Consider the following 62221-nt stretch of genomic DNA (forward strand, 5'->3'; position numbering starts at 1 on the left):
AGTACTTCTGGCTTGACAAAGCTGGGATGAGAAGTAAATGGGCTGACAATTATGAGTGGTCTGCAGTGTACAGGGGATTTCCCAGTGAAACAGCTAGCAATTTTGCATCAGATGCATTAAATTATGTTATCAGTATGATTTTACAAGTAGCATTCATAAGAATGTCATTTTTAGTATTCCCTTGTAAGTATTAGATTCAATTATGTTGCAACAAAGACTGTTTCATTTCTTGTAAATTGCAATAAATGTTAGTCTGAAATTCATTTTGATGATTGTTGTTGTTTTTTTTAATGTAGCTTGCAGGATTTCTAACTATTTCAGCTGTTGTTTGTGTTTCAGATATTTTACAGTCCTGCTTTGTGTAGCTCCATCACATAGAGGACCCAATAGGCCATTCCATGGGATGATAATCCTCCTCTGTGTCTACAAAATTTGAAGACATCCAATTTAAATTTGAAGGATGGTCAGAAATAATTATCCCCCCCCCCCCGGAAATATGGCTAATATTGAACTGGTTTGTCAGCAAGCCCTACAAAAAGCCATAGATTGGCATGCCTGCAAGCCAGCTTGTAATGGCTTGTTGGTAAACCAGAGGAATCCTTACAGTGGTTTGCCTGTAAACCAGAATTAGTCAGAAATTGGTTTGTCGGTAAGCTACATTGCAGTAATATTGGCTTATCTTCAAACCAGATGGAACCAGAATTGGCTTACTATTGATCCATGGAAGTGTGGTATTGGTTTATAAATAAGCTACTGTTCAGCATTATCTGGTATATGGGCAAGCCACAGTATCTTAAACATGGCTTGCTAGTAAGCCTAGTTCATATAATAGTGGATTGCCTGTAAACCATTCTTTAGTACTAACTGGCTTACTGGCAAGCTGAAGTGATCTGTACTTGGCATGTATATATGCCGTATCAAAACCCAAACTGGCATGCACAGAAACCAGACTTGGCATGCCAGAAAGCCAAATATAAGCCAAAATTCACAACTCGAAACAATCCGTTTACTGACAAACAAGCCGGTTTATTTTTGGCTTGAATTTAGCTGGCCGGCAAACCAGAAAAAATTGCAGTGTAGAAGGCCTCCATGGGCTATCTTTCCACTTCTGTAATTCTGTGTCCATAGAAATTGTATAACCATTTCAGTCGGATTGAAAGTTAGAAGTCACTCACAATCTGCAGTATGTTCAACCCACGGAACAGTGATAGTTTGTTTTCAACACCACACGCACACCGTCTTGGTTACACGTATACCACGGTCCCGCTCTAGGGGGACCGATCGTGTGGTTACTTGTCCATCAAAGCCTCTTAACTGCCCTTAGGCTTATAAAACTGCATTGACTATAATGACAGGAAAACAAAATTAATGAAATATCACAGAAGCAGCACTGGTGACGCTTAAAATGTTTATTTCGATGGTTAAACTGTTGGCGTATAACCACTCCTGTGATGTGATTCTACAGGTCATGCCATGTACTACATAGTACATAGCACGCTGCGCCGATGGGGCTACGCTACGGGTCCGGAGCTAATCGATGTGCAGGCTAGGTCTGTTTTCTGTACCTTTGATGATGTATATATGAGAAAGTCTGACCTATTTTGAAAATTGGGTCCTGTGTCGATTCGTGATGTAAGTTATCGCAGCGATGTTGAAACTTTACAACAATTTCTTTTGACAAACATACAGCACGGTACCGCAGCAAACGTATCTGCTGATCTTGGGCTAAAAGAAAGTGGGAAACCGCTTTAAACAAGCAAAAGAAAAAATAAATCTGCCGTCTTCTAATCCCACTGTTGAGTAGAGGACACGTCAAGCAATTTTCTAAACTGCTTTAAGAAAGAAACTGAAAGCTGTGCATGGGCTAGAACTGGAAACAGACGCAACGGGTCACATACACGCGACTAGGTCAATGTCTAGCAAGGAGAGAGACTTTGTAATAAATTTTTTGATCGACAGTCTCTCAGTGTGCATGATACCGGAAACTTTCTATGCACAAAGTCCGCGTTGTATGCTGTATCTGAGTCTATTGTTTATTATGGCGGTCGGCCGGGGCAATCGAAATCGGCCGCTGTTTTGATGTCATTTCAAAGGTCTACCGTTTGGTTATCAATGTTCACAAACTTCGTTTGTTTCGTAAAATTGAATATGTTATCCTGATAAAGTGGTAAATTGTACAATCACAATTTCTTTAACAAGTTACAATGTCAGACGTGATTTTTTTTTTCACGCAAAGTAGTAAGCAATAAGCAAACGCCTAGCTGCCCAATTTTTACTGTTGTTCTGTGTTGAGTTCAAAGTTCATTGACTTTAGCACCAAATGTAAGGTGACACTGAAACACAAAGGAAATTATGCCACGGTGTTTTGAATGAGAGCTTGCATAGTTAAAAAGCAATTCCTACTATATCACCTTGTTTATACTTGTTTTAAATTCTGTTTCAGACCTGTGTTCCTAAGGTAAAAAAATAAATAAACCTATGAATATGATGATAACTGTGACAGTTAAAATAAAGTGACTAATCAAACATAAAAAAAATCTAAGAGTTGATCGTTTCACAATATTTCTTTCCCGTCAATGAACAAGAGCTTAAAACAAATCACGCCCACTGATGTAAATTGCAAGTAAATTTATATAAAACACACACAACAACGTTATACAATACTTTACATTTATATTGTGCTATTATTGGTATTCAGTATTGTTTGCTTGCTTTAAGTGTTACAGTCACCTTTACTAAATTTGAAATAATTTTTGTTATGCAGTGCCATATTTTTATTTATAATGTCGATGGATTTTTAAAGAGAAAATCACCTCACTGTATTATGTTTTTTTTATTTTTTATCTATTACCTTCTTCACTATACTTATACAGAACCATGGGGGGAGGGGGTTAATCACATAATCTGGTGCAGATTGAGATTTATTTTCCCATGCATTCAGCTGTTTAACTCTCCATGAATTTCATTACACTCTTCTGATAATTTATCTTCTTTTCAGGTGGCTGTTGATTCTAATCTGCTGATCGCCAAGAAATAACTAGGTTGTACACGTGAGACTTTCATCATTAGAAACTCATCCCTAGGTTGATGCCAGTGAAATAATCATGTCTCAAGGAACGTACAGGTGACCATCTACTCCACCCCACCCCGACCCGTCCTCCTTCCAGAATACTGTATCTGTGAAACATTCAACATCAAAGTTTTTCGTCATGGACTATCATTTCTGCAAAAATACTTGACTCATATTTGGACATATTTGAAGGACATTTTCAAAGCTTGGGAGAATAACCGTTTTGTTCGTGAGAAGATACAATCAGTGACTGTGACACAACATTTCCTTGCTTCACAACTAAAATATGATACATCAGGAAAGTAATGTGGATCCATAGTAATATTTGTATGTTCCAACGCAGTCATCGAAGTATTCATCATGGAAATTTAGGTTAAATACCTGAAAGATACAGTAATTAATTGTCACTGAGAAACAATGCTTGGGTCACAGAGTAGGAAAAGAGCATGGAATATTATTTGAAGATCAGTTGAAAGCAGAACTATGATTCAATACTTAGAAGGTACCTTTCAGGTTATGTTTTATTTCTGCCATCATGAAGAAATAAAGCCAACTGTATGGGGAAATCATGTCAACTTGTGAAGTATGTGGTATCTCACCATGCACTTGGACAACCGTATTTCTATTACTGTTTTTTTTTTCTTTACATTGAAGCCCCCACCCCAACCCCACACAAGATCTTTTAAATATAGAAAAATAAATACACTGCTAATCCTAAGAAATTGTTTTACCCATAGCTTTCTTCTTTCATTGATATGATTTGGTTTGATGTCCACATGTTTAGAAAAGGTCTGCAAGTACAGCTTCTGCTACTTAATAGCTTAATTATGGAAAAAAGAGCACAATATCATAATACAGGCTACACTAAGTGAAAAATAAGAGGACCAGACTATCACTTGTTCCGTTCTCACTGAATAATACCTTTTACTGACAAGAAATTTGTGGTAATGTACAAACCTAGTACAATTCAACCTTTCTATTCACTCTCTGGATTTAATTCAATGATATCCCCCTACTTGAAGTATCCCCTTTTTCATCCTATACAAGGAGTCTTTCTCAGAATTCAAAAACAAACTAACATAGAATTCATCCCTAAGAATTAAGAGCAGATGATTCTCCCTTCAGATTCATACCTTAAGGAGAATATATCACATTATTGCATTCATACTATAGATTGAGTCCCCCTCCCTTAACCAAAATTTATCCATAAGTTAAATGGATGAGTTGCAACACTTATAGATTATAGCACAGATACAACCATCATGAGGGTTTGTAGATTGCACTCAAAAGAATTATTGTAAATGTTATTTTATAGCCATGACATCTATGTAAAGTGCTATTCTTTCAAGTTATTCGAGGTTGATGTAATGAAGTGTAGTGAAATGTTTTCACAATTTTCATGTATGTTCCAGCAATTCACTGTATAATGTTTTAAAAGAATACTTTTTCAAAACATCAAATTCAGTAGATTTAAAATTGATCTTGCTTATAGGTAGTTTGACAATTTGAAAAAAATCTCCTGATCACTATTTTTGCAAATGTATTCTAATCATTCTGTTTGTAAGACTTGTAGTTGTATATTTCAGACACTTTCTATAGTCTTTAAATGTATGTGATTCATATTTGCAAATGAAAACAAAGAAAGAAGAGGCTACATCCCCCCTTTAAACTTCAAATATTGAATTTGAAATTGAACATGACAGATCAACAGTTTGTTTTGTTTTTTAATTGCACCTTTCATGTCTTTTTACATGGTAACGCAGCAAACAAAAAAGCAGTTTCTGGTTTATCTTTTGAAATGCAATAAACCAAAGTCAATTTAGTTCATTTGAACTGATTCAGTGGTTGGTTTGAATTTATTTGTTGATGTTTGTGTGTAAACATTTGTTGAATGAGTAAGAATGTTCGTTTGTTTGTGTGCTTGTGTGTGTGTGTGTGTGTGTCCTCTTGTCCCGAAGGCCAAAAAGTGGGCCCGCTGCCCCGAGGGCCATCTAGGAAGATTGGTCTTTGTCGATGAATGAGATCACACTTTCCTGTTTATGGATTCCCTCCACCCCTCTTTACCCTTTGAAGGCCCCTCAGCCACTAGGGCCTTATTTTGCCCTCCCTCTGTCTGGAAATGAGAACATCCTTGTTTTTTTTTGGTATTGTTGTTGTATGCCTCCCTGACATTCCAAATAGTGAAACAGCAATGAATCGTTTTAGACTTCCTCTGTTAACGTGGGTGCAGTTTTTTCAAATTAAATCAAAGACATGCTCTGCAAGACAAATATATCTATTTATTTGACAACTGAATCAAAAGTGTCAAAACATGAACAATAGTTTTCGCAGCTTTTTTCTTCCTCTTTTAACTTGATCGGTTAATGTATTAACAATGGAGGCCTTCTAGTTAGTTGTAAACAACCTCGGCATAAGTCCCATTGCAGAACGATCGCGATGTCAGCTGGGGTGATGTCGAATGGAACAACTGAAACATTGTAACAATTTCACAGGGGCCCCTGGATGATTGACAGGTTACCTTTTGTTCTATGCTGGATTATTTTCTGATTTTGGCAGCGCGGCGCTCGACTGCATTGCATGCACTGCAGATCGACAAATTCCACCATTTTCTTTCCATGAAAATCGGCGGATTAAAACACTCTTCCTTACAACAATTTTCACTCTAAATCATCGCCGATGAAAGGGATTCACTGCTATTCTTTTGAGAAGGCAAGGAGAGGATAAAAATTAGTACCATACTTATGAAATCATCACATTTTTCACTCCATGATTTACGCGAGTACCGGACGATCGACCGCAAACAGTATTATTATCTCGCGGGTCATTAGTACACACGGACGGTATCACTCGCGTTACTCCTAGCAGTAGCGCTTGCATGCTATTCTATCGACTACCGTAATGGATATGTCAGTTCTCTTTAAAAATTGATAGATTTGATCCAATGATCTTGAAAAATTATAAACATTATTAAAAAATTAAACACTGTTTTCCAACCTCTTCCTTCAAACTCGTATTCATCGCTAAGTGTAACGTGTTGACGGACAACATGCACTCGTGGCATGGAGCTAGCGCCGCCTACACTGGACAGTGCAGTACAGTACGGCATTACTCCTTTAGTTTACATTTTAAAGGCAAAATTTCACATTTCTCATACTACCTACTCCTTTATCGAATGTTACTGAATGATAATATATCAATACAACTGTTGAAATCGTACATGTACATGCCCCGGCACCCCTTCCCCCGCTTGTTTGATAGACGAAGCCAGGTCGGCTCGATATTGCATATCAACATAGAACAAAAAACACATGTATTAGATCGAAGAAAATGAAAATTAATTAAATATATAGCAAATGAACTTACCATATTATCTCTTGACATCTTATCGTCCATGCTGACTGCAAATAATGTCAATTGTTCCCTGTTATTTGTAGGCAAAGTCGGGAAGACTCGCTCATATCCAATGTGACTGCCGTACCACAGGGGGCTGTCTACATGTCCGTCCCCAGGGGTGGGTAGGTGTTTCGTTGTATCGCTAATACAGTCACAAAGTCAATAACGAACGCACCAGCAAGGTATAACTTCAGTTATACCTTGCTGGTGCGTTCGTTATTGACTTTGTCAAATTTAATCCGGTGATAACCTGGTGAGAGCGTCCACAGATTAGTAATTTACCCTTGACTACTTTGGCTAATTAGGCACTCAAAACTCATCAGATAATAGACGCAGCATGTTGATAAAAACGTATACGCAAGATTGTCAAGGGCAATGCTAAGTTAAGACCGAAACACCAAAGGTTGGTAGAAATATATCTTTATTAGCGATACAACGAAACACCTACCCACCCCCTGGGGACGGACATGTAGACAGCCCCTGTGGCCGTACGTACGGTGTACATCACTACCCTGCTTTAAAAGCAGCCATAGGATTTATCTTCATCAAATGAGGGCCAGGTAGTGCGCTACTTTCCCAAGTTTTTCAACTTCTGAAGCAAATAACCTATGTGCCACATTCCTACATTGCTTGTTCAACTCGACGTTGTGCTGCTGCGCGGAAAAAAAACACTCGTATATACAGCAAGCTCCTGCACAGAGTGATCTAGCCCATCTATTTTCACTAGGTTAGGGGGTCTTTTCATCACCTCGGAGACGTACGTTTCTACCAGGCGGCTATGACAGTAATCTATAGCTTTTTAAAAAGTGATCTTTTTAAAAGCGATATTTAAGCCCAGACAAAAAGTGATCTATATCTTTTTAAAAGTGATCTATAAGCCCAGGCAAAAAGTGGTCTATATCTTTCCAAAGGGGTCTATATCTATGTTCACTAGAGTAGGGGATCTTTCCATCACCAAGGAGACGTACGTTTGTACCAGTCGGCCATGACAGTGGTCTATATCTTTCTAAAAATAAAAAAGACCCCCTAACATACCCAAGTGTTCCATATCTTTTCCCCAAAAAAGACCCCCTAACTTACCCAACGGTGCTATACCGTCTCTTATACTACTCATGTGGAATGCATTTGCGATACCGATTCGGACTCACAATCTTGTTAATTTCTCTTATGATCTACCACTTCGGGGAATTGCTTTTGAACTCCTTTGAGGAAGAAAACTTTCATCGTCGTAGTTTTTGATAAATAAGTTTATTTTACTCAATATAGTTAACGCAGGGATGCCGGCCAGTTTGAATTTCAAATACCCGTAAATCTTGTTTAAACAGTTTCTCTAGCGATTGTTGCCACCTGACCTAGCACCAGGTTAGACACAACATATGGAGTGTACTATGCACGAGAGAGTAAGTTTGCCGTCGTAGTAACCGTCATCGTATAGAATCACAGGATTGAAAAGGTCTTTTGAAGCATGGTCTTAGACTCTTTAAACAGTTAGTTTGTTTTGCAAATGATTGTTTTAACGGACTTCATTCGGAATGACAAATTAATGCCCATTCCGTCATGTTCGAACGCGAGAACAAGGTTCCTGAACGTGGAAGAGTCTTACAGATACTTTTCATTAGAAATACCTAAAAAAGCAAAAAGAAAATAAGCTAATTTCAGTGACGGTTTCTTCGGACCTAAATCATACGGACCGTTGAGTCAATCAGTCTCTACAATTTTCCTTTGGCAAGCCCAGTGTATGTCTGAAAACAAAACTCGTATTAAATCATAACATCCGCCTAAATATAGTAAAAACTGATTAAAACTGATCAGAACATCGCCTGATTCCTTGCGCCGGCCAGTAACTGATTAGTTTACAAGCAGTAAACAAAACACCGCCAACTATGTTCATGGAGCCCAAAATCGAACTGCTGGCCGAATTTATGAGTCTTTGGCTCTAGGAAGTAGCATCAAAACTAGACATAAAGGCAACGAAATGCTTAAATTGAACAACCTAACTGTTTGGAAGATGACATAGACGCTATAGGCCATCAAGCACACGTTCATAGAAATTTAACCCACGTATTTCACACATATTTTGGATACTTTAGAGAATCTCTAGTGACTAAATATTTCCTCGAGCAGATATTGCCGTGTTCCTCGCAAAACAAGTCCTGAACTTATCTCGCCGAGTGATTTAGCACTTGCTACACTCAACTACATGCGTTTCACTGTAAGCTTAATCATAAGCATTCAATTGTGGAGCGATCGTGGTTTGACACGACTGCGGAACTTTTTTTCTCCGTTTGATTTGAATTTGGCAAGCTGGAATATTAGAGGGATACATCGTCAGAATGTTCGGCACCTCCAATGTGGCCGTGTTAACTGGATAGCTTTCGACCACTGAAAGTGTTAACATAGAGTGGACGGAAAGTTTTGAAATGTGGTATAGACAACCCACAAGCACATTACACCTCATGAGGGGGAAACTGAACTGGTTTTGCTCAAAACAATCTGAAAGGAGTTCTGTCGCATTTATTTGCTAGGAGATTTTGCCAACATGTTAAATACATTTTACATAATACATGTTACATGCAAAATGCATTTAGTGATTGGAGGTAAAAAAAGTAAACGAAATAAAAATGTTCTTACTTTTTCTGCAAAAAGAGATAAAATAACAACAGGAGATTACAGTAAAATACATAAAAGAGAGAGAGAGAGAGAGAGAGAGAGAGAGAGAGAGAGAGAGAGAGAGAGAGAGTTACTGTCGATGTCAAACATGTTTGACATAATAATCATCTGATGTAACTTGACATTTCTGGTGGCGCATGCACATTATCACTTTGTTTAATTATTTTCTGGGTTTAAAAGGAATTCTTTAGATTATTTGTGTTGATTCACAGTGTTGATATCCGATATTAACCAGGTAACCAATGATCCGTTTATAGGTTAAAAGGCACCAGTGTATGAGTTTCCTTGTCCAGTGTAGAGCCACGTATATGTGTATATTACAAAATGATAATTGTCTGCTGCCAAAAGAGGCACCGATTGAAATGTAGCCTTACAAAACAAGTCGCACATTTGTGACGCAAGAATAGTGTCAATGATACTGGGCTCCAATTGTAATCGTAATGAAGTGATAATGATTAAGACTTGTATCCATATCAAGCAAACTAAGTCTCATACTGGTAGGTATTTTAACAGAACCAGATTGCACTGGACATGTAGGCTTGGATATCACTTTTAGGAATAGTCAAACAACATGTGTAGTTTTGTTACGATTTAGTTTGGACAAGCACAATTACATCTATGAAGTGAGCACTTCAAACTTGAAAGCCACAAGTTGTGATACCTGAAAACAAATTTTCCCATCAGAATTGATGAAAATGTTCAAAGAATTGTAATTTCCTATTTCCAAATAAAAAATGATAAAAACAATCTAATGAATAGTGTGACCTCAAACTGGTAATTTTAACCTCTGAAAAAATGCCACATGGTACTTGAAATTGATAGCAAAACCTCCAAGAACCTGCAAGAAAATTTCAAATCAATTTATGGACTGGTTCTGAAAATGAAATTTTGCCTGTAAGATCCTGCAAATCAAATATTGACGCAATTCAGAGTCCAGTTCTTAGAAGAGTTTCTAGTCTACTATTGCAAAGGTGAAAACATTCACTTTCAGAATATGATTTCACCTTTCCGATCTCTTCAGTCATGTTGGCGTCTTGAAATATCGTGCTTTGTTAAATGGGTGTACCCCTAGTAGGAAGTCATGACCATCAGACATTTGTGGACATGGCTTCACTGATGGAACTGACAAATAAATTCCTCAGGGGGCTAGGCCATGTTCACTTATAAAGATACCGAGTCTGGCTGGCAGAAAATGTAATGTGCGAATATGACATTAAACTGGTCCAATAATCATTTCCATTCAAGGTAATACATTAGGTCCATGGGACATTTGAGATTTACAAATTTAAGTAGGACCATCCTGAACCACTGATAGTTAGTGGTCGTACCAGGTGTACGGAATGGGTAAGCGTACCCTGCTAGCATGCTACACCCGTCAGGATTGGTCCCAAAATTGTCTAAATAGTGTATGAAGTGATACAGTATATGAATCACTGTAATAAGTCAAAGCCGGGAATGCTGTCGCTAATCATTTGAGTGACCGAGGTGTCATATTTGGTCACAATGTCATCGTATCGACCGTAGAACTTTTTGAAAAGTCCTCACGAGTCTTTTGGATGTGTATCCCTGTCTCACTAGTTTTGATACCAATAAGCTGTGTCTCATTTGAAAATCAGCGTAGGAATCACAAGCCCTACAATATCTGAGAAGTTGAGACACGTACACACCATAAGCAGGTGCAGATGGAATATTACTTGATAAATTGGGATAATTTATGATTTCAAAATCGAAATCATCCCTTTTGTCTTACAGCTTAGTGTGTAGCCCATTAGTACCCACATTAGTACCCACAGGAACAGATCAAGATATAAAGCTGAGTTCTTACCCTCAGTTGTTTCTTTGATTTCCAACTCATCAGGATAAATATGATGTAAGTAATTTGATATGTCTGGATTGTCTAGACTAATCAGATCATCAATATATCTATATATCTACTATTTCACGACCGACATTGAAGGTATTGTTTGGTATTGGTAAAATCATAGCCTATCTCTTATATGGAAAAAACCTGTACAAATCACTTTCAGCATTGTTTTCTATTGAATTTCTTACTAAAATTAGACACCAAGTACGGTTTATCATAATACTTTGGAAATCACCATGCTTTGTGCTCAAAGTTCATGAAGGATAAACTATAACACACACACACACACACACACACACACACACACATTATAAACATGATGAAATACTGAATTTTGCTTACGTGAACACAATCTGGATAAATTTCAGTCCGACTATTCCGAGAAAGCTTCATTCACAATTTCAACACAGCATTGCAAGCGGTTTCTCGAACAAAGATATTTTTACACTAAATGTAAAGAAATATTCTCAAAGTCACAAAAATGCTTTATTATTACAATTTGCTTTACATATGTACATATGTAGGGGCCTGAAAAGCATATTAAAAGTCAGGTCAGTGAATAACTACGGAGAAAAAAATAATTTTGTTATCACAAAGTCAGAAAATTATCACATTTTCAACTTTTTTCATATATTTTTGGACTTGCTCTTTCCTTTGAACAATTGGAGTCTAAAATCCATGACGCATCTCCGCACTAACAGTCCAGTCCAAATAGCGTTAGACATTTTGCCATATATCGCTTGTTCAAGTCGCTATTTCAGTGAATTTTAAGTCTAAAACTATTAAGTAAGCACGGGTAATTCTTTTGGAGTTAAAATGTTTTAACACTGCACTTCAATAGTTATAATTTGCATAAATCCAATATGGCTGCCAGCAATTAGACAAAATTATAGTTTCAGCCATATACTACGGATTAAACAACAGATTAGATTAATTTTAAAGCAGAAAATTATTTCTTTGGCACGGGAGACGATTTTCAGATTGAATGTTTTACATGGGCATTTTTATAATTTGCACAGACCTAATATGGCCAGCAGCATTCTGATTAAATACATGATAGAATCGCAGCTGGTAGGATGCATTTTAGGCAAGTGTGAGCCCGTGTTGTAATTCAAAACACAATGACACCCCCCCCCCTTTGAGCATTTCAAAAACATGGTGACTCCTATAATCAAAATCAAAAACAGGGTGCTCCCTAGGCTGAAGAAACTGACTTGACCCTAATGTACGGTAAGTCGGTCATGGCTTTCCTCGTCAATGTACGTTTCTTTGATTTAATTCCAGAATGTCTTCAAACTGGGGCATGCAGGAATATTAGTCAATCTTTGACGAGAATCTCCAGTTTATTCTTGAAAATTACTTTATTGAATTTATAAGTTCTGGGCAATGCAAAATTCCAAACTGATGACCTCGTAAATACCATAAATATATGAAATTATTGACTTTGTAATTGAGGGTTGAGCTGAGCAGGATGTAGGCGTTTTCCCTCTAAGGAATTCTGGATGAGGAAACGAGACATAGACTGATCTTTACCACTCTATAAATATGAACGCGAGTTTGTCGGTAATTTGGTTCACTGACAGTTACCTTTCAGACTTTCCAGAAATTTTCTCACTATATTATTGATCACATCAAAAACGCTGATTTGAAGGAAGGCAGTGGTGGTGTCTGATGAAAATTGCTGAGGAACACAGAAAATCTAACTATATTGATCTTAAATCCCCGAAATAGTCATCCTGGTAAACAACATGTTCATCCATTCTTCTGTCTTTCTGCATGTCGTGCTGTTCCTATTAATGTTAACACTACATATGTTGAGTGTTCCTGTTATTACAATGTATACTACCTCATTGTAAGATCACCTGGAGTAGATTACTCGATACTGAAGCAGAGGTTGATAGACTACTTTATTCCCAGGGATTAACCAGTTGTTTCGAATCAGAATTCTAGCAAGTGACAAGAGTTTAAACAAACAGTTATTGTTCAATGATCCATTTTCCACGATAGCAAAAGCGAACTCGCACTTTAAAAGTCAGGAGTCTAACACAACCATCCGGCTGGTGTAGCCAGCTTTGCTGATATACGAAACAAATTTCAATTTTGAAGTGGGAATGTAAACTGGTTTATCCATGTAAAATAGTAGATATTTAATGGTGGTTTAGAATGATGAACTAGCATTGACAACGACTCTGGAGGGTCATTACGTAACTGGCAGAGACACGACACATTGGCACTTCGGGTCCGAAAACTTTTCGTAAAAGTCAAGGCTGGAACTTTTATTTCTCACTGTTTACCATCACAGACGATCAGTGTGTGCATTTCGTCACTCTTACACGTCACGGGTGTAGATTTAGACCAATATCGAGTCAAAATTGGGGGTGTTGCTGGTGGCAACCCAGCAAGACAAAGGAAACCAGCAAAAATGGCCGCACTCGTCATACCATTACTCAACTGCCAGATGTCACTTGCCATAAGACTCTGCCTCGTCGGACTTTTATTCATAGCTGGCGACGTTGAAAGAAATCCTGGGCCTCAACTTCGATCAGCGAATTCTGGTGCATATTTAGGAAAGGAACCAGCTACGAAAGGTGACATTGCATCTATCATGGAGAAACTCGACAAACTGATCAGAGAATCGCAACATGTAAGTCAAAAGTTAGAATCACTCCAAGGCAGAATGGATGGAATTGAGGATGAATTACGCGAAGAATTACAACAAAATTCATCTAAACTTGCTAACTCGGAATCTAGCAATGGCATGATAGAGGAAATCAAGACGACATTAAATCAACTAAAGAAAGAAAATTAAAGTTTGAAGCAAGCAAATAGTAGAAAATCGAAGCAGGATAACGAGGATGTTGGCAAGGAGGGTGTTTGGGAGGATACAGATGATGGCCAGGAGGATAATGTTGACATGAAGAAACAATTTGGTTTTCTTAGGCGTTGAGCAAGATGATCCAGCTGAAAATTGGAACGCCTCAGAGGAAAAAGTCAAGGATATTTTGAAACATAACCTGGGTATAACTGAAGAAATAGAACTTGAACGTGCACGCCGGGTCATCAACGCATCGCAGATAAGGGGAACCAAACCGATAATCGCTATGTTTGCAAAATTCAAAGACAAATCGAAAGTTCTCTCGAAAGCCGCAAATCTGAAAGGCACTAGCATCAGTATCAGCGAAGATTTTTCAAGGCGCATTCGTAAGGTACGTTCAAGCTTGTTCGCTTTCCGAAAGTCGCTCAATGAAGAGAATCCGTCGCTGAAAATTCAAGTACGATACGACAAGCTAATCAGTACAGACACGCATGGCAAGAAAACAGTCTACATGTTAGATAAAAGGTCCGGGAAAATTTCTCCAGTAAATCAACGAGCACCATAAGGAGGTGGCCAACGCCCATTTTAGTCTATCTTGTCAATTTTGATGTGGAACGCTAGAGGTTTGAAATCTAAAATATGTAATGCTGATTTCGTTTCATTTTGTGCAAAACACAATGTAATAGGTCTGGTTGAAACGTTTTGTACATCTAGAGATAAGATTGATTTCTTGAAACATTATGACGTGTTCATATTTCCAGCAACAAAACAGCACTCTAAAGGGCACTCTATAGTGGTGGCGCTGCACTTTGTGTCAAAAAATCTTTCACTGATAGAGTAAATAGAATTAAGTAATTTACAGAATTGCGTATTTGTACGTTTTGACAAGAGTTTGTTCAAATTGGTAAAGATGTAATACTTGGATTATGTTATCCCAAGCCAGATTGTATTATGGATAATTGGGTAGCTTTTAAAAAGCAACTAGTTGAAGTGTATAGTTTGAATCCAGACAGCTATTTTATCATTGGAGGGGATTTTAACGCCAGAATAGGTACATAAAATGATTTTATTTTCAATGACTCTATTAAGCACCTGCCCCTTGATGATTCTTTATACAAGCTATCTCCTTTCCACATTCAAAGAAATGCCAAAGACTATGCTGTTAATGAAGCTGGCAAATATTTGGTTAATATACGCAAAAATTTTGATATACATATTGTTAACGGTCAAACAGCCCATGACAAACAGGGTAATGTTACATGTGTGACTCCAAACGGCTGTAGTGTTGTCGATTACATCTTGCTGTCTTCACAGCTATTTGAGTATGTTAATAATTTTGAGATTTTGTCACGAATCGACTCAGATCATTTCCCGATGTACTTTGACATACACTGTTTAAAAGTTGTGAATACAGTAGAAGACGCTGTTAACCAGTTTGTAAGACAAAACCAGTCGTATAATACTGACGATGATGATGATGATGATGATGATGATGATGAATTTGGGTAATATGCTGAATGCTCAAATTACGGAGCATGGGGTGTTAAAGTGTTTAGAAAAGTTAAAATCAGGCAAAGCGCCGGGTCCTGACGGTCTACCCAACGAATTTTACAAATACACCTCTGATGTAATTTTGCCTTTGCTTGTGGAGATGTTTAATTGTATATTTACTTCTGGAATCTTTCCTTCAGAATGGATGGTAGCTATAGTAATCCCTCTCCTCAAAAAAGGTAATAAGGGCGATGTAAACAACTATAGGGGTATATCGCTCTTGAATGCATTGGGGAAGATATTTACATCAATTTTGAATGAGAGACTGACAAACTTGTCAGACAAAATCAATATTCTTTCTGACTGCCAAGCTGGGTTCAGGAAAAATCACAGCACCATCGACAATATTTTTGTCCTGCACGCTGTAATTCAAAAGTATCGAAGTATTAGAAGGGGAAAATTTTATTGTTTATTTGTAGTTTTTTCTAAAGCCTTTGACCGGGTCAACCATACACATTTTTTGTATAAACTTATGTTAATGCGAGTCAGAGATAATATGTATAACATCTTACAGTCTATGTACAGTAATATCATGTGTAAGATTTGGAAATGTAATGTCTGAATATTTTGATTGCCCAGCCGGTGTCAGGCAAGGCTGTATTCTTAGTCCTGTGTTATTTAGTTTCTTCATTGAGGAATTGAATCTAATGTTAATGTCATCCGAACAAATGGGTGTACATTTGACACAATACATGTGTGATCTTTTCTGTTTATTGTATGCTGACGATATGTTCATCTTTGCTGACTCTGTCAGAAATTTACAAAATTTAAAAGACATCCTTTTTAAGTTTTGCGCCGAGTGGTATATGAAGGTAAATTTAGAGAAAGCAGAGATTGTAATTTTTCGCAAAGGGGGCCACAGAACACGTTGGGGAAAATGGCATTTCGGGGATATTCAAATTGAAATTGTGTCTTACTACAAATACTTAAGTTTACTTTTGTAATCACGTAACACTTGGTCAAAAGCTTTCTATACACTAGCAAATCAAGCCAGTATAGCTTTAAATATGTTGTCAAACGCCAGGTGGAAATTACAGTATCTCACTTTTCACTCTCATTAAATTGTTCGATGCGATGATTTTGCCTATTCTTTGTTATGGTTCAGAGATCTGGAGTTTTCAGATTTACGATGCCATAGAAAAAATACAGAGAATTTGGTGTCGATAATTTCTAGGTGCTCCGAGTCAAACAGCAAATGAAGCTGTTACAGGTGAATGTGGTAGATTGCCAATTTTCTTAAAACGTTGTATTAATTATTGGGTGAAGCTTACCGAAATGTCCCCAGAAAGACTCCCGAGACAAGCATATCCGATGTTGTAAAACCTTGACTCCTTTAGCAGACATACATGGGCAACATCCGTCAAGCAAATTCTTTTTTTGTATAGTTTTGGCTATGTTTGGCTTGCTCAAGAAGTTGGAAATAAAACATTACTTTTTCCGCTTTTGAAACAAGAGTAGCGGATATCTTGAAGCAACAGTGAAAGGTCTGTTATCATTGAAACCCAAATTATGTATCTACACACAGGTTAAGAGTCTACTCAAACCAGAAAAATATCTTCATCTCAATTGTAGGCCTAATCGTTTTATTTTACAAAATTTTGCTTGCTTCCGGTGTTCATCTTTACCACTTGCAATAGTGGTGGGAAGACGCCAGAACATTGACTCTCAAGCTAGAGTTTGTTAGCTATGTTCTAATGGGAACGATCAAGATTAATATCATTTTTTACTAATTTGTCCTTTGTGCAACCAGCTAAGAAAACAATATTTGCCAGACGATGAAACCAGAGAACCTAACTTTTTATCTTTTTTTTAAAGTAATGAGTGGAAGGATTCTACAGAAGTCTTAAACCTTAGTAAATTTTTGTACAAATCCTTTCAAATGAGAGAAAATGTTTTAAAATTATCAGATTAAGTTTCATGACTTTCATTGTAATTCAGAAGAAAAACCATGTATTTTCAATGTGGTATTTTGTTTCGGTATTGGTGCTTTATATGTCCTGTTTTTTTTTCTTCCAATATTTGTGTATTTTGTACCAGTCATTTGATAAAACCCCACTGTATATGGGCCGGAGGCCTTGAAATGCAAATAAATGTGTACATTTGTGCACGTAAACAGAAAAAAAGGGGGAAAAATGACGAAGTGAATGAATAACAACTCTAGATATTCTAATGTATTGCGGTAAAATGTTCATTGATATGTTACAAGAATCTTAATCTAAGATCGATAATATATTTAAGCATCTTAAATTTTTTCAGTAGAGTATTTGACATTAAATCCCAAATTACCACTAATTAAAAGGTAATCATAATTGACAGTTGATAATACTAGTGCTTTAGGAGAAACCGCTTTAATATTGTAAAAGCGATCCTAACGAAAATAAAATAAAAAAAACCCAAAGTGGCTTGTGGAAGTGAACAACAATCGGGTAAGGCAAAATCATAGATCCTGAAGCACACTCGCTTGTTTACGATTTCTTGTCTCCAGTAAAAAAGCTGAACGATGTCCATGCTTGTACACTGTTGATAGAAGCCATCGTCGTAAACCACTCACCCCTTTCCGGCAACAGCTTGGTGCTACCCGCAAAGAAGATTTTTGCATTGTTCAGAGGAACGACAATTATGCTCGCGAGAATGATAGGTGCTTGCTCTAAAGTCTATATGGGAAGTGCTTGATGTCGTTAGGCTGCTTTCACAAATAACGGTGGGGGAGGGGGCTGGAGGATTCGCGATTGAAATTTTTTTTTCAGATTTCCCTTCAATACCCGCAAAAAATTTCAAGTCCCCCGTCTATATGATCAAAACTTTTCAAGTCTCCTCCCCATTTTTATTTTCATATTAGGGATGCACGCAAAGAAAAAAATAAACATTTTGGGCAGTTCTGCTCCTAGATGTTCAACACTACCTGTTACTAGCATTTTGTAGAGCCATATCACTAAGGCAAATTCTTAAATTGTGGACTTTTTGATTTGTCAGTCAAAGCCGACTTGAGTTAATCCAACTTAATCTGGCCATGCCAATGGCACCTGCTGAAGGGCACACAAAATGACGATCATGAGAGAGTATGCAAATTGTGAATTCCTGGCAACATTAGATGCTACTTACTTATAAGTTTAACAAAATTGAGAATACTGCAAGATTAAAATATTCCTGCAAATAAACATCTGAAATGTTTGGTGTAATAATGGTACATTTAGTATACTACAAATAATTCCATTTAGTTTTTCATTTAAATTAGATGCAATAATGTACAAAGTTTTACTTTTGTGTTATTTTATGATGAGAATGTGAAAATTTAGAAAATCAAGCATATGCCAGAATTCAAAAATCCCTGATAACGTTCAAGTCTCCTGGTCTTCCATGTCTTGCTTTCTGGCCTGATCTTGTGTATAAGTTTGTTTCTCTTTCATAAGCGTCACATGACCCGAACTCTTCGTAGACAGTAGCAGGGCAGTAGCTATATTAACTTTGATGATTTTGACAACAATTTTGTTCAGTTTATACAACTGCATTCTTCAACTAAAGCATGTTGAACTGTCCAATATTCAGCTTGCTAACACAACCTGTGTATATTTACCCCGCATTTGTAATATTCTCAAATGACTTTTCAGTCTGGACTCTTATTCAATTATCACCCTATATTCATATATGCAGGCTTTTGTCGACAAACTGAATATTGTGAGTTTAAGCATGCTGTAGGGAGACAGCAAGAAACTATATTTGATATACTGCATAGAAATATTGAAAAAATTATCAACAGTTGCAGCTTCTCCCCCGATACTAGGCGTACTTTTTCGGGTTTTTTTTAGAAAAGTCATACATTTTTAGATTTTTTCGAGACAAAAGTAATGAAATACGATAAAATGGTTCTGGATCTTGTTTCATTCTTACTAACATTAGAACAATTTGATGACAATAAAATGTTATTCAATCTTTATTTAATTACCTTTCAAAGTTTGGAATCGTAAAAAGGGGAACTTAAAATGTTCTTGTCCCTATAGGCAGAGGAAAACTTTCAACCCTCCTCCTCTACAACTACAAAAATTTTCGGATCCCCCTGAATTCTTTCAGCCCCCAAATGTTTTTGTGAACGCAGCCTTGCGTGTCTGGAAAACAAGCTCGTTTTTCTCCTTCTCTCTGTCGCATGCTGGAATACAAAGTATCTGTCTTACAAACTCAAAGCACTGTGTACAGTGTGCAATGTACGTGTTGACAGATGGACTCAAGTCTGGATGCAAAATCAGTCGTTAACATTAACATAGGGCATTAGGTAGCCGTCATTATTACGGCCTGGGGGTCGAAGGAATTTCATCGGGAACTCCGAAATTTCGAGTATCCCTCTGCCAACCATGGATTTGAGTAACCCCCTCTCTAACTCAGAAATTTTGACTGACACCCAACTTAGAACAGTTAAATACCAATACATGTACTTGTAAAATTTACAAAATTACAGCAATAGTAAAGACCTTTCAAATCCTGATGTACCCTGCTAGATTATTATCGGTTATCTCATGACGGTTGAAAAAGGTGAAACCAACAAAATGAAATTCAAAGTGACAGCAAAATACAGATATAAAAACTCACGCTATAACCAGTATCCAACCATATAATTTGGATGGGTATCATGACTGGGTTTTCACTAGGATATCTGACTGGGCAGAATTTGAAAGTACATGCACTTAACACGCGAGAGGCTAAGGGGGAAGTGTCAGAGGAGGGTGTCCCCTATCTTGCATGGAAAATTTGAGAAATTGATATGTGCAATGGTGCAGTCTTGTGCAATCTGAGAGTTGTTTGATTTTTAGTAGTAAAACTGTTAGAACACCCCAATGGGGAGAGCATGAGAGGGTGTGCCCTCTCTCGCATCGAAAATTTTGAGAAATTGATGTGTGCAATGGTGCAATTTGAAAGGTGTTTCAATTTATTTTGCACCAAAAATTGAGTAACCCCCTTCTTCCTCTCCACATTTTGAGCAACCCCTCTTGAAGTTTTCAATTTTTAGTGACCCCGTCACATTCCTCCGACCCCCACAGGCCGTAAATAATGGCGGCTCCCTTACACACATACAGACTGTGCTGACCAGTCAAACACCACTGACCAGGCAGTGCGTCAGGATTTCGGGAATAGAACAAGAAGCCGCATATAAAGTGGCTTTGCCTTTTCAAACATATTTTAAACATGTTATTGTGGCTCAAATTGTCAACATTTGACTACGAAATGCATGCAACTATGTGTGGATCTCTTGAAATCAACAAAAACAACTGATGGCATTTTCATCAGGTTTGGTGACCAGGCGAATATAGTTCCACGATCGACTGCGAGCAGGGCTAATGAGTTCGGCGTATGTGAGCTAGTGAGCGTACAGCTTGCCACACTAGCGTCATGTACGTGTACTTGACCTCTATACAAAGTAGTGATCATAACGATAACAATTCTTTGAGCGTGTCCGCTGAAAACCGGAAAGGCTCCGACGTAGCGCGACCCATAAAACATTCAAGTCATAAACCACTTCTTTTTTCTCAATCTGGACCACTGGAATTAAAATGACGCTTTGGAAAATGTTACACAATGTCAATACCACTATCATAAATACACAAAAATAATGGCATATCCATCAAAAGTTCCAGTTAACGAAAAATTAAGATCACCATGCCTTCTATTTTCATGAATTTTGGCATCATTCTGCAACTAATAAATCATTTCTACCATAAAGAAGAATTGACACATTTAAATGTTTTTAGTGGTACACTCTTACCTTCATATGATTGGACCAGTGAGATCAAATCAGATCTATTTGCTAGTCTCAAAAGATCCTCCAACTTTCCATAATCGTCGAAACTTATAAATTCTCTTTGTTCCAGTTCCTGAAGAAGTTCGAGGGTTGTTCCAAGTTTTCCAAGAGTGTCATTGTCGATGAATTGGCCACAAAGTCGCTTCACTCGGGGAAATTCCTCTGTTTGGACGAAAATCAAGAGGAAGCAAATTAATTTTCTAAGAACAAAATGGATTTAGCTAGAATGTACATCACGTGTCTCCTTGACTACGTCCTATCATATATCGATGTCTAATTTGGACTCATCATTATTGCAGAAGGCAATAAATTAACACTAACCTGAAGAACAATAACAGCATCTGCATGGCTATTTCAATCACTTTTGTTTTTAAATTGAACTTGTGTCGCCATACTGTACTCACTAATACCCCACAAGTACGGGAAATTATACTTTTGATAGAACTTTAAAAAATATGGATATTTTACGAATTAAGTACATTACAAGAAAATTTTGAGTAAATGAACACGTAGAGAAAATGGATACTGTACATTACAATGAGTGCATAGCGAAAAACATAAGATTACTATTATTTATTATGTAAATATTTATTATTTCATTACTGTAATTATTTATTATTCATACTGGGATAATGAAGTTATCCGCAATGAGCATATTTTGACCTACTTATCATTTTACGCCCCAAAGAGCATAAAGATGATGTCAACAGTAATTTAGTCATGCGATAGGACATGGCAGGTACTCACTACAGCTAACGTTCCGATGTCAAGTATTACTTGCTGATAAGTGCGCCTAAGTTACAGATACTCATATTCTCTCAGTTTTACAATACTTAGCTGCTCTGCTGTCTGTTTGGAATCATTCCAAACTCTGTCGGACAACTTACGTTCACACGGTCTTGTTTTTGTGAAAATTGTAAAATTATATTTTCGCTAAAACCTTCACGTAGGGATATAGTCTAGCTTGAATTTAAAATATCGATACGAATTTAGGCGTTATTCCTCTAATAACAAATATAGGCCAATACACTAAATGTGTTGTTAGCTACATTACATGGCATTTTGCTTTCCAAAAACATTAAAAATGTCCAATCCAACTTCCGTTAAATTGCACATTGATATGTCTCCCCCCCCCGTGTGGCCTTTCGGTGTGGGTGATCATTAAATAAGTTCAAAGTTCTGAGCAATTTCTGAAACATCACTATTTTCATATGAAAGCTATTGTGCCATAGATAACAGCATTGTTTAACATTAACTTTCGCAGCGGGAATTCTTGGTGAATATAGGTGGGATAATACTGCTATGATGTTACTTGCAGCACACACATGTCGTCCAAAGTTTTATGACGGTATGCATTGGTCGCCATGTTTGTAGTCCAATAAATACCTTCAGTAACTTCCTTGTCGATTGTTTCTAATAAGACACGCCATTCTTCTTCGATGTTGTACCGCCGTCGAGCCATAGTCACATCCTCTGTCACCCTTATAACAAGATAAGAATACTTAATGTGGTTTTGCATGAAATTTTGTTTTCTGATAATAAACACTAAAAAGTCATCGTTGATGACACAGTCCCCGCTTGTCCATTTTGTTATAATCTTTGTGTCTAGGTAGCTGTGGAATGACATTGATGCAACGGGTGCATCAGGCCTGTGACTTGCATAATAAAGTAATCTGAGGAATGTTCAATAAAAGACTCATCTCTGCCGGTGTTGACCACTAAAGAACTTTTGATTACATCACACATAACGATGCCCTCACTGCCTCTAGTGTCATGACAGCACATACTATACACATGGTTTGGTGGAATTTTCGAAATGGTATGGGATCGGGTATGTTGTTGTAATCAGCCATTTGGATCATATAATGAAACAAATTAATGTACACAAGAATGCAGCCATATCACGTTTAAACAAAATCAGTCCATTGAAGGACAGTGACCTATGTTTATAAAATTGAAATCAAATGGCTGTCTATTGACCATATGGATCGTAGCACAAAATTAGTAGACATGCATAAGTATGCCATAGTACTTTATCTTTGTACCAAGTCTCAACAACATTGGATAAGGAATATTTGCATATGATTAAGCCTCAAAGACATGAAAAAATCCAAAAAATGACAATCTGGCAGCCATATTGGAACATGTCACGAAGTAAATTGACATGTATACATGTATGTGTGCCATAGTGCTTGATCTTTGTGCCAAGTTTGGACAAAATGGGTTAAAAACCTTTGAATTATGCTTCAAAGATGCAAAATTCCAACAAAATGGCAGTTCTGCAGCCATATTGGATCCTATCGCAGGGTAATTGATACATGCATATGTATGCCATAGTGCTTTGCCTTTGTGCCAAGTTTGAACAAAATCAGTTCAAGGATGTTTGAGTTATGGTTCAGAGACATGAGAAAATCGCAAAAAAATGGACGCCTGTCGGCCATATTGGATCATATCATGAAATAAAGTGGTGTTCATATGAAGGGCATAATGTTTTGCTTTTGTGCCAAATTTGAACAGAATCGGTTCAAGGATGTCTGAGTTATGGTCCAAAGACATGAAATATCGCAATAAAATGGCTGCCTCACGCCCACATTGGATCGTATCCCAAAATAATTTTAACATACACATGAAGGCCATAGTGTTATGCCTTTGCGCCAAGTTTTAACAGAATCTGTTCAAGGATGTCTGAGTTATGATCCAAAAACATGAAAGATCCCAACAAAATGGCCGCCTCACGCCCATATTGGATCGTATCGCAATATAATTTGACAAGCATATGTAGGCCATAGTGTTATGCCTTTGTGCAAAGTTTGAACAGAATCGGTTCAAGGATATTTGAGTTATGGTTCAAAGACATGAAAAAATCGCAAACAAAATGGCCGCCTCGCGGCCATGTTGGATCGTATCGCAAAATAATTTGACATGCACATGTAGGCCATAGTGTTATGCCTTGTGCCAAGGTTGAACAGAATATGTTCAAGGATGTCTGAGTTATGGTCCAAAGACATGAAAAATCGCAACAAAATGGCCGCCTCGCGCCCATATTGGATCGTATCGTGATATAATTTGACATGGATATAAAAGCCATAGTGTTATGCCTTTGTGCCAAGTTTGAACAGAATCTGTTCAAGGATGTTTGAGTTATGGTCCAAAGACATGAAAAATCGCAACAAAATGGCCGCCTCGCGGCCATATTGGATCGTATCACAAAATAAATCGACGTGCATCTGTAGGTCATAGTGCTATGCCTTTGTGCCGAGTTTGAACGAAATTGGTTCAGCAGTGTCTGAGAAACTGTTGATGACGGACGGACGGACGGACGGACGGACGGACGGACGCACAGACGGGACCCAATCTATAAGTCCCCGCCGGACCCTTCGTCCGCGGGGACTGAAAATATATTTTTCGCCTGTACTTTGTACCCGGAAAGAAGACAATATTTACGTGCAACCAATGCATAACTACGCTTGTGTGTGAAAATTATGATTAAACAGTCGAAAACCACGCGAGATATTTGACCATTCATAGCACTACTGTAATTTACTGTTATTGTATATTCATAATACCTTAATTATACTTGGTAAATTTACATACCTGGTCCGTTCAAGTATTCAAAAGACGTACGCTTGTCAGCGACGCATATGGCAGGGCTATTTTCAACAAGCTGGCTACAGGTTAATCATTAAAAGACATTTACAGGTTTTGCCAGCTGAGGCGATTTAATATCTCTATTGATAAATTTCATAAACGCTATAGTCGATCACCCTTTATAATCCTTTTTGAATGTAGAAAAATAAATGTCATGGTCTATGGATCAGTTTACTCATCTCCATTAAATTCAAGTTCCGCACGTTATACTTCCCGACTGAAAGATCCGTCGCTCGAGGGTGAGAGGGGGAGCGTAGAGAGCGCCCTCGAGCGACGGATCTTTCAGTCTAGTTATACTTCCTGCTGCAGTGATTTGCAATGGATTGAAAATCTTGTATGGTTAACTTTATCAGGCAGACCCAACCTGTACACTCACACGTGATCGCGTCAGGTACAAGTATCGATTTTACCGGTTTACCCTCCATTGCGTACTATAAATAGATCAACTCAGTCCATCCAAAATAGTGGCCTGCGTAGCAACAAATATATTCATTGTGTCTGATTCAACGCATACCATACCTCAAGTAGGAACAACTCCCTACTCTGGAAGATAAAAACGAGCAGCAAAGTAAAGTTATGTCTTATTCAGGTAAATTTGTCAAATAATCAACCTCTCTTACGGAAATGGGAAAGTTTTACTAAAGAAATATTGGCGCTAATAACATAAAGTCAGTAACGGCAGCTATTTCGGTAGATACCGTTTTACATTCGACTGAATGTACATAGAAGTGAATCATGAATAAACACAGATTAACCGGAAAAGTACGGCTAAGCACTTAGGACAGTTTCCAACAATACAAAACAGACATGCACGGAGACACAGGTCACTAGAAGTCCAAGCGTATGGCTGAAAGCTCTATTCAGTGACCTAGTTATATATCAAGAGCCTTAAATAGTGAATGATCTGGTACCAATACTGTTTCAATTGGAATCCCGTGTCCGTTTGTTTACTTGGCGTCGCCTTTACACTTGAAGTAATTGTTAATACATTACACATCGTCATAAAAATTCTACCTGGAGACTGTTAATGACCAAGTACCAGATAAGATGTATGCTACACATATATTCCGGATGCTATCATAGAGTAGGATTACTGCAAGGTGCAAATTTGTTTACCGTTATTCCGCCAGATTTACGCTAGATTTACATTTGCCAACAAGACATTCTACTCAAGAATTAATGCAGAGAATAGAGAAAGGAAGTGATCATTTTATTGAGGCCGGAGTAATTACATTCTTTGTTTTGCAAATCCCCCCACCCGCCTAGGTCTTTGGAGTTTTCAGGATAAAGCAGTATATTCAAATAGGACTTTACAGTGTAGTTTTTCTGCCAATAAATCTTTGCATCTACAAATTCGATAAAAGGTATACTACAACCTTAGGCCTGCAAGCTTGCAAAATATGAAATGGTAGTGTAAATTATGGAGCTGAAAAATAAATCTGCTTTCTTAAATGGGTATACCCAGATTAAAAATCTTACAATCAAGTGAAAAAACACTTGCGTATACATGTGGCCGCTTACAAGCTTAGCTTTGAAAATAGTTAGTTGACGCAAAACAAAGAAATTTGATTGTTCTGATCTTGATTCAACGAACAGGTGAAAGCGAAATATTAGCAATACCCAGGCACCAATGAAAAATGATCAGTAAAGTGCTTTGCTTAGGGACACATCACTATGTTTGAGTCTGGTACCCTAACCACTGCGCTATTGAGTAATTATAACGGAGAGATAAAAAGTCTCGAACATCGGAGTAGAGTTATAGACGATATCTGTTCGAATCTGCGATTATCATATTAGAAAGATTATCTCTCTGTACCTGAGATAATAGTACCGACAATACTGTTTGGACTTCATGGATATATTGTATGTGACCGTGATCCGTCGCACGTCAGGCAGAATTTATGTCTTCGGGTTTCTGGAAATTAAGATCTAATTTAAAAATTCAGGCTAAAATAGTCAGGTACAAATGGCCTCCGAGTTCATCAAAAAGGGGACAATACTTGTATCTCATAATGTTTCTAAATTATTGTTCAATAAAACGGGGAAATTTTGTTCTTCTCCAGAATGTATGTTTAAATGCAAAGTACTAACCTAATCGACACACTTGAATGACTTCATAAAATATACGATGTGATTTTGGACAAAAATGCTTGTCTTGCCTAAAAATTCAGTCGTCAACGATAACATTGGACATAAAATACTTGCAGACTTTTTAACATACAGTATATTTTACATACGAACAGACTAAGGATTCTGGAAAGGTGCATTATAGGTTAAAGCTAACGAAGCCCTAAATTAAGTTATCTGGATGTGTATCAGAAGCGATATTCAAAGAAAGAGTCCAGGTCCGTAAGATGATGTAACAATTAGAGGCGCTTGCCTCACGTGATCTGCCAGCAGTATCTGATTGGCTGCTTCGCGCCCTGTCGATACAGCCCGTTCCATCAGAGCCGATGGATAGAGAGTGTGCAACCAATCACCGGCCAGCATCAGATTATCTATGCCACACTCAACAGCAAAGCAGAAGTGGGTCTATATTTGTGAGATCCCTTCTCAAAAGAAGGGAAATTTTGAAAAGAGTTGACATGATAAGCAAGGATCGTGAAATTCCTGTCGAATATTTCGGGGTATATTTGTTTAACAGTTGGGACAATTACATCCCAGACTTCATCATCTGGTACGTCGCCATATTTCCATGTATACAGATGAAACTCCATGACAGATCCGCCGGTATCTTCTGCCCACTGTGCAAATTCGTCTTCAAGAAGATGATACTGAGCGATTAAATTTACAGGTGTGTAATCTGGCGTTTGGAGAATCATCGAAGCGCCCTCTATCTGTTTGTCAAACCATACTCTCAGTACTTTGTAGGGAGGGGCAAGACGAAGTCCTGATATCTTATCAACCATTTTTCGAAGTTTTTCAGAAACCAAAGAGTGGGACTTGTACCTCTGTAGAGTGGCTTTAAAAATGTTATGGACGCCGATTAAATCCGTAGCCATTACGACGTAGTCAAATTGATCTTTTCCGTGTCTGCTGTCGCCAGTTATCAATCCCGTTGTGACATTGAAAGTAAAGGACTTAATAGGCGTACTCTTTTGAATCCTGATGAGAGAGAGAGAGAGAGAGAGAGAGAGAGAGAGAGAGAGAGAGAGAGAGAGAGAGATTAAAAAATGTACCTGGCAAATTTGATGTGTGCAATGTTTTCCGAACGAGAAAAGGAACAGTTTTCTAGGAGTACACATAAAAAATGGAGCTATAAAGTTTACACTATAAGGTATTTACGGAGTAGTATAATCTGGTTGTGGTTGTCATGCCAACGAATCCTTGTTTTAAGCAATAACTTGGCGAGAAGTAATTTCGCAGTCAAGATTACATTTTATACCTACACTCAAAGTCTGCACAATCAAGTATACTTTTAACGTTAAAATGCTGTGAGAATACTCACTTGACACCATAAGAACGAAGTTTCTTGAGCCAGGGTTTAATAACGGCTTGATGGTAATTTTTCGTGGTGACTTCGCGATGATTGGCCTGTGACACAGAGGAATATCATCAGAACATGCTAGCTATGGATATTTGGATGGCGAAACAGATCATTTAGTTGTAAATTTCCACGCTCGGATTTTGCACTGACGATTTTGATCGTACGTATACATGAATGGAATGAAGTGTGTTTGTTTGTTTTGATCGGAAATATGATACCAATTTTCGTCCACGCAAACAATGTTGTTTCTTATATCAAGTATATTTAAGTTCTTGCTACCAATATTCGTTTATTTCTTACCTTCGCATCGCTGAGGAAGTACATTTGCATATACATCAACATTTCGGCGGCACTGATCGTTTCTCGTTCATTCAGGGTCACTGACAACGACGGCTGCATGATGATGTCATAGAAAGTCTTGTCGATATTCCTAAAAGTCGCCCATTCCCCTGTACGTTACAAACATTGAAGTTAGTTACTGCTTTCATGTTACTCTGACGTTCAACTACTTTTATGGCGATCATCACGTGTCGGACTGAAACAACTGAGAAGAGATCGAAGTGGTTGTACATCGTGCACGGCCTATAATACATGGTCAACTGAAGCTGAAACTGAGTACAGTATATCGAAGACAACTCTCATAGGACTTTTAGCAGACTAATGCGCAGTTATTGGAAAATATCGAATGATGCAATTTTAGAAAGCAAAATTGTGAATAATTTCCAAAATTGAACTTCATCCACGTACAAGGCGGCGGCAAGTATAACATGCATTGGCATCCTAAATGTAGAAATCAAGCAAGGAGTTTTGTGAATTCTCGCCAGTGACATATGATCTTGCCTTACGAACACGAACTCAACATACGTACTTCTTCAATTTCAGTCACTTTTCTTTGATGTGCTGTTAACAATGTTTGTTTTCGCCCACGAACGAGGATCTGTGTACAGACTTGAAAGTGAATCCAACCTTTGTCTTTTTTTGAAAAAGATAAATTTATTTCAACATAGTCACAAATAAAACAAATCTACATAACTGTGAATGCGTTAAATTACAATCCTTCTTGTGTGAAAAAACAAATAATTAGCTGTTTGATTACAAAGATCATCATATGAATGCATTCAGGATGCATTCTTCTCCTTCAGTCTTACAAGGCTTGAAAACTTTGTGATAAAATCCTCAGTTTTGTTCATCATCTTATAAGTGAAATATAATGTATTCATCCATGAGGAGAGATGACATTTCAATTGCATGACATAGGATTGAAGGGAAACTTTAATCCCATCAAGAGTAACCGAATTTCGAATATTCCAAACTGTATATTTTACAAGGAAGTAATACAGTAAATAATGTCAGATGTTGCATTATTATCATTTCGATTCCTGCAATTGCTAATCTTTTGATATTGATATATTATCAAAGTTGTGGTTTCTGACAAAGAAAGAAATACATTTTGCCAGATTTCTTTAACATATTTACACTCAAATAAGATGTGTTCCAGTGTTTCTTCTTGGCCACAAATATGGCATTTCCCATCACTTAAATTGAAAGTTTTGGCCAAGTTCCTGTGACTAGGCCTCGATGGAAATCTTCCAATTTAAATCATTTACTGAATTGCTGACAATTTCTGTTGAATTAAGACGGCTGAATAGAGTAGCTTTGTAACTGTCAGTAAGACTTAGATTCTCAGCCCATTTTTGACCAATCTGACCTCTGACTGCATGCCATTTCTTATCAACTAATTTCCAATAAAGTGACTTGGTTTTGACCTCACTTTTTGTCAGACCATAATTCTCTAAGTCTGAAATATCATAGTTTTCTTCATTTTGGATGTTTGAAGAATGTATGTAGATCTGGAATAGCATTGAGGAGTGTTTCATACTCTGTTTTGATTTCCTCTTGCACATGTCTATTTGTACCTCCTCTAATTTTTGCAATTATTTCCCATTGTTGAAGCCAGTCATTTCTGTCATCATTCCAGATGTCCCTAAGCCTTAAAATTCCACTCTTTGACCATTTGTCATAAAAGAGGACACTTCCTTCATTCTTAATATTGTCGTTATACCACAGAACTTCTCTAAGAAGATTCTGTTTTGATGTTGGCAGATTCACTCTTAACACAATTGGAACTATTTTGTGATTATAAGATGAACAGTAAAAGTCACAGAATGTGCTCTCTAAGAGAGGGTTTACTCAAAGCATTTAGTAATTATCAATTTTTCTAGTGAAAAACATCAAAACTGTAATTATTGAATTAAATGTTAAAGTAGTATTTAAAAAAATTGTAGTATTTAAAGCCATCTGCTTTTCAAAAATTGTAAATTTATCCTTTTTGACAATTTTTTAAGGATAATTCATCTCATTGATACACATTCTTGAAAATGTCAAGATTAAAGGTCAAAACTTGATGATTGCTGTATTGTTTAGAGGACCTGGATGCATTTGAAGGTTTCGGGATCATATCTGATTGGTTCTTTACTATTTCAAAGTGCCTCTCTAGGCCAGTCCTTAAAAATGTTTAGGGGTCATATCTAAGTGGTCCCTTAAAAAGATTAAGGGACACATCAGGGTGGTCCCCAAAAGTTTCAAGGACTCATCTGGGTGGTCCCTGAAAGTTTCAAGGTCACATTAGGATAGTCCTTGAAAAATTCAGGGGCACCTCAGGTTGGTCCCTGAAAGTTTCAAGGACTCATCCGGGTGGTCCCTGGAAGTTTCAAGGTCACATCAGAGTGGTCTCTAAAAAGATCCAGGGACACATCAGGGTGGTCCTTGAATGTTTCAAAGACTCGTCTTGCAATGGCGGTTTTTGAAAGATTCAAGGTCACATTAGGATAGTCCTTGAAAGATTCGGGGACACCTCAGGTTGGTCTCTGAAAGTTTCAAGGACTCATAGTCTTAGTCATGTTCACGCTACAATCACAGTTGCTGATAACATTGTCGAGATCGGAACAGCACCGTCAGTGTCACTCCACAAAGGACCGTGGTAACAGACATCAAATTCGTCGGAGATATCCAGTATTCCGTTGCTTTCAATGTAGTCCTGTCATTAAATAATTGTTGTACTGGACGTCCTACATTCCTTTTCAGAATCGGCAACCTTTCCCGCTCGGAATTAGTGCAGTAGTCAAAATCCATTCGAACATCACGCTGTTTACACACTCGACTTGAAACAATGCAGAGCCTCACAACAATGTGACCCGTGACCTTTACTATGTAAATTAGCAAGGACCATATTGGTTGGTGTACGATTCAGTGTCTCGCTTAATGAGAAAAGTATCATTGACTACATCTCCAAATTAATCATGAAGACTGTAACATACAACCATAGTATTTTAAATGGTGGGAAAACTTTACAGCATAAAAGAGCAACATGTACCTTACCCGGGACCTTACACAATCGCACAATCCTAGATGCCCCTGTAGGTTAAAATGGAATGTGCCATTATGAACTGATTGTTTGCGAATAATTAATTGTTTACTGTTCAGACCAGCGGCGCGTCGGCCAGTAACAGCATACTTCAACCAGCGAGTAAATTACCATTAATCGTCAAGGCTTGCTCGTCTAAGTCGACTGAAGGTTCAGCCACTGCCCAGTTTATCACATTTATGCCGGGAAGAACATGCCTTGTAGATCTCGTCGCGTGATAAATATGCAAAGACGTGTTTTGAGCCGGCCGACCAGTCACACATGGGAGCGATGAGGACGCTGTGTTAAGCCATTACATAATCTTAGCTTCGACCGTCATGAATATTGACACTGTATGTGCAGGAAGTTGGACCAAATCTTTTCGGTGATTCGTCTGCCTGTCAGCTTTACCAAGTAATGCTTGTGAATGCACAAGCTGACGAGCGAAGGTCACATCAGGATAGTCCTTGAAAGGTTCAGGGTCTCATCTGGGTGGTCCCTGAAAGTTTCGAGGTCACACCAGGATAGTCCTTGAACGATTCAGGGTCACATCTGGGTGGTCCCTGAAAGTTTCAAGGACTCATCTGGGTGGTCCCTGAAAGTTTCAAGGACTCATCCGGGTGGTCCCTGAAAGTTTCGAGGTCACACCAGGATAGTCCTTGAACGATTCAGGGTCACATCTGGGTGGTCCCTGAAAGTTTCAAGGACTCATCTGGGTGGTCCCTGAAAGTTTTAAGGACTCATCTGGGTGGTCCCTGAAAGTTTCAATGTCACATCAGGATAGTCCTTGAAAGATTCAGGGTCACATCTGGGTGGTCCCTAAAAGTTTCAAGGACTTATCTGGGTGGTCCCTGAAAGTTTCAAGGTCATGTCAGTGTGGTCTCTAAAATATTTAGGGTCTCCTCGGAGTGGTCCCTGAAAGCTGCAAAGACATCTCTGCACAGTCCCTAAAGATTCCAGACAAAAACTGTTGGTTTTTGCCGTGATATTTTAAGGTTTCAACAGACAGATGATATTGATTACATTTCTTTGCATCTACCAAAAATAGTTCATTTTTAATAGAAGGGCTGAAATAGTTCAGTGATTTTTAAAAAATTTTCCAGCATTAATTAGCACAAGCACAAGAAAAGGGTAGTTTTATCAAATTTACCAGGTCTCATTTCCTTGTATATGAAATAAATAAATGTACAAGTCATTTTCTTAACATCTACCAATCATTTCAAAGAGAGATCGCCAAAAAACATACACTACAGCAGAAACTGATTTGGGTAGAGGTAGAAGGCCATTTTACCATCGAAAATTTAAAATTTTATCATGCATCGTTCGGTGAGAAAAGCAAATGCCTACAAATCAGCCTTGGAAAGGAAATTTGTATTTTCACTTAAACCTAAACAAAATTGACAAATCAGTTACATTTAATGGGTTCTCCTTTCCTGAGAGTGCGAAAAGCTAGACAAAAATGTAAAATTTGTTGTAGGTGTATTTGATGATTGTGCAATTATCAATAATTTATAAAATTTGCCCTCGTCTTCACACAAAAACACTGTTAGATTCGTGATTTTTAAATAGATTACAACAAATGCTCAAGATCTTATAATCACAAAATAGTTCCATTGTGTTTCTTGTAAGTCTAAGTGACTTCCAGGTATTTAACATATCTCCATACACCATTGGGGTTCGTTTGTTGTTGACTTTGAAATTGAGATGGAGGTAGTGATAATCACTATTAAGTTTATTGTCATAACTCGCTATGAAATATTTTGATAAGCTGGCCCATTTAGGGGTCCCCTTATCTGGATTTTTCTCAAATAGTTTCATAAGCCACTTTAATTGGAGTGCATTAATTTTTTCTTCAATGTCGACAACTTTTTTGCCACAGTCATCATATCTTTGAATGAAAATACCCCTTTTTATAACTTCTCGTTTACCTCTCCAAATAAATTTCCATAATTTACTATTTGCTTCATTAATAATTTCCTTAGGTACGTGATCAAATGATGCCAGGTACCATAGATTTTGATGCAGCCAGCATATTAGCAACTATTGCTCTGCCTTTAAACGACAGATTTCTAGTATTCCAGATCTTAAGGCAATTCGTAAATTTTTCCATCACTGTTTTCCAGTTTTCTCTAGATGTGTTACTGTTTCCAAACCCAACTCCAAGATCTGTAAAACCTTGTTTGAAAAATCGATCCCTTCCACTGAATCAGTGCGGTTTTTAAAACTCCCAGCCCATAAACCTTTGGATTTCTTTTTGTTCAGCTTTGCACCTGTTGCTTTTTCATATTTGTTGAACATTTTCAATGACTGAGTAATGCTTTTCAAATTTCTCAAGTAAAGAGTCGTATCATCTGCAAAACTCTTAATTTTTTCCTCTGTTTGTCTGGTAGTATGAATCCTGATATGCTGTCATCTTTACGAATATTTCGGCTATCACTTCTGCTGCCATGATATACAGTAACGGTGATAAGGGCACCCTTGTCTCACACCCTTCTGAAGTTGAATACTGCGAGAAAGAAAGCCATTACACTTAATTTTGCATGTAGTATTATTATAAAGAATTTTTATCCACTTGATAAAGTCAGTGCCAAAGTTGAATTTGTCAAGGACTTGAAAAAGGAAGTCTCTGTTTAACCTGTCAAAAGCTTTTGTTTGGTCAAGACTTATGACAATAAGAGGTTTATCAGTAAAATTAGCGTATTCAATAATATCTCTAGTAAAGACAATATTATCACCTATCTCCCGCCCGGGGATGTATCCACATTGATCTGGGCTACATATTTTGCCAATTACCTTCCGCACCCTATTAGCAATTACTTTTGCAAGAATCTTATAGTCTACATTGAGGAGACTTATCGGTCTCCAATTGTTTAAGTCTGCCTTATCTCCCTTTTTATAGAGCAAAGAAACTAAACCAAGTTTCTGGCTGTTCGTCAATTCCCCTGAATTAAAGCAAGCGTTAAATGTTTCAATTAGGTCAGACCCTAAAATATGCCAGAAGCATTTATAGAATTCCACTGAAAGGCCATCAGAACCTGGTGACTTATTGTTGGCCATTGACTTTAAAGCGTTAAGAGCTTCTTCTGTGTAATTTGACCTTCACAACTCTGTTTATCTTGATTACTTAAAACAATGTTGGTTTTATCTATTAATTCCCTCTGTAGTAGGGTGTCAACATTTTCTTGTTTGTAAAGATCTTCATAAAATTCTGCTTGTATGTCTAATATAGAATCAATATCAGTGACTATTTTGCCACTCTTGTCTCTAACCTCCTTGAATAGTTTTTCTTTACCTCTCTGTTTTTCTAGATTGAGGAAATATTTTGAAGACTTCTCTCCTTGTTCAACCCATTGGGCCCTTGCTAATTCATATGATTTTAACTGGTTTTTAACCTCTTCAATATCACTTGCGGATTGATCTGATGTCATCATATTGTGCAGCCTTTTTTTCCAACAGATTACGATGTTTCTTATTACTTCTTTTTTTCTGTAAACTATACTTAATGGCCAATTCTCGAAGTTTATCCTTGTGTTTGTCCCACCAAACTGAACTGTCATCAAGAAGAGGTTTTTTCTTTGCCAAAATTTCCAGAGGTTTTCTACTTGGTTTTTGAAATGAGTACATGACAGGTGACTGTTATTGAATTTCCATGTCCCTTTCCCACGTTTTACACCTTCTAAAGATTCCATATCAACTGCAACTGGTTGATGATCTGAAATAACACAAGATAAAATTTCACACTTTTTAACCTCAGTAAACAAGTCACTCGTGAAGAGCCACCGGTCCAGTCTGACTTTTGTCTGATAGTTTTTTTGTCTTTGCAAAGTCTGTGCCACGTGTATTTGAGAAGATGTGGGTGTAATCTTCTCCAAACATCAGTCAGATTGAACTTATTCATCATAGCTTTAATCTCCTGTACACTACTATCATTACACAACCTAGCTGAGGATATCTTATCTTTGGATGTATCTACAACGCAGTTGAAATCACCGCCACATATTATGGAATCTGATTCATGATCTCGTGAGGCTTTTTCAATTTCCTCACTGAGTAAATTGAAATAGTTTTTTCGTTCTTTAACAGAGTTTGGAGCATAGATGTTCAGAAGTAAAATATTAACATTGTCATATTTTAACATAGCAATAATAGTTCGTCTTTCGTGAGCCATTTTAATTACCTTAATGTCAAGTTCGCAATCTTTCTTCCAGAGTATTGTCTGCTGAGAGGCGGGGCCTGCATAGCGCCCTCAACGACGGATTCTCTAGTCTGAGAGTACACAACGTACAAGGCTATTTTAAAGATACATGCGAAATTCATTTAATTTTAACGTTATTAATTTCTTTGCGTTAAGATTACACTTAACTTGATCATACCTCTCACAAAATTATTGATTTTCATTGGTACAGCTGATACGAAATACAAGAATTTTTTGTTGAAACGACCGATGGAACAAGAAGAGACCATGGGATCACTAGCTGAAACTTATGATTTGTTGACTAATGTTCTTTTTACTGTCAACTTCAGTTCTTGTTCTACTCCGATAGCATGTTGAGGTACATGGTGTCAATATGTGTAGACCGCATTGTTATTGTTGGCAAGTGAATTCTGCTCCGGACTAGAATTCAAACGTAAACAATAAGAGGGCATTTTACGCGTATAGACACTGTATTGACGAGCTATAATTGGGTTTCTACGAGCTTTTGGGCAGAGAGTAAGTAAAGCAAGTACTTTTGCTATTTTTGTAAACTCTCTCAGATATCAAAGATGCTGGCTACTTTACAGTTGTATTTCAGAAACTTGTCCTAAAGTACAAGAAAACGTCGAGAAAATTCGAAAATGTACACGTAATGATGACGATTACGTACGCGTGCGCACATCAGCATTGTTTCGCGCGACATCTGATAGTCATGTTACGGAGACATGACAAGAACTGGTCGAACTGTGTTCATGTATAATTAAACTGCTGTAATGATTGTTTTGTTTCTGGTCACTGTGTACGTCACTTACTACCGTAAAGCCCTAACCATAAGAGTAACGATACCTGATGATCAGAAACAAATTATCACCGCATCACTTTCGTCCAATGTCATGGACCAGAAACTAAACACACACACCAATACTTACTGAATGTCATTTCGTCATATTTATCATAAACTGTGTTGTAGTCGAACCAGAGCATATCTGGAATTCCTTGCAATGACTTCAGAGGGTCCGTCAAGTTCATGTTTGGACTGCGGTAGATGATACCTGGAATTAGAGACAGAATTATGCATGGACGAATAAGCTTATCAATTGCACATTTTAGGGTTTATCCAATGTGGGTAATGCAATGTTATTGGGCATCGTACATTGTCACGTGGTATGGCTTGACGAATGGAAATAACTGTCTTGTTGATCAAGCACATGGACTAGTAGATGCAATATAGTAGCTCAAGGTTTTGCCTGTGGTTTTGGGTTGGGCGGCCAAACTAGTTTTACCTTCCGATCCACAACCCCAGGGAAACCTCGAGCTACTGTACCGCAGCTAATGGGCTGAGATATTACGCTTTCTATTATCAGTAGATCTTTCGATAGTGTTCGATATTTTTAAATTTTGCCGCCTTTACCTATCCGTCTTAATATACCATCGTCGTTTTGGTCATTTTATAAATTCGTTATCGTTCTTCTGAAACTTGATAGTTGATAATTGATAATTGGACTGGCAATTAGAAATGATCGGCAGTCGGTCTATCAGACAATGTAAGTAGACAGTACTTGACTGACAGACTGTCAGACAGATTGATCTGATTACTGTCCTATACCGTTATGATATGTATACAATCTCCTCTTCACGGGGTTTCAGCTGTGTTTATTAAGCCTTTGCACCCTAACCCTAAGGTACTCAATGACGTCATCGGACATTTATATCCGAGCCGGGTTTAAATGGGAACATGATACTTATGCAGTACTCTAGACAATTCAAATGTCAATACACTTACCAAGTAAATTCAATGGGTATGGGCCTTTACTGTACAATCTCTCCGGTTTATAGTTCTTGAAGATATAGTCTACTGCACCCCATGGCTTGAAGTTACTGTCTATATCTAATCTTTGACGGATGTCTTTGAAATTGTGATAGTTATTGAACCAGGCTGAAATGTCAAGGTAAAAATTGGTGACTCTTAGTTTTTCTTATGTTTTGCAGCACCAAAACCTCAACAAAAAATAAAAGTTAAAAACACTGGTTCAGAACTAGAAGTCCTCGATTACATAAGACGCTACGATATCACGAAAACGGGCAATATACTGTAAGCAATGAGAGGTCTGAGACCAGACGTCGTATTGACCTTCATATGAAATATACAAACACACATAAGAGACGCATATCATGCCATTTGTAATTTGCTTACCCAACTCGATCAGATGTTTGACTCTGTTGACTAACGAACTCCATCGAGTGATCTTTATCTAAACTTATAAACAAAGCAGGTCACGCATGTACGCTTGGGGGCGTGCGCGGTGGGGGTGTAGGGGGGTCGCCTGTGGATTTTGCACTCTTCCAACAATAATACTTTGAAAGTATTTTCCTGACCTCACCCTACTGAGCGTGATAAACAACTTATCTGTTCGCATGGAAAAGGACAGTTGTTTTTAAACATGGCAGCTTTACATTTAACACTATACAAGTACCAGAGTTGTGACAAAGAAGTGCCATTATTAAAAACCGCAACTGTTACAACAGTTGTAACTTTCGATAATATTTTTTTTTATTTTTTGGCTATATATCAATTGTATTTTGTTGTTCTGCGCCCAAAGCATATAGAGATACACAGTGTCGAGCTTGTCAGCTCAGTAGATGTCTACACAGTACATGTGTGGGCTGCATCAATATTGCTATTCTTGACAACGGTGAATTGTGGTCTGGACTAGAATTCACAGGTAAACAATAACATTGCATTTTACAACTACAGACAATGTGTTCATATCAGCACAGTTGGTGTTTCAACATACTTTGGTTTATGTGCGATTGACTACAAAACAAAAGCAGTCAAAAAGTCATCAAAAGTTACAGCTACCGGCCTTATAAAACAATCTCACCGTGAAAACCATGCTCAACGGAAAACGTTCTGTTGAGTTTCAAAACAGGGCGCGAGAAGAGTTTACCGCCGATACGATCCGAAGATTCCCGAATGGTAACCTTGTATCCACGTTCGGCAAGTTCCAGTGCAGCTGACAGGCCGGCAAGTCCACCACCTGAACGGTAAAACGAATTGTCTGAATTACTACATCGTATGAGAGAACACCGGTAAATCACAAAATACCGACATTTGTATCCAAATATACCATAAAGCGGGTACCGACTGATGTACAAATATAAAAACCCCTGTATCTGTGAATATTCCTATAGTAATATATACCTCTGGAGGTTGTATTTTATGAGCAAAATCGAAAATATAGATATTTTAAGAATATCCAACGCCTTGTACATGTACTTGGTAGCTCAATGGCGAAATGACTGGCCTTGCAGTCAGCGCATAAGCTGTGCCCACAAAATGCAGATTGGACGCGCGCAGTTTTAAAATCAATTTACGCTGAATAATTTCACAAGTGTCATTGTTTTTGAACCAGTCTTCATGGCCTATGGGTCTCAATTATCTTAAGATATATTTATATAGTGTGATGATGTAAGGTTTATTTATTTATTTATTTATTTATTTATTTATCATCAAAATTAATCTAACTTTCTGCATGCAGTCTGACATTTTTCTAGTTGTTACAAAATGTCAGATTCGGAAACGAATCTGAACCCTAAAATTGCAACATTGCTCTAAACTATATGCTTTACAAGCAACTGATCACAACATTTAGCTGTTTTGATTGAGCGAACATTTTCTGATTTTAACAACACTCGAACTCTCTCTATATTCCCTTTGTTAAAGTAGAAAGGAGTATTCTATAGTCGCTGCATGCAATGTTCGGCAATGTAGTTTCCACACTACAGGTTTTACATGAACCTGAAAAAATTGAACATGTTCAAATACATTTTGTAAAACAGTTGTGATTGAAGGAAGGGGTGGAGTTCAACTGGTAATTATTTTGATGTCTGCAGTTATTTTTATAATCGTATATTTCCCATTATTCGCCGTAAAAATTTAAATCTTTGTTTTGTTTACAGGAACGTCAATTTTAAGATTGACCTTGTCACGGCCCATCAATTTTAACGTTTTATGTCTATCCGAGGCGTCTCATATCTTCAAACTAAATTAGAATACCCGGTCACCATATCAACCACAGTTTGTAATTGTTTATATCTGTCATGGGCGATAACTATTTTGTTGTTTTGATATTGATTTGTTTACAGTTCATCCTCTATCCGTTCATCTCTGGTTAAAGAGTATTTGGTGACTGTTTGTTTGAGATTTAAGTTTGCTTTTCGCAGCAGCAAACTTTATAGCTTGTTCTTAGTCGTTTTTATCACTTGTTCCTTTCGATTTGCACATTTTACGTGCATCTAATAATTATTGGGCTTGGCATGGCCGATGTCATTGTAAATAACTAACTTAATAACAAATTGATTATTTGTTTATACTATTGGAACGTGAGAGGTTTTTGAGTTATTGTATAAAACATATGGTCCGTCATCACGATCAAACAGCGCCCTCGAACACCCAAGTTATCTGACTGCCCGTGCATGTTAGTCTGGTTCCCTGACCCATTTCCCCGGTAGAGGGCGTGGGGAAATATAGGGTCAGGTACCGGGTAGCCATCTTGAACAGAATTTTGTTCAAGATGGCGGAGGTTAGTCACCTGACAGAACATGCTACCATAAATATGACTGCTGCCATGAAAACGCCGGTCAAAATTCGACTGGATCAGAATTATGTTCGAACACTGGTATCCGAACCAAAAACATTGGCACACGAGACGGGAAACATAAACTGAAAGGATTAATGCAGAAGAACGGGGAAATAGAGATGATTGAAGGCTGGCTGTGATATCGCAGCGGTACTTGTTGCGTTTATCGAACGCGCTTGGGTCATTGAGGTCATCGCCGACTGTGGCGTGTCCCCAATGACCCGAGCACGTTCGATACACACCACAAGTACTGCTGCGATATCACAGCTAATTGAAAGCAAACTTTGTTGGAACTCTGAACGACGATTGATTTCGATGGATAGAATGGTGTCCGAATTTCATGAAAAATGCCAGGCATCATGTCGACGTTCTAAAAGTATTAAGAGGTGTGCTAAATCACAGTGGCTAAATCATGGAGGTAGAAAGTCTTTCTTTCTACCTCCACAGCTTTGTGGTACAAACAAGAAGTTGGTGTCAAGTGAGCCTGAAAGTGCGAAACCCAAGAAAGATGAGAAAAAAGTTACTAGTGTTACTTTCATCCAATCACAGCTTGTTTTTTTAACCCAATAGCGTCCATGTTTACATTAGCCGGTACCTGACCCTATATTTCCCCACGCCCTCTACCGGGGAAAGGGTCAGGGAACCAAGTTATTGACTGCCCGTGCATGTTATACTGGACCCCGCCTCGTCTGATACCGAACAATGGAACCTAACTAATAGCTTACACAAGATGGTCATTATATAATTCTGTGTAATGAAGTTCATAGGTTACCGATCCAAAACTACACAATCACTTGTGAAAGATGGAACCCGTTTATTGAGAAAACCTGCAGTAATGTTTAACGGGCCGTCATGTTATGACCGGCATTTGTTGTCCTTCGGTGTCATGATATAATTGCAGCAGTTGCAGTAATTGGCATTCGGTGATACTGTGATCGCCGAGTGTACACCTGATAGCTTTCTTTTGACTCATTTAGATAAGTTAAATATTTTAGAAATAGAATAATAACAGAAATAGAAAAGGGCAATAAGGAATGAATTGGAGTACAAAAAGATGACTCACATATTGCAATGATAACGGTATGTGCAACTTGAAATTTGTCTGTCCGTTGTGTGGATTTATTATTGTATGTAGCATAATTTGAGATTATGATAAGCTAAATTAACAATACTGTTTTCCATATATGTATTAGGCTGATGTACTTTTGAGGTTTAAGCTGAGACAAATAACCGTTGTCAGGGTCCTACGATCCACTTTACTGCAATCACGTAAAATGCATAATAAATTTGAGGTGTCGCTCCAAACTTGTGCATCAGAAGTCAGATTTAGATAAGCTGGGCTGTTTATTGCTAGCATTTTGGGCTGTAAAGTTCAATTCAATCTTTTACAATCGCAAATAATTACCGCCTCGTACGCATTGCTCTCATCCAACATGAAAAGCCAATTATTCTGCTTTAGCGAACATATTCTAGCAATGTATTGGTACAGCTTTTGTTTAGAACCACTGCATAATATGTTTCTGTGAAGGCGGGCCTACGGTAGTTAAGAAGTGAATGTGCCAATTACAAGATAAGATTCAACATTTCTAAACAATTTACATAATCACACGGTGATTTCAATACACCATGTCATATAATAAGCGCATCGCCGTGTGTGACTACTTGTAGCGATAACGCTAAATCGTTCTTAATTTAATTCAAAAATAAGGAATTGTTTCAAATTCAATCTTAAATGTGCACAGGATCTTTTCTCTCGTGACTTAAATTTGCTAAGAATTTAGATGGTATTCTCAATGGCTATGAACAAACGCGTGACCTCTCTCACATGTACACAGCTATCGGTCGGTTAGCTGCAAGTTTTGATGTACTTTCAGTTTGCTTTTGAAATTCTTGTTCCAATCCCATGTCCAAATTGTAACTCTTCAACTTGTGAACACAAGCTCAAGGGATATCTAATGTTGAATTTCAGTGTGGACATCAATTTATTCATCAAAATAGCAGTTGTCTTCACGGGTCATACAGGGTTCCAACTTGTTGATAAGCTGAATATTTATTTATGATATGGAGTAGATAACGTGACTAGAATTGTGGAAAAATATGTTAAAAAGTTTGTTTTAGTTTGTAAATAGTATTTTAGCACAGAAAAAAGATTATAAATTAATATACCATCAAGTTCTTACACGCATTGAGCTCTAATATCATAAAACACACCAGGCAACACAAACACAGATTTCACCCTTATTGTCAATTTGTAATTGTCTTTGTATCGTTCCGAGTCGTGTTACGAAGAAACGATTTTACAGCTGAAGATCATAATATTGAGTTCCGGTCGCCGGAACTTATAAACTGTTGATTATTGGTGGTTGTTTCACAATGAAATGTCTGCAGATTCCAACTTTTATTTTTGTCCAATCATATTATGACGTAATTCTTCGTCGTAATGTCATGTCATATTATATGTCAAACAAGATTTATGGACGTTATGAATTAATTATGTGACGAATGTTATATGCTTCTCAGCAGGTAACTTGTTCGTAAGACACTGCATTTGTTTTGTAAACAACGAAAGAAATCAATATCTCGGCAAACCACTTGTTGTAGTTACACTTTGCGGTTCTGTGTGCAGAACATTACATAACATCTCAATCCACTTCATGCTGATCTTGTGCCTAGATTTCAGCTGTGCACTATACATACTGGCTCACGGAACCTCGAATCAGTGTAGGGACAGTGTCATGAAAACAGGATAAAGGTGATTCTATAGCTGATTCGAGTCTTTGTGTACCGGCCTATCCACAATGTAGCAATCCAAGGGTAGCATTGTGCAATACACTGTCGATACACATGAGAGTTAAAAAGTCGTTTTCGGACGGTAGAACTGTCTTACCTGCGACCAGGACACGTTTCGTGATTCCCTTAGGCAGTCTGGCCGGGTCGTCAGGGTTGACCGGAGGTATGTGTCTCGGTGCATGGGGAAGGGCACTTACTGTCATTGATACAAGTGAGATATGTAAACAACAGAAGACCACGAAGACACTGACTGGTTGCGACATCTTACAATGTCAGTGCACTCTCCCAACGAGATGTAACCTGTCCTTCAGTTACCCATAATTCAATGGTTTATTTACCCCTAGATATTGCTTAATGAAGACGGGCAAATCAGTTGTCTGTTTACCGTATTTAATAAAGGGTTGCAAAATAAATAAAATTTAAGTAACGGTCTCTGATAATTACAGCTGTGGGTTTATTGTATCATTTGGGAAGACGCTGCTATTACTTGGCATCTCGACATTGTCAGTCGCTGGACAGGTGCAAGAGGTACCTAACTCATTTGTCGGCGAAAAACGAGCTTTTTTGCATTTTTTAGTGTCTGCGTTAACATGTGTAATTAGAGCAAATAAAAAACATCAAATATGCATGGAAACTCATGGAGTAAAATCAGTGTTAAAACATTCACGAAGAAAAGTCAAAAGTTACAGGGTTTTCATACTTTTTACCTCTCAGTGCCAAAATCTTCAAAATTTGAGTTTAAACCGTCAAACTGAAAGCGAGGCTGAGAAACAAATGATATCTGACAAAATTTAAACTTTTAAAGTTCTTGTAGGTACCGTTCGGAAACCTGGACAAACACAATTAAGAGACAGGGAGGTTTGAGAAAATATTTTTTCATCGGCCGAAATTTTTAGAGCTTACCGATATTTTTCTTCGTTCAGCTGAGGCAAATGCGATTGATATGATTACAGTTTCGCCATTAGTAGGAGTTGTATGTAACAGGATCAACATGTCATGGATATTTCCAGTAGTGAATGAAGTATAATATAAAGGAATATTGGACTCATGCATGCGTAAGCAAATAATTAGAGGGTTCGTTTTGCAAATGAGCTAGGAGGCTCAAACTTTCTGCAATACGGCGCTCGAAAAAATACCTGTTGATGATGATTAGTAAACTTGCCGAGCACAAGGAAACAAAATTCAATCTCGTATCAAACGTGTCAATTTTGTTCCTCGTGAGAGAGATGCAGAAATTTGACTTTGCGAAGGGGTCGCCCAGTTTCATGTGTGGGCTCTATTAGTCCTATATACACAGTACAGTACATTGTCAGTTTGAGCGGAGAGAGAGAGAGAGAGAGAGAGAGAGAGAGAGAGAGAGAGAGAGAGAGAGAGAGAGAGAGAGAGAGAGAGAGAGAGAGAGAGAGATGTAATGGTATGGTATGGAATGGTAATGAATTCACCGATTACTATAGCAACAGAGAAAGTTAAATGCCACCTCAAAGTTTGTGTCACGTTTTACTGTCTTACCGCAATAATTGGTGAGTGTCCTCTTTCTGGCAAGGTTGCCTGGTTGATTTGGCCTGCCGTGGGCTTTTTAGACAGTCTCTACATTTCAACCATCAGTACGGAAACACGAATGGAAATTAAGGGGTTTTTTTACTGACAGAAAATGTACACACAAAGTGAACTAATAGTCTTTTACGATTTGGAGTTTCTTTCCAAAGAACAGGAAATCAGGAAAGTTTGCTGAATCACTGATACTCCTTGAACTCTACTCATACTGAAGTCCGTTTAGGTTCACGGTGATTGACCTATAACTAGGCCCATAACTAATAAGAGTCCGCAATTATTAAATACATAAGAATAAATAAATGTTGATATAAAGAGTAAATAATTCTTGCCTTGTAACAGAGCAATACATAAAACAACTCGTGTGACCTTGCCAATATTTTTAAACTAAATTCTATTTATCACGTTTCCGATTTGACATACTTTTTAGTATGTTTTGCTGAGTGGACGATGGTTGTCCCTGGGACGGCAATCATGATGTGGCACAAGGTGTGGATGTGTGAATGGTTGAGTCCTTATCGAATACAGGTCGATTCCGGAGACGATAGAACGGGCAAGGACGACGGAACAGCAAGTTAAAGTTAAATTCTATATAGTAAAGGGCGACTTCATAAAATTAGCTAAACTTAATTTAATAACTTCCCCCAACCTCATCCATCAGAAGAAACTTAACTGACTGAAATCGAACCCATCGCCAGTCTCTTTCTGTGTCAAGTGAAGAGAATGATGGACTATTTTAGGTTTATATTGAATATTAAAATATTATTATATCTTCGATGCACAGAAGTAATGTCATGTTCTTTTGTAAATCAAACTAGCGGAATAAAATATTGAACAAATTCAAGTTTCTATTTGCTGGATGTTGTATACGATTTTTGTCCAAAAGTCCATTGCGTAAGAATCTCGCTGAATCCGGTCAAAATAACTCACAAAGTCACTCTACACTCCAGAGAACACCGCTCCTTTCGTATTGTCAATTTACAGTGGGCAATTACAGGGTAACACATAAGTATCCATCACAGCTGATTACGAAAAAGGATATTCACATGCTGTTGCTTGACGGGCAAGCAATTTTTGATTATCATCGGAAGGAAAATTTTCTCTTCCGCTTTAAGCAGTCAACTTGGTAAAAGGTCACCGTATTCGGCTTTTTAGGTGTCGATTGGGAGGGTATAGGATCATGTTGTGGGCAGAGGGTAATGGGCTATTGAGATGGGAGAGGCAAGTCCGGAGTTTACTTGTACCATACGCGACGTTCGAGCCTTGAAACAAAGGGGTGGGAGAGAGAATGTTCAAATCGCGAGCAGTTGCTAACGACTTTGTTCACAATACCCTAGGATAGTGTATTTTCATGTGAAGTACCTTTTGTTAAAACTGTTCAAAACCGTCCAGCTGGCTGCTCCTACACAGCAGCACCATCATACAACCTCCTCACTTGTTCTATCGAATTGGAACTCAGCAAAGAAGTCAGCGATCAATACCACTCGGCTTCATATATTGGTATGAGAAGTGCATCAAAATATTGTTCTCGATGACCACAAAGGTCAACAGTTCACGTTTTGAAGAGACGACTGGGTCCAGAGCGCTTCCAAGTGCGTCTGAACAAAAATGCAACTTCTCTTACTTTCGATCAAAAATGCGAATTTCTCCAGGCCTTCATTTCCCGCTTTGATTCCACCAGGTATTAAGGTAGTATGCGCCTCGAAAGTGAAAGAATTCAACTTTTGCTCAAACTTTCCTGAATTAAACTTTCAATCATTCTCTTTCAAATCAAGATGGAAAATCACGGGTCACTGTGCACTTTTTGAACTAGAAAAACAAATTAATTGACATTTACCGATATTTGAAATTCAAAATGGCCGTCATCCCTGTGTTAACTCTATGGGTGAAAATGAAATCTTCGATTTTCAAAAACTTATGAAGGTGACAAGTTTTTTAGTACTAAAACGAGTTCCAAAATGTATTGTAAAAATTTGAGAGTCCGAATATCTGCCCCGAGGCGCAGTCTACCATAAATTGGTTTGTCGGATAGAAACTTTATGGGATCGACTCTAACTATCCACAAAATTAAAAGGGAGTTTTAAAATCTGACATCGAACTTTTGTCGTCGACTCGAACAGCTTTTAAAGACTCGTGATCTTTATCTATAATATTTTACAGCAAAAAACAGGATGGTTGAACAGTCTCATATACATTACGTTTACTTTTTGTACGTGGCACACAAGTTTTGTAGATAACATTGTAGATAAAAAGAACCGACTCATTTGTGTGTCTGGATAGAGCACACAAGGGAATTGCTAAATTACTAAGCTACTGCAGTGAACTACAATAAAACTGCTTACACTAATTAGTTTCAGCTGTAGCCAGCTGGCAGATTGGCGTGTAGTGTGTTATAACTGGGCAGTTTCTGTTTCAACCGTGGCCACTTTAGTTTTGACCAAGGTTACTTGATACAGACAAAAAATTCTGCTCGTCCAAAGGCAAAACTAGCTCTGTCTGGGGTTGTATATAGAAGTTTACGATTGGCCACCCTGTGTTCAAGATTAAGATACAATGTAACATTTTACCGTGCACTGGTCCATGTACAAATCTTGTTTATTTCAATTCTCCAGACAAACTGTCTGCATGGGACATACAATGTTGTCGACTTTGCAAGCTAGTTTACAGCTGAAACTAATTAGTGTGAGCAGTTTTATTGCAGTTCACTGCAGTAGCTTAGTAATTTAGCAATTCCCTTGTGTGCTCTATCCAGACACACAAATGAGTCGGTTCTTTTTATCTACAATGTTATCTACAAAACTTGTGTGACACATACAAAAAAGTAAACGTAATGTATATGAGACTGTCCAACCATCCTGTTTTTTGCTGTATATACATCAACCACACTAATTTTTTTACACCGTTCATACCAAAGCAATTTCAGTACAGAAATGACACGTATATTTGGTACTGGAAATTCAGTTCCGTTTTACAGAATTGTCAGGGATGTAGACAAATTGTTGGTACCCGGTTTCTGCATACGGTTGTTTTTTAAGAATATACAATAGATATAGTTCAACAAATTGACAATACCTGCATAGAGAACGTGTACTGAGTTTGAACAATGCACTACAGCTTCATATGGCCAAAGAAAGAAATGTGTTTGATATAATCCTAATATTAACAAGCTGTGACCTATTTAAAAGCCTACGACCCTAATTTTTTATTTCTGTTTTGTTATTTCTGTTATTCTGTTTTTGAAGAATTGCGCCCTATAAAATGAATTTTAAAAAACTTTCCCGACCGACCTACTCTAATCAGTTCCCGAAGGCTTGTTGATGGAAACACACATTTATTTCGGCTTGTTATTACCTAGCATCTTTGTGTAATTTCGGCATCGTACTTACTTTGGGGACGATACCAAAACTGCGGAGAGGTTCTTATTGAAAGCATGGTGGATTCAAGATATCCCTGATTTCGTGCCAAGAAGTCCCTCACGTCTATCATATGAGATCCAAACTGTACGCCATTCTGATATTTTATTCGTGAATAAAAAGTCCCTAAGCACTGAATTTGAAACAAGTATTCCCTTTGTGTGACCCTATTTCCTACATGACTCTTAGCTAATAATAATATTTACTAATATTGATTGCTAGTAATGATTCTTGCGAATTACACGTATCGTTTGTTTCTACTAAAGATGGGTAAAATATTTGGAACACCATATAATGGTTGAGGAATGGTTAAAACAACGAATAATGCGTACACTGTCATTTAAACTCTTAGCACGAACGGATGTTTCTTCGGAGCCTAAAAATCATAAAAATGGAGAGATGAGATTATGTGATCACTGAGACTTATTCTTCAAGATTGTACGATAATGGACCACTTCGCTCGTCTTGCTGAACAACTCGTCACGGTCTTTTTTTGTCGGACGCAACCTTTAGTTTCCATGGATATGCATGCTTATACGTCAGCCGCATTAATCAAAAACTCAAACGTATATGGTAGTAATGTACCAATTGTATCGCAACTGACAAAACCACCTGGTTGTAGACTACGTTGTCAAACCATTGCTTTTTACGTGTTAACACTTATTTTTAGTAACACCGTCCTACTATACTTCAGAAAAAGAGTCTTATATCACTTGAACTAGCTCCCTGCATCACAGACGTATAACCACTGCTTTTCGTCATTATTCCGGTGGGAGGGAAGATGAACGGCAGCATGTACCCTTAGTGCTGGCGTCACCAAAGCTGCAAGCGTCACTCATACCGGCTATCTAAAGCCTTGTAGCTGAAATCTGTTTAATTAGGTCTACACTGCATATAGAGTGAGTACTCCATCGTCGTACGGGGCGACTCTTGAGTGGAAAGAAGTTTCTTAATCCGATTCTCTTCAAGACAAATATCATAGGAACTTGCCAATCACCTGTGTCCGAATCACACTGACTATAGAATTCTAGTATAGCTGAAGCTCACAAAGATCTAAAGACATACACAGTGTTATTGGTTGAGATCAGCTACCTGTAGCCAATTCAAGCAATGAATAGTACCGAATTTCGGAAGAGGGGTTCGGATATGGTCGACTACATCGCGAATTACATGGACACCATTGGGAGCCGTCGAGTTTTCCCCGATGTACAGCCTGGATACCTCAGGAAACTACTTCCAACGCATGCTCCGAGGCGAGGAGAGAAGTGGGAAAGTATCTTTGCTGACATCGAGCGGACCATCATGCCTGGGGTGAGAGAGAGAGAGAGAGAGAGAGAGAGAGAGAGAGAGAGAGAGAAGAGAGAGAGGGGGGGGGAGAGTTTTCTGTCGTAACTGACTGCATGAATGATGACAGAGACAGAGACGTCGTTTTAGCTTAATTTAGTTGTCGTTTTTAAATCCTTAAATTCATTTTTTTTTCACGAAAAAGGGTACCAACCCTGCCATCTATACAATGTACAAGAAAAAACTTCGACGGGGTTCAAATAAGCACCCATAAGTGATAGGTAGACCAAAAACTCACTGTAGAAGTTTGGGAGTCCAAAATTCTGCCTTGAGGTGCATTCTACCTTAAGAAGCTCGCCATTATTCTATTTTTCTTACAGATAACACACTGGCAACATCCCAGGGTTTCATGCGTACTTTCCCGCCGGTAATTCATATCCATCGATTCTCGGAGACATGCTATCAGACGCCATAGGATGCGTTGGCTTTTCATGGGTAACGACAGTTTGTTGACCTTTTTTATGGCGCCACACTTGCAAATCACATTATGATTTGAAAAGCAGAACGGTATTAAAAAACGCTGGCTGAATTATGATAGAAGAACACATTTCATAAATGTTTGACTGTTTTGTTATATAACTTGAATATGCATGAGAATTGTTACAAAGGTTCCACTGTAAAGAAGTGATCCTTGGATTCGATAATATGATAATTATAAAGTGTATACGCATGATAAATGATTCGATTTTCAGCTTTTGGTTCACGCCATAAGTGAAAATCCTACACAACACGTCTTATAAAAAATAGTTACTCAATCACTAAACATGCTTTGTCCAATATTATTGTTGACATCTTAAGTTTAGTCCAGGCTACGGTACACTTGTCAACAATTACATTCCCTTTTATTTGTATAGAATGCATTGTATCGACAAGGCTAATGCTCTGTATTTCGAGACATATGATGGCAGTACGAACATCACTTAAACTTTCTCTAAAATTTTCCTTTTTGGAAAATTTGTGATCTTTCACTTTCGAAATCGGTAATAAAAATTAGAGGTCATCGTGTAAAATTTGGTACCAGACAGGACTTATACCCGGTATTTCCCATCTCGTTAAATTCAAAATGGCCGCCATCTCTGTGTTTAGTAACTCTCTTGAGAAAAATTAAATTTTCGATTTTCACAAAAAGAAGCCGGGGAAAATATTAGTAATTCCATAAGATTCAAAACGAGCCCCCATAAGTGGTAGATTCAGATACTATTGTCAAAGTTTGAAAGTCTAAATATCTATTCCTGAGCGCACTACCTTAAATATGAGTGGAAAGTTTATGTTTGCTAAAGCAAAATATTGCAAAGAAATTTTCAGATTTTCCTGCCATTTTCCCATTATTCTTCAAGGCTGCCAGTCCTGCGTGTACGGAGCTTGAAACCATCATAATGGACTGGTTCGGCAAGATGATCAACCTACCGAAGCAGCTGTTGCCATTTACTGAGGGAGGCAAAGGTGGCGGTGTTATACAGGTGAAAAGACGAACATTAAACTTCATATCAGTGTTCCACGGTTGAGACGTTATCAAAGTTACGGTCGGAAAATTACACATGGTGAAAATTTCATCATAGCTTGTTCAAACGACATATTCTACAGGAAATGTCACCACTGACACTACAATGTTATTTTGCAGAAATAAAAACAATTTGTAATATGAGCAAAATTTAAATTTTTAGGTTACCATTGCATTCTCTAAAGCTAACATCCGTCCAGTTCTTACCAAGGGCCGTAAAATGAAAGTTAAATCTCCTGTCGCCTTTAACTGGACTGTTACAGACTTCTTATTTCAGTGAGCGATTTCAACTTCATAAAAATTTGTTCCATGAACGTTTCCTTGATAAATGTCCAATCTCCTTGCTTTTAAGTAAAACAACGTATCCTACGTCACACATGATGAATGGCATTCCTTGGTTTTTGTTCGATATCTTACAGGGATCTGCCAGCGAGTGTATTCTCGTTTGTCTTCTGTCAGCGAGGGAGAAAGCAATGCACGAGCTTAGAGACCGATACCCTGGGGAAGTAGACGGCGTCCTGGTTTCAAAACTTGTAGCTTACTGCTCGAAGCAGGTAAGAGAGTATGGATTTTACAGATCTGGATAAACCTCATGGCGGATTGGCCTTTTATTGAAGTGCCGTTCTATTTCTCGTACATCCAGTCTGGGTGTGTGTAGCATGCAAGTTCAAGTTGCAAACATCGAAAGTGTATACTGTACGAGGTTAGTCTCGATTATTGATGACACTTTTTGATTTAGACAAACTTAAGATCGCCTTTAGAATTGTATCCGTTTGACGACACGGAAGCATCACCCTTCAAGCATTGGATAAGCTACTGTTTTCATTCACAGGCACACTCAGCCGTAGAAAAGGCGGGAAAAATAGCGTTTGTAAAGATGAGACAATTGGACACCGATAACAAGTTTTCTTTGAGGGGGGAAACACTAGAAACTGCAATAAAGGTAATCTTTACTTATATACAATTGTACATACCTGCATATATACAATTTATACGCATACATACATACATACATACATACATACATACATACATACATACATACATACATACATACATACATACATACATACATACATACATACATACATACGCACGCTCGCTCGCTCGCACGCTCGCACGCACGCACATAACATAACATAACATACATACATAACATAACTAACATAACATAACATAAAATAACATACATACAAACAAACATACATACATAACATAACATAAATAACATAACATAACATAACATTCATTCGGCGAGGACTGACAGACATACTGACCAAATGTGTAAATACAGTTACATGCAAATATGACGACCGCATTCTGGCACAAATCGTTTTGGTTAAATGCATCGTACGATTACTACAAGTAAAATGTTATTTGAGCAAAGGTACGTGTAACCAAAAACATATTTGCAATATTAAAGCAGGACCCATACATTATTGACGGTCGGGTCGTCCGTACATGACTGACATGAATTTAGTTTCATTACAGAGTTTTGTTGGCCAGTTCTACCGACGCGCGCCAGTCGCTAGCGTATGACTTCCCTGATAACTCCAGGGACACCCTTTTAATAGATTTTCAATCGTGCTCTCATATTTTTCATTACATTAACATTATTTTTTTCCAATAAATTTAATTTTTACCATTACCAATTTACTCCAAAGTAACATTTACCTTCCCGGGTCATTGGTCTCATTTGCATTGGAAAATGTGACATTCTTTCCTTTTGTCTCTTTGCAGGAAGACATTGAAAAAGGACTCTATCCATGTTTTGTGAGTATTTTCAATCGTCTTAAAAGTTGCGAAATTGAATAAGTTATTATTTTATCGACGGATATATACTCGAGTATTCCTAGACCCTGCTGCCAGTGAACTTCTAAAATCAGAAAACAAGATTTTACATTATTGAAAGTAAGAGAAAAAGAAAGGTACCCGTTTCTTTCGGACTTCAATGAAGGTTTGAATGGCTGCAAATAGCAATTGTCGTGACACATTGTATAGAAGATTTCTCATTTTGCTGGAGGGAAATCAGATGGCAAAACCATTTAAAATTTGAAATCAATCCAATTTGTAGTAATTGGATAATTAGTGAGCTGAATTCTTCCTTATTAGCTCTTTTAAGGGGTAAATTGTATACTGCAAAGTTTGAAAGGTATCCATGTGAATTATCCATGGAAATGAAACGCTCATGACAATAGATATTCACTGGTAAACAATCGTTTATATCAATCGTAGTGTGGTTCCCTCTGAGGGTACATTAAGCTTTAACAGTATCATCTCTAAACTTTTATGTATGTTATTTCTTTAATATCTTCTTTTATTGGTTTACACAAGGTGTATTTTGTGGCATCTATTTCAGGATACAATGTTTCCATTCTGTAGAGTTGACGAGAATGTTCTTTGCAACTTGTGAGTGAACAGTGACGACACACAGACACCCATTTTCTGAATAGATGAATATTCATTAAATTGACAACATTGAGGTTTCCGAGATTTAATGAAGTCAAAAGAATAATATGACTAAAAATATATCGGTGACGAAGGAAAAAATGTAATTTCGGGGAATAGTTTGTAAACCCACTGATTATTCTCTGAATTGATGAATATGTGTTTCTCTCTGTTCCTTGCAAATGTAGGTTTCGGCAACATTCGGTACGACAGCGTCATGTGGAATTGACAACATCAAAGAATTGGGTTCTGTTTGTCGTCATCATGACTTATGGCTACACGTAGATGCTGCCTACGCAGGAAGTGCTTTAGTCTGCCCTGAGTTCCGATCTCTGATTGACGGCATTGAGGTGGGTTATGTGCCAACGTCCTTTTATGGCATCGTTTGTTAAGAAGCTACGTGATTAGCGTCTACTGTTGTACGTGAAACTGTATCCGTCTATTCAACAGACGTCACCATACGTCATTCAGTCTGCCTGTCTGTCTGTCTGTCTGTCTGTCTCTGTCTGTCTGTCTGTCTGTCTGTCTGTCTGTCTGTCTGTCTGTCTGTCTGTCTGTCTGTCTATCGTCTGTCAGTCTTTCTGTCTGTCTGTATATCTGTGTATGTCTGTCCATATATTTCTCATCTAGCTATCTATCTGTTTATATGGTATCTGTAGATGGTATCCATGGCATCCATTTATCCATCCATCTATCCATCTTTCCAACCATCAATCAATCAATCAATCAATCAATCAATCAATCAATCTATCTATCTATCTATCTATCTATCTATCTATCTATCTATCTATCTATCTATCTATCTATCTATCTATCTATCTATCTATCTATCTATCTATCTATCTATCTATCTATCTATCTATCTATCTATCTGTGTATGGGTCTGTCTGTTTGTTTGTCTTTTTGTTTGTCTGTCTGTCAGTTTGCCTATCTGTCTGTCTATGGTATCTGAAAGTCTGTCTTTGCAGTAGTTCTATCGGTTGCTGACCGTTAAGAGCGTGTTCATGGTACGTGGTGGAATTGGCAATTTGAAAATTTTGAAATGTAGGTATCAAATTGCATGATGCAACAATCCTAAAATGAACTCTGTAACATCACTTTAAACAAAAGCCGAAGGCAGATTATAATATCTTCGTTCACCGTCTTTTTCTTTAAAACCAGGACGTCACGTCGTTTAATATGAATCCCAATAAATGGATGCTGGTCAACTTTGACTGTTCTTTAATGTGGTAAGTGATATTACTCTTGACCACTTTTGTATTTGACACAGAAACATATTAAAGGGACAAAGTCGGCCATTTTTTCATGAATTTTGTTTGATACGAGATGCTACTTATATTGCTTGGCATGTTGAAAGACACTGAATGGATAGGTGACCATGCATATATTTGAACCCGCTTTTAGACACGATACATGAAACCATCGCAAAAATGAATTAATGGTAATAACCATTTATTCATTTTTTCGAGATGGTTTCATTTAATTTGTCTAAAATCGGGGTCGAGTATATGCATGGTCACCCAAACATTCAGCATCTTTCAACATGTCAAACAATATAAGTAGTATCTCGTATCAAACAAAATTCATGAAAAATGATGGCCGACTTTGTCCCTTTAACTGTGGGTCCTCTCTTTAACCTACTTTAGGATTATAATCTCGCGATTTTCCAACTATCCCGTAAGTATTCAGTCTGTCAGTTTCAAATGTCTGTAATGTACACGTTTCATACGTGTTTGGAATGCCATATTCGAAAGCAGGGATTTCTTCGTTATGTAGATACATGTGAGCGTCATTCTATCAAAATAGTGGTCAGATAGAGAGTGCGAGACCACATTTCTCACTGTTCTAATTATCAATATGGATGGATGTGCAAAACTGTTGCTGGCATTCTTTTACGAATCTTTTGACTTTTGTATCGCAGGGTAAAAGACAAAACGTTATTAATTGAGGCTTTCAATGTTGACCCAGTTTACCTGAGACACGAAAATGAAGGTAAGTTCACCTTTTCATATTCATATCGAATTCACAAATAATAAAACTATCATTCTTGACCAAAAATTAATTAAAATTAATCTGATATGCAGACAAAAGACCTGTCCACCTTTTATTTTCGATACCAATAATCTCGGAGACTACCCTGTTGGTTTGGATGATCATCACCGATTCAGTAACTCTAAAAGTCCCCCACTTATTTGCGTAGTATGATACAGCCAACCGGCAAAGATAAAATATCCATGGTCGTGAAATTGTCTAGAACAACTTAACCTAGCTGGAAATGTCACTTGTCAAATTCCTGCGTACACATTTATACTTAGTCTTACATAAGCTATGTACACTATACTCCACAGGTGTGGCGATTGACTATAGGGTAAGTGTTGTCTTTAATTTTTCTTTTTACGTTTCATTTCAGAATCCCTCTATATGCAAAATAATTACTCCTACAGAAAACAGATAATTAAAAAATAATAGTGTAAACAATCGTAGTCGAATCTGAAAGCTTACTTTGGAAGCAAGCCGCTGGGGGTTTTTTTTTATACGAAAGATAACTTTCAAACGTTACGTAACGTTGTATCATCTTTAAATGTTGATTAGCAGCCAAGCAGCCTCTGTGTGCGTTGAAATTATCCCTTATCCAATGTTGAAACTGGCGTGTGAATTTTAGGTCGGAGTAATATTCGTTTCTTATTGCCAGCCATAGGACTGCATTGCCGTTCGGTTGTGTTGGCGACGCTAATACTTCGTATTTCAACATTCTTCAGGGACAACAAAAAGAAAACCTGTTTTTGTTTGGGATCAAAAGAAATGAATGATATCTACAACTATTGTACTCTTAATGAATATGATCGCATTTTATTCGTTTTAGCATTGGGGTATCCCATTGAGCAGAAGATTTCGTTCCTTGAAGCTGTGGTTTGTTGTTCGGTACTATGGCATAGAGGGTCTGAGAAAATACATTAGAAAGGTAATTACCCATTCTTAGAATTGACACTCGAAAGCGATTCTCTTAGGTAGCATTTATCTTATTAGAGTTACTTTTTCAGTTATGCGACTTAGAAGCACAAAATTGTTAGTCTCCCTTTGTGAAACCGAAACTTTATTTTTCCCCCATTGAAGTTACAGAGGCGTGATCGACGGGTTCAAATTTCAAACATTGGTAAACATGAGTGTTCAGTGAATACCAAAGTTATACAAAAATTTGCATCGAGACCCCTGATTGTTGTTCTCCATCATAAAAGAGGATGATTAAAAGTTGCCTTGAAGCTTAAGGAAGTTTTAGCAATAATTCGAAACATTTTTTGCGTCGAGGCGCTTTTTGTGCAGTCAGCACACCTTTCCCCAATACATATGCCGCCATGTTTAACCCTTTCACCACCATGGTTTGTCCCAAATCCATTGTTTTCTATGGTAAAGTTGGACCTGTATACAGGGAACTGGGGGTGAAAGGATTAAGGTAGAGCGCGCCTCGGGGACAGATATTCGGACTTTCAAATTTTATATAGTCTATTCTTCTATACCACTTGTGGGGGTCACTTTAAAGCTCTTGGTGGAAGGAAACTTTTTGCCGTCTTAGTTTTTTCGAAAATCGAAAATTTTATTTTTCCCCATAGAGGCACAGGCACACGACGTCTTTTAAAATAACTTGTCTGCAATTTTAATGTTGAAACATGCATTTTATTAAAATCTGTGCAATGCAAACGGAAAGCGTGCGGGCTGCTATTGAGACATACAGTGAATAGTGCCCCGTGCACGGCTGTGGCCGCTCAGCTCTACTGTTAACGTTACTAACTTTATACAAATGGCGAATTTTAAAATCACTTGTCTACAATTTTAATGTTGAAACATGGATTTTATTGATAACTGTGCGAACGGAAATCATGCAGGCAGCTTTTGAGACATACAGTGCGGAGCAGCGCCCAGAACACGGCTGTGGCCGCTCGGCTGTCTTGTAGTTGTACACATTACTCTAAAGGTACGAAAGTATTTGGAAAATATTTTTTAGATTAGACAAAATTAACAGTTATTGGCCATCCTCGAGATTCAAACTTCTACTTAATCAAGAGAATACTTACAAAAATCGATCGATTGGCTTCCTAACTTGTAAAGTCAACATCGGTCCTATCTACGGCTGATAATTAGCGCAATGTTTTTTACGGACAAGTCCCGTGCCAGAACCGATTTCAAAGTGTGCAGCTTGAAGTTGACGTATGCGCATACTTTCCTTTTAAACCAATACGTCATTGAAGAATAGCCTTCAAAATGGCGGTGTCACGGGAGTTGTCCGGAGGTAAAATTTAGCGACTTACCAGCAATTACATGGCCCGGTGCAGTTTTTGTGTTTCAAGAACCCAGTCGATCGATTTAGTACCACGCATGCGACAACACAGAGAAGTTTGAATCCCAAGGGTTGCCAACAACGTTTTATTTTACGGATTTTATTTAAATTATTTTCCCAATAGTTTCGTACCTTTAGAGTAATGTGTACAAGACAGCCGAGCGGCCACAGCCGTGTTCTTGGCGCTGCTCACAGTATGTCTCAAAAGCTGTCCGCATGATTTCTGTTTGCACAGTTATTAATAAAATGCATGTTTCACCATTCAATTACAGACAAGTGGTTTTAAAATTGGCCGAGTGCATAAGTAACAGCAGAGCTAAACGGCCACAGCCGTGCACTGCACTATAGTGTAGTGATGGGCACTGTTCACTGTGTGCCTCAAAATCTGGCCGCACGATTTCCGTTTGCACATTTGTTAATAAAATGCATGTTTCAACATTAAAAATTCAGATAATTGATTTTAAAATTCGCCGTGCGCCTATGCATAGAGGTAACACGGGATGGCGGCCCTTTTGAATTTCAATATCGGGAATCTTAGGCATTTTGTCTCTCTAGTACCAAATTTTGCAAGGTGACCCCGACTTTTATTCTTGATTTTAAAAGAATTTTCGAAAGTTTCACGAGAAAGGTTTGAGTAACAGTTAAAGTATTTCACTCTCAAGGCACATACTACTTAAATGTATAGGGGGACGTGGAGTACAATTTTAGTTTACGATTGAAAGAGTTGCTTGATAACTATGCATGTTAAGTTACATAAACAAAGTCATGTATTGTCATTTATTTATTGTCATTCATGTCAACTTCACATAATGAAAGTTTCTGGTAAGAAATGTATTTATACATGAAAGCGTTCCCATTGCACTGCACGACAATCGCGGAAAATTAACAGTCAATTGTTGATTCGGTAACTTTGAAGTCCTTTGTATTTCAAACTCTGATCTTTCAATTTTCAGCACGTGAAATTGGCCAAGAAGTTCGAGAGTTTAGTATACACTGACGATCGCTTCGAAGTCGTCGGGGATGTCATTTTTGGACTAGTTTGCTTCCGTTTAAAGGTAAGCTGAAACTTTTTTGTTATGGTATTGTTAAGAAAGTAATTATAATAATTTTAATCTTTATTTATTAGTTTTATATACGTATTTCCTCAAAGTCATCAAGTTATTGCTATTTTTGTTTTGGAACGTAGGCCTAATTCATGCGTGATGTATTTTTCTGTTCTGTTGTTCAATATGCGGTATTAGGACAGATACTCTTATTAATGTGCCCTCCAGACATTTCTTCAGTTCAGGCAGGTTTCAGTAATTAGGTGAGAGTATGGGTGTCCTGGTGATTAAATACCCGGCGGGTAACTGGTTTGAGACCCTTTGCGCGTGCCAAAGGTCAGAGTACTATCACCTCTTCTAATTTTTGTTCATTCTGGCTGTTTGTCACTCAGGGAAACAACACCCTTACGGAGCAATTACTGAAAATGGTGAACGACTCTGGAAAACTTCACATGGTGCCTGCTTCTCTGGATGGGAAATACGTCATCAGGTTTGCCGTCTGTGCTGAAGACGCCTGTGACGAAGACATATTCTATGCATGGAGCGTCATCGTTGGACTGGCCAATGAGCTGCTGCATTTCAACGGCGTCACCAGCTACGTGTCAGACGGAGACCAGTTGCCCCCTGTCATGCCGATAGGCAAGTCGTCCTTCTCACAGACCCAGCATTCAATATCAGCCGTTCAAAAGATGTTCCCATGGAAACGGAAGCTGGCCAATCTGTCATGTTTAGGCAGTCATCTCGACTCCTGTGCGTTCAGTTCTCGGAAAGCATTTGTCAGAATACTTACCCTGTAACAAAGTATTATGAGCTGCACTCTTGAGAAATAAGGTAGTATGCGCCTCGAAAGTGAAAGACTTAAATTTTTGCCCAAACTTTCCCCAAGGAATCCTTTAATCATTCTCTTTGAAAATCAACGGTAAAATCGGGGGGGGGGGGTCACCGTGAAAATATGGGTACCAATTAAATAAATTACCGACATTTGAAATTCAAAACGGCCGCCATCCATGTGTTACCTCAACGGAGAAAAATATTTTTTCGATTTTCGATAATACGGTCAAAATTTTTCCTACTCCAAGAGGTTTGAAACGAGCCCTCACAAGTGTTAGGGACTGGTCAGTTTCTTCGGCCTGGGGGGGGGGGCGGTGGATTATTTTTTGCCGACGTCAAAAAGTGGCTGACCCCCCCTATTCCAAATTTTGAAAACAGGGTGACCCCCCCCGCACGCGACAACTGTGATATATAATAATATATAATAATATAATACTGTAATATATATATATATATATATATATATATAATATATATATATGTAATATATATAATATATATATATATATATATATATATATATATATATATATATATATATATATATAAAGTGTTTTAATGAAATTGTTGGCATGTCAGTTGTAAGATAGGAATTTCAAAGTGTCAATCTTAAAGTTTGAATACAGTACATTTTGAATGAGCTGTGAATGTATTTCACACTTTCTATGCTTAACCAGATGTCCTGAACTGTTGTACAGAAATGGATGTCAATCATTAATTATATTAATATCAAACAGGAAAAAGCAGTAAATCAAAAATTTTGATGATGTTAAGACTTGCCAGCTATCCAATTAAATCTCCTGAGGAGCCATAGAGAGGCATTTTAGCCAAATCTGATGTGTGCAGAGTCTGAGATGACCTTTTTTTGTAACATTGATATTTGTGCATGTTGCTTTCTCATACTGAATTCTCATAGAGAGAACAGAAAAGTATCAGGAATTTGTCATGCTTTTCATATGAAGTGCAGATTTCATAATAGTACACTTTCACTTAGCAAACATCAAGATATCTCTGGCATATATCTCTGATATATTAACCCTTTCACCCCCAGTTCCCTGTATACAGGTCCAACTTAACCATAGAAAACAATGGATTTGGGACAAACCATGGTGGTGAAAGGGTTAAAGTATGGCGCCCGAAGGGCGCGGAGAAAATATTGAACATCCTGATATCTCTGATATATATGTCTTGTATATTAAAGTAATGCACAGGAAGGGTGTGCTGAAAAATGTCTGATATATTAAAGTAATGCGCTCGAAGAGCACGCTGAAAAATATTTAACATACATATATCTCTGATATATGTATGCCTGATATGTTAAAGTTGGGCGTGCTGAAAAATATGTCTGATTATTAAAGTTACGCGCCCGAAGGGCGCGCCGAAAAATGCAACTGGATGAAATTTGTGGCTGACACGATGCATTTTAGGCAATGATGAGCCTGTGTCGAAATTCAAAAACACACTGACCCCCCCTATTGGGCATTTCAAAAACATGGTGACCCCCCCTATCACCAAAGTCAAAAACAGGGTGACCCCCCCCCCCATGAATCCACCGCCCCCCCCCCAGCCGAAGAAACTGACCAGTTCCTTAAAGAATTGTAAAAATTTGAGAGACTCAGTCAGAATATCTGTCCCCGAGGCGCATTCTACCTCCAGACAGCCTTACTTAGTATAGAAGCAATACCCACGAGTACTAAACGCCATGTAAGATTTTAGTGACTTTAAACTGTAGCCGACTAGCAGTGGAATTTATTCGAATTATTTAATCTAAATCTGACCTCTTCTCTTGTCTCTTTAAAGCTCAGTTGATGAGTCTGAACGATAAATTTGCTTAATGCATGTCCTAAACTTGCCAAGGCCGTTGTCCAGCGAGTTGAAGCCAAATCTTTAAGAAAGCTTGGTTTTTTTGTTTGACAATGTACAGTTGGCTGAAGGCTCTTGTTGAGGACATTTAGTTCGTTTTACTCATTCATATTCTCGGGAATTCAATGAAAAGCAACTGAATATTTAGAAAAACACGCTTCTCTGAAATATTTGGAATTCCAGCCATAGAAACAACAAAATCTCAAACCCTTCATAATATTTCAAATGCGACAGACAGAGACGGGTCTGTGTTGACAAAGATGGTAGTGCTGTGGCACAGACCTTTGTCGTAAAGGCATATAGGTGTGGGTTGTAGTAAATGCCGGTGTGTCACAGGGCCTGAATTTCACGCATGTTACTGTAACTGAATTGCTTGACGGTATACAGCTCTGTGCACAAAGACATGTGCAGGCCTGAAGATTTTACCCTTCTTTTATTTGTGTATTTTCAATAAACGGACATTTAATTTCCAGGAAAGTTAAAGTCGTAAAGAGTTATATTTAGGGTTTAGGATCTAAATCTAAGCCACTTTCAAAACATGTGCAACACACGGAATGAAAAATTGGCAGTAATCGACACA

The 62221-nt window shown here is 37.8% G+C and overlaps 2 protein-coding genes and 2 long non-coding RNA genes across 5 annotated transcripts in view; 2 read left to right on the forward strand and 2 right to left on the reverse strand.

Moving 5' to 3' along the window:
• Positions 1-263, forward strand: part of LOC139137038 (uncharacterized) — a 3261-nt gene extending 2998 nt beyond the window's left edge. Inside the window, exon 2 of the long non-coding RNA XR_011553296.1 lies at positions 1-263. This exon is cut by the window's left edge and continues 213 nt beyond it. This is a non-coding gene — a long non-coding RNA (uncharacterized lncRNA).
• A 20868-nt stretch (positions 264-21131) lies between these two features.
• LOC139136169 (uncharacterized) lies at positions 21132-24819 on the reverse strand. Its single transcript, XR_011553135.1, has 3 exons — positions 24746-24819; positions 22538-22632; positions 21132-21313 (listed from the first exon to the last, which is right to left on the reverse strand). It is a non-coding gene; the product is annotated as an uncharacterized lncRNA (long non-coding RNA).
• Positions 24820-25628: 809 nt separating this feature from the next.
• Positions 25629-43619, reverse strand: LOC139137039 (carotenoid phi-ring synthase-like). 2 transcript variants are annotated; one of them, XM_070704977.1, is made up of 7 exons: positions 43412-43619; positions 38767-38922; positions 37668-37820; positions 36814-36936; positions 28587-28735; positions 28248-28333; positions 25629-27904 (listed from the first exon to the last, which is right to left on the reverse strand). In XM_070704977.1, the coding sequence occupies exons 1-7, from the start codon at positions 43575-43577 to the stop codon at positions 27298-27300; spliced, it is 1440 nt and encodes a 479-aa protein (XP_070561078.1). In that variant the 5' UTR covers positions 43578-43619; the 3' UTR covers positions 25629-27297. The 2 variants fall into 2 exon arrangements, with proteins under 2 accessions (XP_070561078.1, XP_070561079.1); XM_070704978.1 differs by lacking the exon at positions 28587-28735 and having other exon boundaries at positions 27765-27904.
• Positions 43620-49291: 5672 nt separating this feature from the next.
• Positions 49292-60038, forward strand: LOC139136170 (aromatic-L-amino-acid decarboxylase-like). The gene is given in 14 exon segments (XM_070703919.1): positions 49292-49589; positions 49943-49966; positions 49968-50057; positions 50960-51082; positions 51543-51677; positions 51956-52066; positions 52864-52896; positions 53760-53921; positions 54733-54800; positions 55493-55563; positions 55920-55939; positions 56435-56533; positions 58858-58959; positions 59340-60038. Coding segments are annotated over 14 exon segments (1644 nt in total). The 5' UTR covers positions 49292-49388; the 3' UTR covers positions 59745-60038.
• Positions 60039-62221: the final 2183 nt, after the last annotated feature.

This window comes from Ptychodera flava, chromosome 7 (assembly GCF_041260155.1).
Source record: "Ptychodera flava strain L36383 chromosome 7, AS_Pfla_20210202, whole genome shotgun sequence".
In the NCBI taxonomy this organism is placed as follows: Eukaryota; Metazoa; Hemichordata; class Enteropneusta; family Ptychoderidae; genus Ptychodera; species Ptychodera flava.

Coding starts and splice junctions, on each gene's coding strand:
- LOC139137039 (XM_070704977.1), bottom strand. CDS start 43,577: ATGTCGCAACCAGTCAGTGTCTTCGTGGTCTTCTGTTGTTTACATATC. Junction 38,923..43,411: donor GAAACGTGTCCTGGTCGCAG/GTAAGACAGTTC, acceptor TTTACCGTTCAG/GTGGTGGACTTGCCGGCCTG. Junction 27,905..28,247: donor CTTCGTTCTTATGGTGTCAA/GTGAGTATTCTC, acceptor CTCTCTCATCAG/GATTCAAAAGAGTACGCCTA.